This window comes from Mixophyes fleayi, chromosome 11 (assembly GCF_038048845.1).
Source record: "Mixophyes fleayi isolate aMixFle1 chromosome 11, aMixFle1.hap1, whole genome shotgun sequence".
Lineage (NCBI taxonomy): Eukaryota > Metazoa > Chordata > Amphibia > Anura > Limnodynastidae > Mixophyes > Mixophyes fleayi.
Genome location: NC_134412.1, coordinates 64,238,088 through 64,303,624, shown reverse-complemented (window position 1 = coordinate 64,303,624; position 65,537 = coordinate 64,238,088). Strand labels below are relative to the sequence as shown.

Genomic DNA, 65,537 nt, shown 5'->3' with positions numbered 1-65,537 from the left:
GACCAATATACAATACCGCGCTCATCTTAGTAGCTGCAATACTGTCACAGTACGTAGGATATTAGGATCCTGATCTGCCAAGTTAGATGCTACTCCTTACAGAGGCATGGAATCTAACTTTGTAGATGGTCTTCATCAGGGACCCTTGTGAGAAGGTTTGGATTCGGCTACCTCCACTACACAGGTCGTGGCCCTCTTTGAGAGTACTTGGCAAGACTTGCAGGGGAAGAAACAGCAGAAGAAGATCACAGGAGATACTATAGCCTGTGGACCGCCAGATTAATACCACAGGATTAGTGGAAGGTGTGATGGCCTGTGGATGGCAGGGAAGATAGCACTGGAATGGTGGAATTTGAGATGGCCAGCAATGCTGATACCACTGGAATGGCGGAAGGAGTAATAGCCTGCGGACTGTAATGCTGATACAACTGGAATGGTGGAATTTGAGATGGCCAGCAATGCTGATACCACTGGAATGGCAGAAGGAGTAATAGTCCACGGACTCATGTGACTATCAGTGTGCTGAACCCCGATTAGAGCAGTGTGTGCTGAGCCGTGATTGGAGCAGATCAGCAAACGTAGCCAGAGGAGCTGCGCAGGTGGAATAGATTTGTCATCTCATCCCTGGGTAGCATTTGTATGAACAGATTCACTGACTTCCATTATTTTTTGACTATCAGAGTTAAAGTGAGTTTACCAATACCTGATATTAATGCACATCACTTTAAAACAAATACAGGTTATTATTATTATTATTATTATTATTATTATTATTCATTTTTATTTATAGGGCGTCACTAGGTGTCCGTAGCGCTGTACAGGGACAAACAAAATTACAATACGAGCTGAGAAATCACAGTACAGTAAACAATAAGCATAGTAACTCAGTGAGCTCAAAGCACAGCTGGAGGGGCGGTGGAGGGGACAGGGGAAGGTCTGCATGCGACGAAGCCCAAGAGGGAGGGCACGGATGACAGCGAGACCCCCAGAGGGGAGAGGAGGGAGCGAGAGGGGATGGGGGGAAGAGTGTCCTCAAGGAGGAGGGCTAGGTAGCTGGTGAGCAGAGTTAAAAGTGGTGAAGACAGGAGGAGATATGACCCTGCTCAAAGGAGTGTACAATCTAAGGGGTGGGGTAGACAGACAGAGAGACACGGGGGAGAGAGGAAGAGAAGGAGGAATGGAAGATAAGGGAAGGGGAATGAGGGGAAGAGGCAGAAGAAAAGGTAGGAAGTTAAGTTATGGGCAGTGTCTTGGAATGAGTTCAACCCTCAAAATTGATTAAAATGTTTTTTTTTTTGCCTAACTACAATCCTTGTACTTGGTACTGCAAGTTACTTTAATAACTCCTGATACTTCAAATAAGACATCTGCTCTGAATAGGTACCAGTGATATCACCAAGACATAGGCACCCACTTTAAAGAGGCTGTTCACTCTTGGACAAGTCCTGTTCAATAAAGCTTCCACACCCCTCAAATGCAGTTTTGGTGCTGGATCGTAATACAGCCTGCTCAATTTTTCGGTGTGTTAACAAAGGTGCCAAAAACTATCCATCATTCATCAGTGTGGTTCTACTGAATAACTATGGAGTGAATTCTCAAGATCCATGAGCCACACCACAGAATATCCTTGCAAAGTGTTATGCCTGACTAGCAATATTACACAATTTTGTAGTTAGCGCTAAAATCTGAAAAAAAAAATCTTCAGCTTGGAGTTTGCTTTTGTTTTCTAAGCTCATAAAATCAATTTCTCTTAATATTGTTTTTTTGAAATGTTCCCTCTATGTTAGAGATGGGCAGGCTTGGTTTCCTTGAAACCGAACCCACCTGAACTGCGGGGATCCAAGTACCGAGCCGAGTCGGCTCGGTACTCTCGCGCCTATTCGGATTCCAAAACGAGGCAAAACGTCATTGTGACGTCGTCGGATCTCGCGAGTTTTAGAATGAATAAATAGCCGCGATCTAGAGCCATTTGAGAGAGGGACAGAGAAGAGTTAGGTCCCAGGAATAGAGCAGTGTAGAGGAGGCATTTTCACGAATTTACACTAGTGTTTGGGGTGTCATATCCCCCATTCTAAAAAAGCTGTATTTGCTGACTGCTGAAATTGTAATATAGCAGCACAGTATATTTCTGAATTTGCACTACAAAGTGTTTGGGGTTTCATATTCCCCCCTTCTAAAAAAACAGTATTTGCTGACTGCTGAAATTGTAATATAGCAGCACAGTATATTTCTGAATATGCACTACAAAGTAATACAAACAACAAAAATTAAGAGGAGTTGGCGCTATAGGATATCACACCAGGATAAATAGTCCAAAATTCAAAGTCACTAGTTCTTCAAACAAGTTCCTGATTAAATGTGAGGATTCTTCTTCTTTAACGATCCCCGTCATTCATACTTCTCAGATGAATATACATAAGATAAAAAATAAAAAGCAGACATAGTACAGCCCGTATATATGCGTCACATATACACCCATAAAAACCTTAAAATACTCTGTGATTTGTATAATACTTCACAAAACCACCACGTGATGAAGAGGGATTTTTTATAACCCCTTATGGACTTGTAGTTACTAAAAGCCAGTGAAAGTAGGGCATATCATCATATGTAACATCTGCGATTGTTCTCCATCCTCATAAATATTCTTTGCTCCTTAGAACGAACTTCCACTCCACCATAATTATAGGAGGAAAAAAGGAATTCGATATTGTAAAATCTTTACAACTTTTATTTAAAAAATCTTCTACAATGGACTCATAAACATTAAAAAGTCAGGCATCGCTGCATAGGGAAATAGGTGGACTCTTACCCTCCAGATCTAACAAACAAGGGTAATAGATGTAATCACAACACCAGCCGTGAATGTCTCGGGTAACACTTCCGTGTTGTACGCTGTCCGAGAGGAGAGCTGAAGTTTCCACATGCAAGTTTCCATACTGGGTGTCTGACGTCACTCACTCAACGTCTGCCGACGCGTTTCGATTCAATAATCTTTATCCAGGCATAGTGAGTAAACAAATGGACAATTCCTTATACATGACTTTAACCAATCAAAAACGTTCTATCCAACTCCTTTCATATTAAGTACGCATAAAATCACATGACATTGTGGTTTAAATCTGATCTACTCAGATGTCACAAGTAACAAAATTTTCCTGACATTTTTTGATATTTCTAACGTGTTCTGCCCATCTTTACTTCAGTTTTCTCCCCGTTCGTCCTACATACTGTAAACCGCACATACATTCAACCAAGTATATGCCGTTTTTTGTGTCACAAGTGATAAAATCTTCTATTTTATGGATGTGGCCATTGGAATTAGATTTTACTTTCATTATATTTTTGGACAAGGGTTTCGTGTGTCTGCATGCTATACATAGCCCACACCTATAGAATCCCTTGTTTCTCAAAAATCGTTTAGATGGTTGAGTAATAGCACTTCTCACAAGTAAATTTCTTAAAGTAGGGGCCTTTCTATAAATAAAACGAGGTCGATCATGAATAAAATCTTTAAGGTCTTCATCATTTTTCAAAATTGACCAATGACACCTAATAATATTTTCAACTTCTTTATATTGGGTATTATATCCTGTTATGAAAGGTATATTTCTTTCCCCCATTTGTAATTGAGTTTTCTGCTTTATTCTATTTGGAGTCATCAATTCTCCCCTGTCTATTTCAGCAACTTTTTTAGAGCATCATCTAGACCCTTTTCTTGATATCCTTTTTCTAAAAATTGATCCTTTAATGCTTTTGCTTGTAACCGGAAAGTTCCATCATCTGTGCAATTTCGCCTAATTCTCTGAAACTGGCCCAATGGAATGTTATCTAACCACTGGGCATAGTGGTTACTATTAATTGGTATAAAAGAATTGGCATCAGTTGGTTTATAGTAATTTCTTGTTGTTTATATTACTATCTAAGTACTCATTGGGGATTGTGTACCATAAGTGGAGAGGCAGCTTTGTGGATAGACTGCGCAGATAGACATCTTTGTTTTATTTTTATGCACTACAAAGTGTTTGGGGTCTTATTAAAATGGATTCACAGCAGTACACATATGAGCAGGAGCAGCAAGCAGCTGCTGCCACCAGTCTTGATGGTAGTCTTCCCTGTATGTCATCTGGTAAAGTATAAGTAAAAGTACATAGTCTTTTGAAGTCAGGGAAAAAAATCCAACAAAAAAACACCTTCTACCTTGTTGAAGAGAAAAAGATCTGTAATACAGGAAAAGTTAACTGCTGATTAAAAAAAAAAAATGCCAACATGCCATTCTACACACACAGTGGCAAAGAAAGAATGAGGCCTTCGCCTTTCTCTATTAGTGCGAGATCAAAAAATGTTACTGAGGCTTCTTCTTGTAATGTCACATGTGACCAAGCAAGACCAAGTAATTCGAAAATCCAGAAGTGGTGCACAACTACTGTTACGTGTGAAGGCATTAGAGGAAAATGTATGCTCAGAATCAGAAATGACACCAATCCCTGAGGAGAGTCCATCCATGAGTAGTATGTGTAATCGTGACCATTCTGATAGTGTACCCATAAAGAAGGGCCCTTTCAGCATTTCTGCTGATGTGTGCCTGAACAGCCCGAGTGTAGCCGGTGATACACCAAGTGAGGATGCCACTTTGAAATTGGAAGAGGATGAGGGGGATATTTGTGTAGCCGGCGAGGGTGCTAATGAGGATGAGGCTGTTTGTGTAAGTCCTGCACCAGTGGAAGCAGTTCTGGCATGTGAAAAGAAGAAGGCCATTGTCATGCCTGGGCATAAGACCAAAAAATCCACTTCTTATGTGTGGAATTATATCTACCCAAATCCTGACAACAGTTGTATAGCCATTTGTAGGGTATGTAAAGCCACGGTCAGTCGAGGGAGGGACCTTAACCATCTTGGAACCTCATCCATGTTACGCCATTTGACGAGAGTTCATGGCAAGGTGTTGGGAAAAGTTGAAAGTTATGGCAAAAAAATAACAAGCAATCCATCATCAGCTAGAACCCTTCTCTCACCTACATCCCGACGCCTGCAATCTACACCCACCACACCATCCTCATCAATATCCTCAGTAGCGATCGGAGTTAGCCCTGCATCCAACTTGGCAAGGCTCGATGACTCCTGCACTATAATTGATTCCTCTGAAGAATGTTTGAGCGTTAGTCCCACTGCTGCTGCTGTTGCTGGGGGTGAATATTTCTCCCTAAGAAGCACAAGAAGAAGAGCACTAGTACTTTACAACAATTAACTGTGAAACAATCTTTTGCTAGAGGAAGCAAATATGACAGCAGTCATCCAGTCGCAAAGCGGATTACAGACGCCATGGTGACTATGCTAGTGTTATATCCGCGTCCAATATCCCCTATAAACGCAGCTGGTTTTTCACAGTTAATTGATATTTTATGTCCCCTTTACAAAATTCCATCGCAACACCATTTTTCACGAAAAGCTATTCCGCAACTGTACCAAAACGTTCGTAAAAATGTACTAATTTGGCTCAAAAATGCCATTCTACCCACTGTACACTTAACCATAGATATGTGGAAAAGTGGAAGTGGCCAAACCAAAGACTATATGACTGTGACAGCCCACTGGGTTGGTTATTCACCTTCACAAGCAGTAACAGGAGCAGCATGTACACCACTACCTAATATTTCTCACAGGCAGGCTACTCTATGTATCACCGGCTTCACTAACAGGCATACAGCTGATAATTTGCTACAAAAACTAAGGGATGTCATTGATACATGGCTTATACTACTTGGACTCTCCCCAGGATATGTTATTTCTGATAACGCCAACAATACTGTGCGAGCATTACAGCTGGGTGAATTATCACATTCCCTGTTTTTCTCACACAATAAACTTCGTGGTGCAGAGCTTCTTGAAAAATAACCGTGAGGTGCAGGAAATGCTTTCGGTGGCCTGTAAAATTTCGGGACATTTCCGGCATTCTGCCACAGCATGTAGGAGATTGCAGCAGCTCCAAGAACAATTTAATTTTGCTTGCCACCAACTCAAGCAAGAGGTGTTAACAAGGTGGAATTCTACCCTGTACATGCTTCAGAGGATGGAGGAACAGCGCAAAGCCATACAAGCGTATTGCACAAGCTATGACATTGGGAAAGGAGGGGGAATGTATTTCAGTCGTGCACAGTGGAGAATCCTTTCCGTGCTGTGCAAGGTGCTGAAACCATTTGAAGTTGTGAGTTCAGACTCTGCTAGCTTGAGCCAAGTCATTCCCTTAATTCGACTTTTGGAAACGCAGCTTGACAAACTGAAGGAGGAGATGAAAGAAAGCTATTCCGCAAAGTATGTTGGCCTTGTAGATCAAGTACTTAATTTGCTTCGCAATGATCCAAGAGTTATTAAAATCTTGAAGTTGGATCACTACATTTTGGCGACTGTGCTTGATCCTAGGTTTAAGACCTACATTGATTCTTTGCTTCAAAATGACCAAGATCTGAACATTTGCAAGGAGCAATTGGTCAGCAAGTTGTCCGCTGAACTGGGCCTTGGCTTGACGAGGTCTCCTCCTTCAGTTTCTCAGGCAGCTGCTGCTCAGAAAAAATTGCACTTTCCAAAGATAATCAGGGATGACACAGGTGGCAGACCACAGCAGTTTGACATCTGGGCTGGTTTGAAAGATTTTATAAAAAAAAAGTGTGACCTCGGCCATAACTCCATCCAATCCTACTATTAACATGCAAAGGATGGTGGAGGATTATTTTCAAGAGTTAATTGATATGGAAATGTCAGACAGTCCCTTTCCATACTGGGAGGAAAAACAAGCCATTTGGAAACCCATGTACAAACTTGCTTTGCAATACCTAAGCTGCCCACCATCCAGTATGTACTCTGAAAGAGTATTCAGCACAGCCAGGAACCTTGTCAGTGATCGACGTAGGAGGTTACTTCCTAAAAATGTGGAAAAGATGATGTTCATCAAAATGAACTACATCTTCCAAGAGGAAGGCCATTACCGGAAAATATATCCAAGTACTGACACTTCTCTAATGGCGGATTCCAGCGGAGATGAATTAATTGTCTATGATGATGATGTACACACTGATGAGGGTGAGGATGATGCTGAAGATGATGACGACACCATCTTGACAGTGTAGAATTCACTTCACATCAATGTTGGTCTAAGATGCCTTTAGGCCATTGATGGCTTTTTTAAGGAGGGCCTAGCAGGGATTAAACTGTATTTCTCAGATTTTGCACTAATAAGTGTAGGGTGTAATATACACCCAAAGAGAAAAGGTGCTTTGGTCATTTTGATTTATCATACAGTCTTTGCAGGCTGCTTTTTTATAACTTTCACTATAAGTGTAGGGTGTAATATACACCCAAAGAGAAAAGGTGCTTTGGTCATTTTGATTTATCATACAGTCTTTGCAGGCTGATTTTTTGTATCTTTTACTATAAGTGTAGGGTGGTCATTTTTATTAATTGCGTCCTTAAAGCATTTCATTGGGGCTGATTCTAAGCTTATTGATGAACTGGCATTTTACTTTGGATTTCAATAGCTCTTTCTAGTGCATTGTCTGGCATCCTAGATTGGTGTGTGTCTGATAAAAGCACACATCCCGGGGGGATCAGTGCTTGTTGACATTTATTAGCTGTAAAATTACCTCACTTATCCAAGAAACACGTGAAGTGCTCGTTGCAATATTTCCTAGATGTGGTAGGAACTGCCGTGTGTTTGAGTCATTGCTCTGTCGCTTACCATCCAGCCAGATCGCTGCAGTATTTGGCTGAAAGTGTATGAAAAGCATATTGTGACCTGTGATATGGTCAAAATTGAATGGAAATGACTGGAAATTAGTGCTAGTGAGGTTAATAATAATGTAGGTGCAAAATAATACCTAAATTATGTTATTTTAGCCCAAAAAAATATTTTTTTTAAAAAATAGCAAAACACGCAACGGCGGTTTTGCAAAACCAAAACACAAAGGTAATCCAGAACCAAAACCAAAACCAAAACACGGGGGTCAGTGAGCATCTCTAATTTACACTGTAACTATAGGTATCTTTCAAAGATTGGCCGGCTCATGTTAGGATTGCTAATCAATAACTGAGGACTATATTGTGAATGTGAATGTGTAGTCAGTTAGATAGCAATCTGTGCCAGGAGTGAATGAAGAGAGAAACATGGTACAGACACTGCATAGTTAATCATACAGAACTGAAGCAGGAATAACAAAAGTATGAGTAAGAAAAAAGTCCCGCCACACCAAAACCACTAGTGGAGAGCTGATTTCAGTTTCAGCCTGTGCTTAGACATACTGCAGCTGAGTTTTTCCTCAAGACCATCCTCAGTTATATAGATACCCTCAGGACTTTGATAGTACAAGTAACTTTACAACTACAGCAGTGGAAGCTGGGGTGACGTGTCCAGGACAGAGAAACAAGGAAAGTAAGGTAACAACAATAAGATAACGAGCCATAGGCTAAACAATGTTACAATTAAAGCAGGATACACAAGTTACAGACTATAAACACTGAGACAGATTTGTTACAACACATGTGCAAACACCCTAGAAGCTAAGGAACAGGCACTAAAGTCCTAATTACAATCCCAAGCAGAACCATAAGGTGAATATTTGTAAAAATATTTTTGATATGTGTATTTCTTAAACAAAAACATTATCTGCCTGTAAAATGATCTGTTCTTTCTGAATCTTATTATTTTTGAAGAACTGAATAAATTTCTGGGGGGAAATAATATACCAGTTGCAGGAGGGGCTTCCATATTATTGATAACATGGGAGAGAGCAGCTAATGCAACCAGTCAGATGAGTTCATATGTAAGAATAATACTATTTAATGTTTCTTTCCTTGCCTGCAAAGTCATTTACCTTTTCTTGCCTATGTGTCTAGAATGTCTGCCAAAAAGTGTAACCAAACTGTATTGACTGCCTTGAGAATTTCTATTTGTGAAACTGGGAAGAACAATTGAACATATTAATTATAGCCCAATTTACATGTAATCACGTGTAATTTTATTTTACTTAACAGAAAATCAATTTAATAGCAATCCATCAGTGCCTAATCAGATGTATCTTGTCTTACACAGAGAAGAGAATATGGAGACCACTTTCTCCACACCACAATCTTACATTGATGAATTTAACCCCTTAGATTATTTCCAGACATACTATGCTCTGGGGCAAGGAGCTCTTTTTGGAGAATGGACAAACTTTGCATTACGGAACCTTCATGAAACATTTGCTCCAGGTAGAGTATTAAAGAATGAATAACTAGATCAAGTGTCGCATTTATAACATAATCATTATTAAATGAGTGTGATCTTGCTTATGTGTATTTAAAGAAGAAAACTAAATATATTGCTTACCGTTTATATATATATATATATATATATATATGACACCCACAAAAATCTTTAAGCTATACAAGCGCTTAATAAAGTGTAAGAACACAAGTGACATACAGAAATATATAAAAATACTGAATTTGCAATAGGCAGCTCCCCAGTCGTTCAACATCTGTCTGCAAGTGTCACACCTTGTAAATAAAATATAAAAGACAGGGGGCGCCCCCTGTCTTTTGTATTTTATATATATATATATATATATATATATATATATATCTAATATATAAATGCTTAGTGGCGTCTGTGTGTGTGTGGAAAAAATAAAACCGAGCTGCAGCGCCACCTGCTGGGCAGAGTTATACACTGACCTACTAAATTCTTAGTGTGTGTGGGAAAAAAAATTCAAAAAGGGCTGAAATTTGGTAGGGCTCAAACTCATTTTCGTGAGGTAATTTTACCTCATGAACACACATTAAAAAGGCCACTTGCGTCGGGAAGTAACGCTCTTCCCCTGAGGAGGCCTGGGCTAGGCCCAAATGCATGACAAGAACCTTTTTAAGACCTTAAGTAGCTTGATTTGACTAGAATGCATGAGTATCATGCACGGGTTAACTTGTGTGTATATGTATGTATATATATATATATATATATATATATATATATATATATATATATATATTTGTATTTTAAAGATTCATTGAATGTATAAAATAGGTTTCATCTGCAAGACCAAAAAGATACATTTTATTAGGCTGTTTGGGTTCATTATTAACATTTTAAAAGAATTTGTATTGTCGCACTAGTGTTATTATTTGAAGGATAATAACCTGAAACCATGTATATTAAATATTATGCTATCATATTGATGTGAAATGTATTCAGCATTAATTAACATGGTAGTAAGGTGGCACCCTCCAGTTGGAAATAACATAAGAGCAAAAAAAGAGTTGTAAAAGAACTAGTATAGCCGAGTGCACTAATTAACATCTCATTATTCTTAAATATATATTTTATGAGTTTTTACTTTATTTAAGGTTTTAAACTGACCCTACAACGAACATGCAATAATCTACATTATAAAACAGATATTAAAAAATGTTATGCAAGTAGCTGTACCCTTTGCAAATTAGTTACTCCATGTAACATATTTTCCTTAAACATTAAATAACACTTAAGCATTAGTTAAGCTGTTTATGAACAGCACTATTGTTGCTGAACAAGCCAGGGCAAGGAGCTCTTGTTGGAGAATGGACAAACTTTGCATTACAGAATCTTCATGAAACATTTGCTCCAGGTAGCGTATTAAACGATAAATAACTAGATCGAGTGTTGCATTTATAATGTAATCATTATTAAAAGTGTGTGAACTTGGTTATGTGTATTTAATAAAGAAAACAAAATATATTGCTTACTGTTTCAATACATATAAAATTGCATTTATAAAGATTCATTAAATATATAAAATAGGTTTCATTTGCAAGTGCAAAAAGCTGATGATTTTATTAGCCTGTTCAGGTTCATTAACATCTCAGGAATAAATTATTCTTAAATGAATATCTTATGATTTGTTATTTTATTTAAGGTTTTGAACTGACCTTACAATTAACATGCAACAGTCTGCATTATAAACCACAGATATAAAAAAAAGTTAGCTATACCCTATGCAAATTAGCTGCTCCATGTAACGTATTTTAGTTATATCATAAATAATACTTAAGCGTTAGTTTAGCTGTCATGAACAGCACTGTCATTGATTAACAAGCCTTACACATACATGGAGCTGATCATTTAAATCGTGCTCTGACATGTCATAATTTACATTCTGTCCCAAATATTTTGAACTACTAGAACATGATTTATTTTAGTTATATATGAAGTTATTGTCTTGCTATCAGTTTACTCAACACATTTAAGCAATGCATTGTTCAAAGGTTATTGCTTGGAAAATCTGATAATTTGTCCCTTGGTAATTTGGTTATTAGGGGTAGTAATTTATTAGTGCTTGTATGTGCAAATACTGGAAAGGGAATGCATATGAAATACTTTATTTCCCCACCTTGTACTTGGCAGTAACAAGAGTAATTTTACAATGCAAGGATAAGAGTCTGACGAAGACCCTGATTGGGTGGGGGGGAATCTTTGGCTTCAGTAGTGCCCAAATAGTTTCCATACACACTATACACCACCATTGACACGTAACATGATTATACCAGCAATGCCCCCACAACACTATAAAAGCACTATCTCTGTCTACATAATTATATAATCAATGATTTCTCTCACATGATTACACATATAATGCCCCCACACATTTATATATGAGCAGTGAACACACATTATTTTGTAATGTCATATGTATATACTACACAAACTCCCTGCTTTGCCAAGCAGCTTACCAATGTATAGTAGGACATGGGTACTTCTAATGCCAAATGAATCCACTGCTGATTGCCCATAGTATTTATGTCCAGGAATTGGTTTTCATATCTCGAAATTTTATGCCTCATAGCTGCAAACTTCTCGACCCACACATCACATCTCTGAAAATCTATTAATTCCAAATCCAGAGATTCTATTTGAAGAATCTTTAAATAAATAAGTTCCAGGGTATTTTCTGCTGCGTTCTTAGGGTTCAATATGTATTAAAACATTGGGCCACGAATTTTGAGATCTTGAAATCTTTGCGAAAAATCCTCTTGCAAATTACAAATGTATGCCATTAACTGTTGAATGTTTATTTCTGGGTGCTTATCCATAAATATTTTAACTGTTGAAAAGTAACTCAGAGTATTTTTCTGAATATCATCTTAGACAATCTGAAGTTTCTTTGTAAATGAAGTCCAATTTTTAAACAAATTTGCCTTTTACCTTGAAGTTGTACAGTGTATTTAAATGTGTGGTATTTAATGCTGTCAGAAACATATGGTTCAGATGGCTCTTTGCTTTCCATTTCTGGATAAAATTTGCAGATTGCTCGAAGAAACATTTTAATTTTATCCAAACAATTGATAAATCACACTGGCACTTTTCCTCTACTTAACCAAACAGGGCAATACAAGATTGCCATATTAATTTGAACAAATTTTAGAGCACACATTTTCCTGATGGATGAAACGTTAAAATGCCTGTATTGGTCAAATCCAATATTTTTTCCCATCATTGCTATTGCCCCATTAGTACACATAGAAAATAATACATTTTTTTAAATTTTACTTTTCAATGACAATCTTGATAATATCTACCAAATTTGTAGGTCCATTCATTGAAACAACTGTACATACTTCATCTGATGCGGATCCATTTCTTTTCCTGTATTCATACTTCTTTTACAACAGATTTGTATTTCTGTGTATCAAATTGTACAACTACTGTTAAACAGGCTGCAGTATTTATATTTGTGCTCTCCTCCAAAGTGAGACTAAAGACTTCTCAATTTTATAGATTGATTGGCAAGTGTTCACTAATCTATTCAGTTATGTCGCTTATACATACATCATTAAACAGTTCCAGCCAAAAGCAGTATATCTCGAAGTTGAGAAATGTTATCTTTTTTGTTTGTAAAACTTACAAAAAGATCTTCAGAACATTGTAAGAACCTGACTTTCAGAAAATCACAATCGGCAAAATCTTTTCCTTTTCGTACAATAGACATAGCTGCTGTATAGCTTACTTTTGTAGAAATTTCAAGATGTTTTATAAATTTATGTACATTGCTGGTTTGTTTTTCATAAGACGGAACATAGTTTTTTTAAAATTTTTGCCTGTTTAACACCCATATGTGATAAAGAACTTTAATGTTTGCTTTGTTATGTTTTTGAACATTGGGCAACAGTAGATTCACAACACAAAGAGCAAAATATAGTTTCAAAATATTGCCTTATTATCATAGCACCTGTCCAGCAACCCTATTTAAGGCACATTTGCATGTTGCTCACAAGCCAGCCCTTGCTAGATGTAAACCCCTATATCTGGGAGGTAAGTGCATCTGATTCTAACTTTTCCAAAAATTATTTTGGAATTTCAGAGATTGCAGCAAGCTATACTTAAGACTCAGGCCAACCGTTTCGGGGTCAGAAGAGCAGAAAGTTGGAATCGTGATATCTTTGTTACAAAAAGACCCCCAAACCTTGGGTTTTGGACTTGATGTTGACAATCCTTCATTTTTATCTGTTTACGCTTTCTTCAGTGCCCTGGGACTCCTAAATGATGACCTTGATGGGGTTGATACTGCAGAATCTCATCTTTGTGCCGTTAGATGAGGGTATAAATCACCAGAGGAATTCTGCACTGAATTTTGCAGGAGGTGGGTGGACTCTGGATGAAAAGTCCCAGCTCACCATAGCCAATTCAGAGTAAGACTTACAGACACCATTAAAGATTCCCTAGTTCAATGTCTTGTTCCAGATACTCTGAAATCTCTTATGTACCTGTATTTCTCCTTAATAAGCGGCAGTGTATTGTACTAAGTCTTGTGTATGAGCAAGATATCCACCGTTGCACTCTGGACTAGTTGCCTAATAACAAGAATTGTGTCCTCTCCTCCCACACAGCTGGCACCTCATTGAGTTAGCTGGTTGATATGTAAATAGCAACCATCGCCTCTTCAGCTCTCATTCTGGAAGCCTCAGTTGTGCAATTACTTGCTGCACTCATGCAGCTAATCATCCTGCAATATCCCATTGGTTCTGCTAGCTTTTTAAGCCCCTTCCTTATACCATACCAATTGATGGTGATAGTCCCTGCCTGACCTTGTGTGCCTTGTATCCTGATCTGTTCTGTTCTCAGTGTTTGAAATGGACTGTTTAAATGGGAATATGTAAAGGAGATGGTTCCCTTGGTGCAATGGTAATCAGTATTGATGCAGTACAGATAACATATATCCAAAAATTTTCATTTTTTTTTGCTGGTATAAAAATATGTGATATTGTATAAAGAAGGTTGCAACCTGTAGTGCAAATTATTATACCTTTTTACCAGTGGCAAAACATATCACATGTCATACATATAGCACAGTAATTAATAAACACAAGTGACCACAATAAGTACAAAATCACAGTCTTTGGGTCAGTACCAAGATCAGTGTGTGATGAGGTATAAATCCTCTAATTAAATATTGTAAAGATAGAAATGTCAGTCTGATTTCGGTGATGCAGTGAACATCAGAAGGTCACTTAAAATATTGGCAGGTGGTAGGTAGCCTGGTCTTCAAAATGCCAGTCTCTGGACAGACCAATCAGTAGATGTATATTCCGCAGTAACAAAAGGTGATAATGTCCAGAATGCAGGATAGATTTCAGTAAAAGTAGGAGATGGGTAACAAGGACGCTTTCCTCCGCCCATATGTTGGAGTCAAAGGCAGATATAATCAATCTGGGTGGAGCGGTATCAGGATGTTACATGAAGCAGAAACCTACCCTGTATAGGGCTATAGCGCTGTTCCTCTTTCAAATTCCCTTCTGTCTGTGCCGCTGCAGATGAACGCTGAAATGGTAGTCAAGATGATGGACTAGATCTGGCCGCAACTTCGTCTGATCTGCGCATGCAGTTGTAGGTAGATGCTTCGTAAACTCCGATTTAGAGCAGGTATGGAGATCAGATGAAAACAAGTATATAGCGTATATTTCAACGCATTTCGCATTAGGTTTCCTAAGGGATATAGATGGTCTGTGAGGGTAATGAAGAGTCGCCTTATTTGGCAATACCCCTCCATGATTGGTTGGTCAAATAGAAGATTCCTGTAGGTCTACAAATCGACTTTAATCTGGGCCACTTCCTATAACCTCCTTACAAATTGTAGCATCTACCTACAACGCATGCGCAGATCAGACGAAGTTGGTAGTATTGTGATTAAATCAGGACAGTTGAGAAAAATAAGGCCATGTTATCTCACTGACCATGAATGATAATAAAACAGAAACTGCATATAAATGGAATCCAACAAATTAGTGAGTAGTAAAGTATGTCAATATAGATATTAGGCTTCACATTCCATCATCTAGGAAAAATAATATGAGTGTATTGCAAGAAAGACAAAGCAGGTATTATCCATTTATGCATATTAATATACTCAGTACTAGTGATAGATATACAATGCAGAGAGCACCTTGGTGACATACAAATGAGAGAATCCTATTGACTAACATACAACACAGAGAGCATTCTAATAAATAGTATACAATAGATATAGCATCCTAGTAACTAATATAAAATACTAAGTGCATCATAGAGATCTATATACAAAACAGAGAGCATCCTAGTGACCAATAAACAATGCACAAAGCATCTTAGTTACCTCCATACAATACAGAGAGCAACCTAATTACTGTCATACAATGCAAAGAGCATCCAAGTAATGACCATATAATGCAGAGACCAGGGTAATATACGCAGGCTCTGCTCTGCAGTCTACATTAAGGCTGCACTTTACACAGATTTCTTCCACACAGTCTACCATGGGACGGACCCACGTAATACACACCTGGGAGTGTTTTTCATATCCACACAGCTACTCGCCTACCTAAGAAACCTGAACCCAACTGCCCTTTCTCTGCTTCAACCACATGTGGTCATCTGCCTTTTTTCTTCACTAGAATGGATCAGTCTGTATGCCCCACCATGGAAGGTGCTCATTGAGGTCCTCATCCTGTTTCTCCTTTTTCCTGCTTCCTTCCACCTCCTCTGCATTCATCCTCCTCCTCATTCCTCCTCTTTCTTCATCCTCATCCTTTTATCTTCTTCCTCCTTCTTTAAAGTTCTTATCCATCATCATTCTCCTACTTCTTCCATCTGCCTTCCTCCTCCATCATCCCCCTTACAAATACAGAATAACTCGCATGAGGCTGAGCATCAGTGTGCTGAACCCTGATTAGAGGAGTGTGTGCTTAGCCCTGATTGGATGAACTCCACAAACATAGCCAGCGGAGCTGCGCAGGTGGAACAGATCAGTCATTTTGTCATCTGGTCCCTGGGTAGCATTTGTTTGAACAGATTCATTCACTTCCATTATTTTTTGACTGTCAGTGTTAAAGTGAATTTACCAATACCTTATATTAATGCACATCACTTAAAAGCAAATGCAGGGTCTAGACTATTCTATTATCCCGCTCGTTGTTTTTTTTGTCTGTGTGTATGAGCTTTTCCAGTGGATGGAGATTTATTTCCTATGCATAGAAGATATCTGGGCTAGATTTACTAAGCTGCGGGTTTGAAAAAGTGGGGATGTTGCCTATAGCAACCAATCAGATTCTAGCTATCATTTTGTAGAAGGTAGTAAATAAATGAAAGCTAGAATCTGATTGGTTGCTATAGGCAACATCCCCACTTTTTCAAACCCGCAGCTTACTAAATCTAGCCCATCTGTCTTTAAATGTATTGAAGGATGCAGATAGTGGGTTTCTCTCTGGCTGAAATATTTGGCAACTAGAACAATAGTTTTTACTTGGTTACATAAAAACTGTAAATATAATGTCAAATACCTGAAAATATAAAATCATGACAAACCACACACAGAGTAAAAATCACAATGTACAGCGGCCCTTATACTGCATGCAGAAACAGAATTGATTTTCTAGAAATTGTAAAGGTAATCATGAATTCCGTTTGCCGGCAGATGTGGCTTATAAATGCAGGTGGGCAATTATTTAAAAATATGTACTCTAATTGAATACAAATGGGGAAAATATATGGTTTACTTCATTTCATTGCCACAACTGTATATGAAAAATATATTATAGATTTATATGATGTCCTAATTTGTTTTGCCAGGAAAAAATATGTTGGTCCATGTTTCAGCATTATGCTTAAAATATTTGACAGAGGGTTGTGGGAGTGGGAAATAAAAGTGGTCAAAAATGCCATGTACCTTAAACCAGTCCTGCCTGGAATTACTCTAAATGAGATAGTAGAAAAGTAATATGATTCTAATGAAGTTATAATTTCTATATTTTTTATCTTGTAAGGTTGTGTTGAAGGAGACACATTGATTGATTTTGGTACGGGACCCAGCATCTATCAGCTTCTTTCTGCTTGTGAAGTATTTAACAACATAATCACCTCAGATTTTCTTGAACAAAACCATATTGAACTGCAGAAATGGCTGAGGAAGGATCCCAATGCTTTAGACTGGACACCCTTTATCAAATTTGTGTGGTGTGACCTCGAAGGTAACAGGTATGGACATTGTCTTGTAATAAGTTCATTGCTCAAATTTGATTAAAATGTTGTCGTTTACTACAATCCCTATAATTGGTATTGCAAGTTACTTGAATAACTCCTGATATTTCAAATAGGACATTTGCCCTAAATTGGTACCAGTGACATAACCAAGACATAGGGAGCCAGTTTAAAGGGGTTGTTAAATACAAATACACATGTACACAATGAAACCTAAGTACTCTTAACCCAATCCACTCATTTTCACTGAACAACTATTTTCTCCAATGACTGCATTGTCCTGTACTAATCAGGCTGCCTCTTTCTATAGCAAAACACTCACTTCAGTCCTAGACAATGCAGCTCCAGCTTCTACATATAGTCTCCGATCCAAACCCCAGCCATGGCACAACAAACAGACCCACTACCTGCAAAAGTGCTCACGAGCTGCAGAGCACCACTGGAGGAAATCTTGTTCCTATCCCAATTTCCTCTCTCCCAGTCCTGTCTACTCCACCTTAAAAACATTGCCAGAATGTGCCCTTTTCTTACTCCACATGCTAACAAAACTATTATCCATCTTCTCATCATCTCTCGTCTTGACTATTGCTATCTCCTGCTATCTGACATTCCTGACACCCATATATCCACTCTTCAATCCATCATCTTCTCTCACCACTCCACATCTGCTGCACCACTTTGCAAATCCTTATACTGGCTCCCTGTGTCCTCCAGAATCAAACTCAAATTGCCCACCCTTACCTACAAAGCCCTCAGCAACACTACCACTGCATACATCTCAAATCTTATATCAGAATACTCTCCCTTCTGCCCACTTAGATCTACCTCTGACCTTCATCTTGTCTCATCTCTGGTAACCACCTCTCACTTCCGCCTACCAGACTTCTCCTGTGCTGCTCCTCACTTATGGAATTCTCTAATGGAAACAACGCAAATTGGCAGGAGCTGTCACAGCCAAAATGGCATAATTAATGTTCCATAGGCTCCCAAAAATGTCCAGCAATTGATAGTGGCTAATAGCCTGAAATAAGTCTAACAGATGATGTAGATCTGTGAGTTCTCCACTTCTGACATAAGATTTTTGCGCACGGCAGTGGGCAGTTAGTGAAGCTCCTGCCCAATTTGCGTTGTTTCTATTATGGACTATACCTGTATATTATTGGGAACCTCTCCGGTTGCTGCAGACTTTGAGATTTGTATTTTATGATACACCAATATGTTTTGCCTGATTGGTCTCTGTATTTATGTTCTGGCCAGAACTATTTATGTTTATTGTACATAATAAAACATTATTTCCATAAAACATCATACTACCATAGCGTCGAGGAATCCTTCATCTATATATTTGTTTCTAGGCATAGGGGTCTCCCTACCTTCCTCTGGCAGCTCTAACCACATTAGGAGCACTCTATTCCATATTTCTATGGAATTCCCTAACATGCTCAATCAGACTTTCCCAGAGCCTTCAAATCTTTTGATGCTCTTTGAAAACCCATCTCTTTGTTTTCAAGTCTGTATTTATTTTGTCTACCTTGTATGTCCCTGTTTTATGTATGTACTGTTTTCCCTACTGTACTGTACTGCTGCGGAGTACAGTGGTGCCTTACAAATCTGCGATAATAATAATAATAGTAATAATAATAATAATAGTTGTTCACTCTTGGACAAGTCCTGCTCAATAGAGCTTCCGCACCCCGCACCTGAAGCTGTGGTGCTAGATAGTAATGTATTCTGCTCATTTTTTCTGCATGTGAACAAAGGTACCAAAAACTATCCATCGAACATCAGTACGGTTCTACTGAAGAACTATGGATTGAATTTTCAAGATCCATGAGCCACACCACAGAATTTTCTTTTAAAGTGTCCTGTCTCACTAACAATATTAGACAATTTTTTACTGTTGGCGCTAAAATCTCAAAACGGGACTTTTCCCTTTAGCGATTGCTCTTGTTTTCTAAGCTCATAAATCAATTTCCCTTTGTATTACTTTTTATAAATGTTCCCTCTTTGTATTTTTTTAGAATTAATGTAATCTGTCACCAATCATTCAATTTGATTAATATTGCACAAAAACATATAAAAGAGCATTAAAAAGCATATATCTCTGAAAACACATACAACCTATTCATTGTACATATGCTCCAACGTGATTGCATGTAGGAAACAAATGGCTGCAATTCATAATAATGGAAATCCTGACTGCTTAAAAGGAATAAGTCTGTATCATATCAAGAAAAGGAGGTAGTGACAGATTGAAGAAATTATGTAGACAAGAAGTTTTCTGAATACATCATATTCATTATATCAATTATGTCTTTATAAAGACTTAGAGCTTAATAACCTCATATACGAACAGCACAGTGGTGCAGTGGTTAGCAGTTCTGCCTCACAGCACTAGGGACGTGAGTTTGATTCCTGACCATGGCCTTATCTATATGTTCTCTCCATGTTTGCGTGGGTTTCCTCTCACACTCCAAAGACATATTAGTAGGTTAATTGGCCGTTATTAAATTGATCTTTGCCTCTCTTGGTCTGTGTGTGTATGTTGGGAAATTTAGACTGTAAGCTCCAATGGGGCAGGGACTGATGTGAATGAGCTCTTTGTACAGCACTGCAGAAAAAGTAGTGCTATATAAATAGCTGATGATGGTATACATTAATTGAGTACATCCTTTTTTATTATATTTTTTTTAAAAGATCAATGCCGACTATTCCCTGGACCCGATGGCATTGGTCTTTTAATGTCGGCATTCTTATTAGTGACATGCACAATGTCGTCAATCACAATGTACCCATTGTCAACCTATCAGAATAATGTAAGTGTTGACAATTAGCCTGCCAACATTTTCATGTCAGCAAGTGCTGACATTTACCGTGTTGCAAATATGTACCCTACCAATCTGGTGCCGTTTTTAAAATATCGAATGGTTTTGATAGGGATCCGTTAATCTTTATATAGGCCAGAGAAGATTTATAGAGTGCTAAAATTCTATGGAATCCCAGGGGACCCAAACCCATGTGTCTCAGAAGACCAGATATGTATATATTCCCAATCCACCCTATCAAATGCTTATTCTGCATCTGTAGATAGTAGAATGGTAGGGATATCTCGCTGCAGGGCAGGACTGGCCATCTGGCACTTCTGGCAAATGCCAGAAGGGCCGATGGTTACATGGGCCAGCCGACACTTCTTGGATTCCTGCACCTCTGCTGTGCGATGGACGAGGGCTCCTCTGCTCCCTCCCCCTTATCTTGTGCACTGCAATGTGGACACAGCTTTTACAGTTTTTATTTTTTTTTCTGACTAGGGAGGGGATCGCGGGGAGGGGGGGGTGCCGCGATTTTCGCGGGAGGGGGGTGCGCGAATTTTCGCACGGAAGTCGTGGGGGTGCCATGACTTTCGCAGGGGGCAGTGGCGGATCCAGGGGGGGGCGATCGGGGCGATCGCCCCCCCTAGCAGGTGCTTGCTGCCGGTGGCTGCACAATATGTGCAGGTCCGCTCGGCAGTGACAGTGTGCTGCCCGGCTGCTCTGATTGTGTTTAAAACACAATCAGAGCAGCCGGACAGCACATTGTCACTGCCGAGCGGACCTGCACATATTGTGCAGCCGCCGGCAGCCTTGAAGTCAAAAAGGGGACGGGGCCTAAATCGCCCCCCCCCCCCCCCTAAATCGCCCCGGGTAAGATACTTTTCTAGATCCGCCCCTGGCAGGGGGTATGCAGATTTTGGCACGGGGAGGGTGCCGTGATTCTCGAGGGGTTTGGGCAGGGTTTTCACCAGTGTGGGAGAGCCAGGGGGGGAGCTGGTGCTGGAAGAGGGTGAGAACCATGAAGGAAGGGGGTACTGGAAGAGGGTGGGAGCCAGGGGGGAAGGTAGAGGTTGAGAACCATGGAGGAAGGGGTGCTGGAAGAGGGTGAGAGCAAGGGAGGAAGGAAGAGGGTGAGAACCATGGAGGAAGGGGGTGTTGGAAGAGGGTGAGAGCTAGGGGTGGAGCGGGTGCTGGAAGAGGGTGAGAACCATGGAGGATGGGGATGCTGGAAGAGGGTGAGAGCCAGGGGGGAAGGAAGAGGGTGAGAACCATGGAGGAAGGGGGTGCTGTAAGAGGGTGAGGGCAAGGGGGAAAGGAAGAGGGTGAGAACCATGGAGGAAGTGGGTGCTGGAAGAGGGTGAGAGCCAGGGGAGAAGGAAGAGGGTGAGAACCATGGAGGAAGGGGGTGCTGGAAGAGGGTGAGAGCCAAGCGGAAAGGAAGAGGGTGAGAACCATGGAGGAAGGGTGTGCTGGAAGAAGGTGAGAACCATGGAGGAAGGGGGTGCTGGAAGAGGATGAGAGCCAGGGGAGAAGGAAGAGGGTGAGAACCATGGAGGAAGGGGGTGCTGGAAGAGGGTGAGAGCCAGGGGGGAAGGGAGTGTTGGAAGAGGGATGAGAGCCAGGGGGAAGAGGTTGCTGGAAGAGGGGTGAGAGAGCCAGGGGGAAGGGGGTGCTGGAAGAGGGGTGAGAGCCAGAGGTAAAGGGGGTGCTGGAAGAGGGGTGAGAGAGCCAGGGGGGAAGGGGGGTGCAGGAAGAGGGGTGATAGCCAGGGGGGAAGGGGGTGCAGGGAGTAATGTGAGAGGGACAAAGGAGAAGATGGTGCAGGGGCATATGTAAAAGAAAGTGTAAAGGGAGAGAATGGGAATGTCAGGCAAGCAGCCATCATAAAACACAAGTAGTAATGAAGAATGGGAATGCACAGAGGGGACAAGTGTTAAAATAAAATAAAAAAATCAAGCCTTCATACTCCATTCACTTATATTTTCCATACCCCCACTTCTAAATTTCTACTTTGACCACTGCCCTCGGTCCCTGCTCCCGACTAGCTGTGTGAGCTGACAGCTGCAGATCCCTCATTGCCCAGCGTGCCCAGTAGGAATACAGAACACAGGATGCCATAATCAGGTAAGTTCATATATTTTCTCATGTGCAATGTGTTTTTAACCATCCTTTGTTGAACTGGGGGCACTACTGTGTATCCAATGATGTTTAAAATACAATGCATTGCTCATAATTGCGCTGTAATTTTCTTGCATATTTATCTGTACAGAGACTTTTAATTAAGAGGAAAAAACACTGCTTGTCATAAATTTTATCTGTGGTTGTGTCAATATATCTATTTTTGTTTGCATTGTAAATTATTATTATTATTATTATTATTATTATTATTATTATTATTATTATCATTTATTTGTTAGGCGCCACAAGGTTTCCGCAGCGCCGCACATAGTACAAACAGTAGACTATACATGGTATAACAGTACAGAACAATAAACAAAAGTACCAATACTTCAGAAACTCCAGGCAGGCAGATGCAATAGGCACGGAGCAGAAGAACGGGTAAGGAGACAGGAGGGAAGAGGGCCCTGCTCAAGCGAGCTTACATCCTAAGGGAGGGTTAAACAGACCAGGCACAAGAGGAGCCAGTTGAGGGAATGGGAGAGAGGGGAGAATGAGTGGAGGAGATGGAGGTTAAGTGGATGGTTGGTAGGCTTTGAGAAAGAGATGAGTTTTGATGCACGTTTGAAGGAGCACAGAGTAGGAGAGAGGCGGATGGAGCGAGGGAGGTCATTCCAGTGAAGGGGGGCTGCACGGGAAAAGTCCTGGATTCTGGAATGGGAAGAGTGATCAGAGTGGAGGAGAGGCGGCGGTCATTGGCCGAGCGCAGGGAGTGGGTGGGAGTGTGAATGGAGAGGAGGTTAGATATATAGGGGGCAGTAGAGTGGGAGAGAGCCTTGTAAGTGGTGGTGAGGAGTTTGAAAAGAATTCTGTAGGGGAAGGGGAGCCAGTGTAGGGCAAGGCAGAGAGGGGAGTTAGAGGAGGAGCGACGTGAGAGGTAGATGATGTAAATGGTGTATTAAGCTGCTCATGCGACTCACACTCTAGTATCTGATATGCTGTACCAATTCTTATCTGTGAATTAATTTTTTGTCTGGGCAATACTGTATGGCATAATGTTATTTGGGGGCACTATTGTGGCATAATACTGTATGGTATATGATTTGTGGGCACTACTGCATGGCTAAATATGAAATGAGGGTAATATTATGTGGCATAATATGACCTGGGGGCACTACGGTTTGGCTTAATATGAACTTCTGCCAAAGGCAAGTCTCTCATTGTTGAATATGACGGGGGCCCAAAGAAATTTCTGTACTGGGTCTAGAAAATTCCTCTTTTTAGCCCTGCCTATGAGTCAAAGGGGTAGATGTCTCCAGGTAAATAATCTAAATGTTTCCTATCTAATCAAACTGATGGATCACATCCAATTATTTCTCACCCACCTCCTCTATCCCCCTTAATTAATATACTGTGTTATTTAAAATGAATAGAAAGGACGCATAACCAGTTACAGTAGTATAAAAAAATATTTTTCTCTGACATTTTTCTGTAGTTGGAAATACTTTTAATGCGGCCGCGTGGGTTCAAATGATCATTCAATAGTTATGTTTTTTCTGATATATTTGTTAGAGCTTTATTTCATGTGGAATGATTCATGAAAATTCTGCCATTACTATTTAATTGATGGAAAAGGATACCTGTTACCTATATGTGTGTAAGTATTCTGTTGTTGCTATTTTGTGGGAGATTTGAAAAAAAGCAAAACATTGGTTTCTTACAGTGGCGCCTGTATAATTGGTGGTATTGCTGTATTATGGGGTGGCGTGGTGGTGGCAATGTTGTAGTGTGTTTGGGGCTTAGTATTGCTAATAAGTATGATAGGGTATTGCTGTAATGTGAGGATGATGTCAGTTGCTGTAATGTGGGGGGTGATGATGGTTGCTGGAATGTGGGGGTGATGCTGGTTGCTGTAATGTGTGTGTGTGTGTGGGGGGGGGGTGATGCCGGTTTCTGTAATGTGGGGGATGATGCTGATTGCTGTAATGTGGGGGTGATGCATGCTGGTTGCTGTAATGTGGGGAAAGGGGGTAATGCTGGCTGCTGTGATGTGGGTGGGTATCGATGTAGTAGGAGTGTGTGTGGGGGGTTATTTATTACTGTAATTTGGGTACTAATAATGCAATGTCATGGTATTTATTGATGTAATATGGGTGCTAACAATGTAATGTTGAGGGTCATTAGGAGAAATAAATACCCCACACACACACACACACACACACATATTACATCATGTTGTACTGCGTCAGCATCAGTGTGCAACAATATAGTGCATGGAGCCCACAAGAGGTGGGCCTGTGTGCTTTAAATGCCAGGGCTGATTTTTAGTCCCAGTCCGGCCCTGTCTGGCTGTAAAGAAAAATGTATTGAAATGTTTTGGTGGTGTTGTCGCGGGCTTCTTGGCCAGCCACAAAATCTACTTGATCATTATGTATAATCTCAGGGTTTGATATCTATATTTAGGAGTGAAATAGGTTATAAGCTGGGACACAGGGGTGGATCTCTCCCTTCCTTCTGTATAATTGTAATGTGGGCTTCTAGTGGTTGTTTAGATGAATAAGATTTGGCACAAATAGTATTAAATGATTGGAGGATTAAAAGGATAGGTTGGGTTTTGAAGGTCTTAAAATAAGTTATAGTAAAACCATCTGTTTTAAGGAACTCTAATGAAGAAGTTTCTTATTTAAGAAACTTCTTAATTTAAGTTCCTTAATGAATCAGGCCCCTAAATAAATTAGTTTTCTGTTTTGCACATAAGTTAAATACTGACTGTTATTTCATGTAGCACACAAATACTTGATAGCTTATTTGTACACTGAAATTTAAAGTTGATATTTGTGTGCTACATGAAAAACCAGTCAGTATTTAACTTATGTGCAAAACAAAAAACTAGATTTCACTCCTTGCATTGTAACATGGTTTTGTCCAGGAGACTTAAATAAGAAACTTCTTAATTTAAATTCCTTAATGAATCAGGCCCCAGATCTTGCATAAGAGAGGATGTATTTGTATTTATTTTTCTATTTCATTAAAAGTTCCTAACTGAATGCATTCACCTTGCATGACACATATATGGGCTCCCAGATAGACATGCACTGTCTTGCCCAAGACACTAAAATGTTTACTTACAACTCTGAATGTATGTGGAAAGAACAGAAAAATAGTGTACATAGTGTTCGTTCACACTACAGATAAATTCTTTTAATTCACACAGTTCAAATCAGTGACACTAATGAAATCTGAAAATTCAATGAAGAAGAACTGGCTCTAATTATGGTGCGCTATGTAGTTCCCAACATCATATGCACCAAAAAAAAAATGAACAACATAAAACTTAACTTTTAAGTTAATGCAAATGCCAGAAGGGCCAATGGCTACTTGTGCCGATCCAGCCAGCAGCATGCTCGCCCGAGCAGCAGCAGCCCACTGGGCGCTGCTCAGCAGACGTAATTTCAGGGATGTGCGGCCATGTGAGTGACGCACATCACTGCGCACAGTATTTTAATATAGTGTGCATATGTGTGTGTGCGCACAATATTTTAATATAGTGTGCGCGTGTGTGCACGCAGTATTTTAATATAGGGTGTGTGTGTGAGTGCAGTATTTTAATATAATATGTAAGGGAAGGGAGGATCTTAATATAGTGTGGGAGGTAGGCTATTTAATGGTGGAGTGTAGGTGGGGGATAATTATTTAAGGTGAGGGGAAGGAACCTTTAATTTAATGCTGGGGTGGTTTAGGGCTATCAATTGAATATGGGGCTGATTTTGGGGAGGAGGGCTATTTATTAAATGTGAATTTGAATTATTTATTGCCGGGGATGGTTGTGGAAAATGGCTATATTTATTAAACTTTAATGCTATTTAATTTATTGCTGGGACTGTTTGGAGGGACTGAAATATGTTTTGAGTAAATGGGTATACTGTTAATTTAATGTTGGGGCTGCTGGAGGGAAATAGGTCTACTTATTAAATGTGAATATTATTATTGTGTGGACTGGAGGGAGGCTTAATTATAAAACTATATTCCAGAATCAAGACAAGAAGGAACTGAGCTAAAGAAACCAGCTGCTACAAGTGGTGCAAGTGACCAAGACAGGTAGGAGAGAGCAGGACAGTCTGCCAACTATCCTGAATCTGGTGGGGCAGTCTTGAATTTGGGTGACTGTCTCACTTAGTCAGGATTTGTTCCAACTGTAATGTCAGTAGAGAGATATGTCCCGCTTCACAACGTACTGCTTGTGAAGGCAGAGCTGTGTGCTTCTAATAGTAGTGCACACAATATTGCCTGTGTATTTGTCTAAAATGATAACCATGTTACATAATAGGGGCCCTGCTGTCTTAAATACCCTTGGCCCCCTGAGCCTTAATCCACCTCTGGTTAGGGGAAGGGAACTGATAGCTGCTCCCAGTTCCTGGACAGGACACAGAATGCAGAGCAAGCCGAGGAGCACTAAGTATCGCAAGATTTGGTAATCTCATGAAACAAAGAGCTTCCCTGCTCACTCTACAGGAAGTTCCCACCCTGATGGTTTTCAGCAGCACCAGAAGCATAGATAAGTATAGTGGGCTGGGGGTGTCATAATGTGCCTGGGGGGGATGGCATGATGTGGCTTAGAGGGCATGATAAATGTAATGTTTTATTATAATGTATGATTCAATGCCTCATGTTGGCCACACCCACAACACAATGTGGTCATGCACTAATCGGCGCGTCACTGTGTTATTTCCTGCTGGAACTGAGGTGGGCCTGTGTACTTTAAATGCCAGGGCTGATTTTTAGTCCCAGTCCGGCCCTGGTTAGGACATATTATCCAGTGATGAGTGATTATTCAGGAGAGACATTAGCTGTATGATTATTAACTTGGGACATTTTACCTTTCCATTGTTTAATATTATATGGGAAAACCTGGCAAATATGAGAGCGCTGAACTTTTAGAATAATTAGCAACTCGTATTTTAGCTCGTCTGCTAATTAATCTCACATACTTGGATTACTCAGTGAGCCTTGGTCCAGTCAAAGATCAGTGGACTTATGTGCCAAAGGAACTCAACAGGGAACCCAACAAACATTTATACATTTACAGTGTTTATAAAAAATGTAATGCATTTTTATGTACTGCGTTTTAGTTGTATGTCCTATGTACCACATTGTTAGAAGTTTTATACGAGAGTTAGCAAGTCTACTTAGCAAACAGCGATAGCCCCAAAATCTGGGGAAAACAGTTGTCTTCTCTGGAGAATGGCTATTGCAGATCTTCACTTAACTTTTGAAGGGTTAACATAGGAGAAAGCGGATTTTTCTCCTGCATCAACCTTCTTTTAGTTTGTTACTACAGTCCTCATAGAACTATATGGGGACTGTGTTATTAGGGATTTATCAGGCACAGCTTTTCACTGCAAACTAATGCCATCTTAGGATAGTTTTAGCCTATCCTTTACTATGAAGTTCAGTGAAGCTGGAAAGGTTTTGATTGATCCCTTGCTGGGCCAAATACTATGTGCACAAACAAATTTTAGCTGAGCTTTCACTGTCTGCATTTGTCAGCAGCGCTAGACTGTTGAAGAACCTTAAAAACAGTATGCATAGGTGGGAGGGCTTCACTGGTGCTCCTTGAGAAGCCCCGACATAGTAAATTGCAGTGGTACTTTATTATGTATAGCTGCAACAGCGATGCTTAATGTGCATTAAAGCTGCATAATAATAAATACACCTATATATTTGCTTTATTGGTACATCGATAGCGAGTTAGCGCAAACATTTAAAATGTGGATTGTCATCACTTTAATGTGACTATGGTTGGATCACTGGTCTATCAAGGAGGTCGTCCATTCTTACGAATAGCAGCCATTTTGTTCCTATATGCAATTATGTTTGAGCATATGGACAGCAAATTGGTTTTGTGTGTTAGAAATAAAAGCTATTTTAAAGATATATGTACATTTTTATGAATAGATTTGCAAACAAAGTCCCATTCATTACACAGTATAATTCAGACTTCAGAAGTGTAGAGAAAATTATTATAAAGTACTGGTCTGTTTGCGCAGAGATCCCGATTTAAAAAAAATAATATCAGGTACCTCTCAGTTTATTTACAAAGCAAATTTAAAGAATCACCTTGTTAAAGGTTAAGAATGGAATCGACTCCAAAGGATGCAGTAGATGTGGGTATTACATGATGTGCAGGAATATCAAAAGTAATGTTTCAAAAATACAGGAAATCAGCTTTTACTCTACAAATTATGTATACAAAATGAATGATTTTATTGCGTGTAATTCTGAAAATTGTATCTATGTGATTGAGTGTATTTGCCGAAAGCAATACATTGGAAGACGTGTAGAAAGTTTACATTCATTGTCAGCTCTTTGCAAACAAGAACACAATTGCAATATTAATTAAATTAAGGCCTTCTGTGGGTTTAAGAAAGGAGTAGGACATTGGAGAAAAGAGATTTTAGTACCATATTTGCACAAACAGAAAAGCGGCTAATCTACTCTTCGGGTACATTGTCTCCTAGGGGACTTAATAATGAACTTACATGGTTTATTTTTGACTAAAGATATAAACTGTCCTTGTAAAAAGTTTTGATGATATGTGTTGTAAGTATTAATGTGTCCACAGACTAGCAAAATCAAGAGATAAAAGCTATAGTCTAAATGGTAGAGGCGCCGTTTGTGAGACTATAGGTCACAATTTCGAATCTGGTGTGTAGTATAGCAGAAATCTAAAAGAAATTTTTAAAAGGAAAAAAATTTTGTTCATATAACAAATGGTTATTTAGTTATTTATTTGAAAAGGTCCTTTGGACATATTGAAACATTTTATAATTGCTTAATGAACATGTTATTGGCTTGTTGAATTCTTCTGTCATTAGTCTTCTGTTTCAAGGACAGATTAGGATGTGTGTTATTGTCCATTTAAAAATAAATGTATCACGCTGTGCATCACTATGTTTATCACTACGATGTTTAATTGATATGGTATGGAGAAATAATAATAAGTCATCAGTTAAAGTAACTATTTCTGTTTATTTGAAGATGTCCGTGTAATAACGGCTAGACACGATGTTAATGATGCAATGTAATACACCTGTGATATTTTTAATGTGATTGGTTGTTTTAAAAAACTGTAATTGCTGCTTCTTCCCCCCCACACATTGAGAAAGATTTATATAGTCGAAACGCGTTAGTGGTGAGAGTGGGGTATCCGATACCCAGTGAAGATTACTCTGAAAGACTCACAGGACTGTGAGGTTAGACTGCCGGCACTCGGCTGTTTCCATTCTGCAGTGATTGCGCTCCTTTTATGCCTGTGTTCTGTCAATCGGGGTAAGAGCACACCTACACAGGGATCGGAGACACTACACTACATTGGATGTTGGAGTTATTTTATGCTTTTATTAATTTTTTGAGGGCAGTAAAGAATGTTTGTTCAATTTTAAGAAAATTTCAAGTGACTCTTTCCTTTGAAGAAATAAACTTCTTTCAATATTTGATTGATAATTTATAGGAACTATAATAGTGGTCTTATATTTTTGCAAGTGCGTGATTCCCATCATAATTTACCTTTTTAATAGGAGGGAGAAGGGAATTGTGCTTTTGAAATTATGCTTAATGAATATAAAATAGAGGAATTTTTATCTACACATATTTGAATTGCTTCACAGTTGTGAAAGGTTTAATATCAGAGATTCATGAAATAGCAGATTTGAAAGATTATCCTCACAGTCTTGCACTATGAATTTTTTCTGTTTCTTTTTCACCTGTAACACTGGAAAAATAGGAATTATTACATCTATCACAAGAAGAAAAAATAGAGAACATTAAAAGAAAATGTGTAACACATTTTAATCTATATGTGTGTAATGAACGTGTTTATTCACTAAGTAATAGTACTGTTTATTATTTCACAAGCGCAAATTACACTTTTGTTTGTTGACATGCTCGTTTATATGTTTTGGTGCATTATTAAATCAAACTGATAGAATGATTGGCGAGAGATTTTATTCATATTGTAAAAATGTTAAGCGCAGACTATCTCCATTAGGGCTGATTATTTTTTTATTATTTTATTTCTTTAGTTTGTAATTAATGTGTAGGGTTTGCAGTCTCCTGTCATACAACTACTTGATATTTGTGCTGTTTCCATTGTGCGCAAACAGATTTTTTAAAATGTTTGTGTGTTAGTGCACAAAAACTACACCTAAGAATACCTGACAAGTAACAACAGTGTGTTATGTGTTTTTTTGTATAGGAATAATTATGAGGAAAAAGCTGAGAAACTCCGCAGTAAGGTGAAACAGGTCCTGAAATGTGATGCATTGAAAAGTAACCCTTTTGAGCCTCTTGTTCTACCACCCGCTGATTGTCTACTCACTTGTCTCTGTCTTGAAGCCGCTTGTAAAGACAAAGAATCATATTGTAATGTCCTGAAAAATTTCAAAAACTTGATTAAACCTGGAGGACACTTACTGGCTTTAAGTATGCTAAATGGTACCTATTACAATGTTGGTAATAAGCGTTTTTTTGCCCTCACCTTAACAAAAAAGGACCTGGAGATGGCTTTTAAAGAGGCTGGTTATGAAATTAAAAAAATTACATTTACTCCTCGTAATGATACATCGAGGATGGATCTCTCAAACTATGACTGTCAGTATTATGTCCATGCTCGCAAACCAAAGTAATTATAAAATGGTCACCCATCAGATCTCAAAAACATTATCAATGGTATCCGTGCCTCAAAATGCAAATAGTTTGCTTTCATTCATCATCACCATTTATTTGTATAGCGCCACTAATTCCGCAGCGCTGTACAAAGAACTCACTCACATCAGTCCCTGCCCCATTGGGGCTTACAGTATAAATTCCCTAACACACACACACACACACACACAGACAGACTAGGGTCAATTTTTTAGTAGCCAATTAACCTACCAGTATGTTTTTGGAGTGTGGGAGGAAACCGGAGCACCCGGAGGAAACCCACGCAAATACGGGGAGAGCATACAAATTCCACACAGATAAGCCCATGGTCAGGAATTTAACTCATGACCCCAGTGCTGTAAGGCAGAAGTGCTAACCACTGAGCCACCATGCTGCCCATTGTTCATTGCCTTTGTTATTCAACTCTTCTAGGCAAAGCTATTATCAGAAATGCTGAGATTCACTGTCATAAAGACAAGCAGGAACCCCCTCTATTTTTTCCAACAATTTAGTGAACAAAAACAGTATTAGGTGATTTCCTTAAAATTAATGAAATATATATGTGAATCAAATTCATTTGAGAAAGTGCTGCAAGGACAATTAAGACCACTGTGTATGTGAAAAAAAGACATAGTCCAGTGCTCTGAAAGAAACAGTATATAAATCACTGTGTCAGAATATACATAAATATTCAGCAATAACCAGCATGGAAACTTTTCATTGTTAGGCCTTATACTGATCCAGTTTTATTTTGATTTGCAAACTTTGCTTTGGCTTTATCTTAGTAACAGTGATGTTTCTTTAAATCTGCATGCCCATTGTAACCTAAGGGATTTTATGCTAATAACTGTAACAATATAGTCTATCTCTATAAAAAATAATAATAAATAAGAAGTAAATTTATGCATATCACACCAAAATACTTTAATTGTGGATATTTAAATAGATGTAGACTTTTGTAATATAGCATTATAGTTTCCAGAGAAAGATCTGCAATTGGTATTACAAGAAAATGAATATAATGCTTTTTATCTGCCACAATTCTGCACGTAGAGTAAAGACAATCCAAAACAGGAAACAACATTTTATAAAACAATGTCCACACAGTGTTTTGCTGATGTGATAGTAGTGATTAAGTGTGAAGGAACATGACAAATTGTGCACAGATAATTTTTCACACTCCTGTATGTACCCATTCACTTTTTATACATCTGGAAAAAAACATCAGGGTGGACCAAGCCTAAGTAATTTGGAGAATATTAACATTATTATTGGAGAAAGTAGGACTGCAGTGATTTTCATGGGAAATGAATTTGTAAACGTATTAATACCTTTTTCATCTCTCCTATTGTAAATCTATTTCTTTAAAGCAATTATAGTTGCATCTAATATTTAAGGTGAATGATTTCCATATCCTGGAATACCTCCCTCTATTGTTTCAGATTATAATAAAACAAATTAAAGAAGCTACTGAAGTAGAATTTATGGATTAATTAACTTGGTACTTAATCATGAAGCACCAAGCAGCACTAGCGAAGGGAAGAGCTTTTTTTTAAATTTTTTTAAAGTTTTGTTTTCCCTGAAGAACTACATTATACCAAGATAAAGGAATACAGTTTTATTTTGCTTGCTGTACATTTAACTTTACAATACAATTATTGAATTACTTTAAATGGCATCTGGTAAGTTTTTTTGGATTGCCACAAAGCCCTGAAAAGAATATAACAAAACTTGCTTAATCCCATATCCAAAAAATACAAATGTGTATGTGTCTAAGTAGACGCAGTGTTCCATTAATTGGGCTTTTTAAGCTGTAACTATAGGTGACTTTCAAAGATTTTGCTGCCAGGGGATCACTGATCAGTAACTCAATTAGAAGGATATGATGAAAACACAAAACATGTAGTCAAATAGGCAAGGGACTGTGCAAGGAGTGAATGAAAACATAAACAGGACACAGACACTGCATATATTATCAGACAGGACTTTAGGCAGGAATAACACAAGAATGTGGATGCAAGAGACATCCAAACCACTACTGGAGAGCCGATTTCCAAGTCTCAGCCTATTCCTAGGAGATTACTCTCAGATAGATAATTTTATATATATAATATATATATATATATATATATATATATATATATATATATATATATATATATATATATATATATATCTATCATGTTAGCACTGACCAGAATGGGAAGAATTTGGCGTGAGTTGGTCAGCTTAACATATATTGCAATATGTGGAACTGACATTCCCTGTTTTTAATATAGAACAGTACTTGGTACAGCATTATGTGTTTAGAGAGTGCAGAGTATCCCTGTTTTCATATATATATATATATATATAGAATTAGTAATCTCCTGCACTGACCCTCATGTTTCAAAACCAGTGCCAGTACTGACCCAACTTTATGTTTCGGCTTTGCTGCCAGTGTTCCCTTCATAACAGTCTCAATTTTCACCAATGTTGGCCAAAGTCTGCAGCGAGCAGTCTCCATAAAGGATTTTGTTTGTAACTTTGTCATCAGTGCATTTGCTTTCTCTGACTCAATAAAAAAAAAAATAAACTGAATAGTGTTGCTATCTAGCATTCATTGCACCTACACCTCCTTCACATGTTCAGACTTACTATTACTGTAATTGAATGAATAAATAAATAACCACAGGGACACCAATTTAAATTTGGCAAAGTATCATTGTTTTTATTTAAACAAAAATGGTGGTGAAGAGAGCAATGCGAGTCAGCTATCTAATAGCAAAACCAAACAAGGTCAGATTGTTATTACACGTCTCGTCCCATGATATAATTGTTTACAATGTTATGACTTCCTACTAACTGTCATAAGCTTTTAGAACCGGTGGTAGTCATTTCTGCGGCACTGACATTGGTGAAAAGAGTATCAGCGACAAAACAATAACGATTATTAGAAAAACGACAATATAAAAAAGTGACTTATCATTTAAAAGTCATGCAGGATATCTGGCTAGTTTCATTAACTATAAATTGAAAGTGCGACTTGTGTACACTCAGAAATGACATCACTGCTCATGGACCCAATAAAAACTGTGCTTTTAAAGCAGCAATGTTGGGACCCATTGCCTGAAATACATTATACAGGCACTGGGTCCCAACATTGCCCCTTTAAAAGCAGTTAATTAGTTAGTTAATGAAACCAGCAGGAAATCCTGCATGCCTGTTAAATGATAAGTCGCTTTTTGTTGTTTTTCCAATAATCGTTATTGTTATGTCACTGTCATTTCTGTCAGCATTGTCAGTGCCGAACTGTAATACCACACCCTTTAGAACTAGCAGGAGTGGTTTTCACTTGTAGCAGCTGCCTTTCCCGTAGAGTTGGACGCACTCACAGGTACTCAGATACCCCCAGAACTCAATGTAGTAACTGCTTATGAGCAGTAATCGGTAGCACGGAGATAGGAGAAATGGGGCCAAGAGCATGACCCACATGCCCACTCGAGCCAGCAATAATTTAATTATAGATGTGCACCTTAGCTGACTCTCATTAGCCAGAACGCAGCGGCAGTGTGAGGCATCCCAGTTGCCCTGGCATCAGAGTGATTACACCCCTTCTTTGGGACTGCCTCTGATGCAAGTCTCGGGCAGTCCCTGTTACCCCCTGGGTTGGACGAAGCTTACCCCAGGGCAATGATTGTTCTGCCCTCCCTCCAACATAAATGCTTGAGTCTATTTAATTCAGAAGGGCAGCATTATAGCACAAATGTACCTCACTCCAAGGACAATGCTATTTTACTTGCACCATTTAACATTGTACCATCTCATCTCTTTAATGTCTACTAATATCGCTGTCTGTGGTTGTCCACTGTTGTCTTAATGAAGGATTTTGTAAATCTGCCGGTGCATTTGCTTTCTCCAATTCAAATCTAAAACTAATTAACCATACTTTACGGTTCTCTAACTCTAACACATATCACGGAAATTAAGTTTCGCCTCGTTTTGACATCCGAGCTTGGCGGTTACACTCGGATGTCCAATGTCTGATTTCATTAGATTTCACATAATCCAAACCACTCATCTCTAATATATGTAGTGTGTGTGTGTGTGTGTAGTGTGTGTGTGTGTGTGTGTGTGTGTGTGTGCATCTTTACTGATCAGCCACAAGAATGAAAACCACTGACAAGTGGAGTGAATAATATTGATTTACTCATTACAATGGCACCTGTCAAAGGTGGGACATATTAGGCAGCAACTGAAGTTAGTTCTTGACGTTGATGTGCTGGAAGCAGGGAAAATGGGCCAGTATATCTTTGACAAGGGCCAAATTTTGATGGGGTGCTCCAGGTATGCAGTAGTTAGTACCTACCAAAAGTGGTCCAAAGAAGGACAATCGCAACAGGGTCATGGACGCTCAAGGCTCATTGATGCGTGTGGGATGCGAAGGCGAGCCTGCCTGGTCCAATCCCACCGAAGAGTTACTGTAGCAGATATTGCTAAAAAAAGTTAATTCAGTTTTTTGTAAAAAGGTGTCACACAGACACACAGTGCATCACAGCTTACTGCCTATGGGGTTCCATGATCGCAGACCGGTCAGAGTGCATATACTGACCCCTGTCCACAGCCGAAAGCTCCTACAATGGGCATGTGAGCACCAGAACTGGATCATGAAGCAGTGGAAGAAGGTGGCCAGATCTGATGAATCACATTTTCTTTTTAATCCTGTGGAAGGCTGGGTGCGAGTGCATCATTTATTTGGAGAAGAGGCAAATTAACAGACACACTGCATCCTGAAGGACCTTATCTCACCCCTTAAAAGTATGCATGAGCGTTCTTTTCTTAATTTGGTCCTTCAGGAGCCCATTTATTCGTTTAATTAAGCCTGCTGCTTGAGGATAATAGAGATAATAGGAATTACGTCTCACTCCTGTTTCCTGATTCTCACCTTGTTTTTGCTCATTGCCCTCTGTGAGAACCGCAACCACAGTTAGAGAGCCGCGATGTCCAAACTCCCTTATGGGGGTTTCAGCAAATACCTGCCTCTCCGTTAGATTCCCCACCTCTTGGAGGTTAGTGCCAATTCAAGCAAACCGAATGGGAGTTCCCCTGACTTCCTGAGCGTCATAGTAAGATCTGGCCATAACGAATGAATCCCGACTAGGAACCATCTGCAAAGGATTTATTGCAACATCTCATGGGAAGAGTAGAGCAGCAAGAGGCTACCCAGATCCAACTTCTTCAGTGTCTGCAAGCCCTGGCCACCTGCTTAGAAGCCCTTCAAGCAGCCCTTCAGCTCTGGCAGTGCCCAAACCTCCCGCTGCAGTGGCATCAACTTCAACCCTGAGGATACCTCCTCCTCAAACGTTTGATGGAGACCCCAAGACTTGTTGAGGGTTTCTCAATCAATGATCACTTCAGTTTGAACTTCTTCCTCGACATTTTCCTACAGACCGCTCCAATGTCGCTTATATCATGTCTCTACTTTCCGGACAGTTACTAGCTTGGGCATCCCCACTCTGGGAATAGGATGACCACATCCTCCATGACAGTACCGCCTTTATTGTAGCTTTCCGAAAAATCTACGATGGCCAGTGTCTCTTCAGCGACTTCTAGTATACTTGGGCTTTGCCCGTGCTCTCATTCTGTCTTCCAGTATGTAATAAAGTTCCGTACTCTCTTATCTGAGCTTCAATGGTACAACGAGTCCCAGAACCGCTGCCCACAGACCGAATAAAAGATGTTCTTGCCTCTCGAGTTACCAACCACTCTGGACACCTTGATCTCTCTCTGCCATCGAGTAGACACTCGCTTTCGGGAAAGATCGTCTGAGAAAAACACTTCTCGACACCCTGCGTTCAAGCTGGCACCTGGACTCCAACCTCCGGGATCTTCCGAAGAGTCTATACAACTCAGCCGATCCAGACTTTCACCGGAGGAAAGGCAGAGAAGAATCTCCAATGATCTCTGCATTTACTGTGCTGAGCCAGGACACCTCTTAGCCTCCTGTCCCAAACGCCAGGGAAAAGCCAGGCCAAGACGCCTCCCAGAGGTCGTGTCAATCCTTTATCCATCCCAGAGACTGAAGTCATGGCGGAGTATGTCTAAGGAAACTTTCATGCCGGATTCATCTGACCTTCCACATCTCCAGCAGGCACCATAATTTTTTTTGTGAAGAAAAAGGACAGGTTCTTACTCCCATGTATAGATTACAGGGGTCTTAACGCCATTACTGTTAAAAATCAGTATCCAATACTTGTAATGAAACTTTTTGCCCGTATTAAAGGTGCTCAAGTATTCACCAAACCAAATCTTCCATGGGCCTAAAACCTGATTCGCATCTGTAAGGGTGACGAATGGAATACCGCATTCAACACCAGATACGGTCACTATGAATACTTGGTGATGCCCATCAGGCTTTGTTCCAGCAGTATTTCAAAGTTACGTTAGTGAGATCTGCTTTACTCCTGTGTTGTTGTATAAGACGACAAGGAGCTTCTCTCACATCATTGTCAGGTGTCTGAAGTATTGTCTAGACTTCGCAGGAATAAGTTATTTTGCAAGCTTGAGAAATGTTCCTTTTGAGACCCAACAGAGTTTTTTGGGGTACATTGTCTCTGGTTCCGGCTTACAGATGGACCCAGACTGTCACATTTTAATGCAGAAAATCACAGCTAAGGAGCCCGGAATATGATGAAATACACGATAGCAGACGGAGTGAGATTGTGACACAAGGACTGTGCTATTCTGGATTGGCCCCTTCTGTCTGGTCTCAAAGCATTTCAACAGTTTCTTGGCTTCGCCAATTACTACAGACAATTTATTTGAGGCTATTCAACGCTAGTGGCTCCCATTATGGCACTCAAGCGGAAAGGAGTAGATACCAGAACCTGGCCTCCTGAAGCTCTTGAAGCATTTAATATTCTCAAGAAAGCCTTTTCCTCTGCTCCTATTGTTAAACAATCTGACTCGTCACTAACTTTTTTTGTTGAGGTTGATGCATCGGACATCGGTGTAGGAGCGGTGCTTTCCCAGTTTTCTTCTCCGGGAGAAAAATCTCACCACTGCGCCTTTTTTTCTTGGAAATTCCAGCCGGCTGTAAAAAATTGTGCAATTGGAGATAAGGAGCTCCTAACTATGAAACTAGCACGATCGGAATGGAGATCTTCTGGTGTAATCACCTTTTCCCATTTCTATCATTATCTACCAATAAAATTTGCTCTACCTACAGCTCAATATTTTAACCCTCGACAAGCATGTTGGGCCCTCTTTTCTCCCGCTTGCACCTACACATCACTTTTAGACCACGCTCTAGAAACAAGAAGGCTGATGCACTTTCTCGAGCAATTCTCCATGAACCAGAATCTACCGAACACTCCTGTCCTCCTTGTCATGGCAATAGGGTTTCTGGGAATCGTCCCGGGACCCTTGGCACTAGCTGTGGCTGAAGTGTAGAGGAAACTGAGAGGCCGGATGAATGTCTTGCTCATAGAGCTTGATCTAATCCTGTATACTGAATGTTAAGAGGAGGAATGCTGGACTGGACTCCGTACTGGAATAAATGACTGGAATCTGGACCTGATGGACTGGAAACTCGACGTGGGAACAGGGAGGACCTTAACCCATGACCAGAGACTCAGTACCTCCTAGAACTCAAACTCAGACAAATATAGTACCACAACTGGTACTGGGAAGACTCAGAACTCGGCAGATGATATACAGGGGTGGCACACTCCTGAACAGAATAAGCCTGGAACTAGTCCCGGACAACTCAGAACTCAGAACCTGGGGTAGGCCTGGAACTGGAAATCGTTACCCTGAGGCACAGAGATTGTTCCAGAATGTGGATGACTCAGATCAACAACCTACTACCTCAGATAGCCAGTAGGAGAGACAGGAATAGATTGGTGAAAGGAGGATCCACACAGCTGGAATCTGTACATGAGCAGAGAGAATGATGGTGATTCCACACAAAAAATAAATAAGTCTTTATTTCAGCAGGCAGAATGAAGCTGAATTTACACAAGGGGTTAATGGTAGCAGTCCATTAGAACAGCAGCAGGGTGAAGCTGATGGTTGAAATCTGTATACAGCAGGCAGTTTGAAGCAGCAAACCAACAGCAACTGTGGTAGTATGTAGTATGGAGCTAGGAAAGTGTTGCACTGGCAATTAGCTGAGTGTAGGAGGAGACTCTTATAGCCTGCAAATGAAGCTAATTGATGGATGAGATCAGGTGTTCAAACTTAGCAGGATGTTTAGCAAATGTCTCACCCAAGATGGCAGCCTTTGGTACTGCAGACAGAAGTCACACTTGTCCCAGGATAGAATGCTGCGTACGACCAAAAGGGAGATGTACAGTGAAATGGTACCGCCAAGTGGTGTAAACAGGACTAAGACCCCGATTCGTGACACTTCTCTTCTGTACCCTAAATCTTTACTGGATACGTCCGTATCAACCTCTCCTACGCCTCCCCTGGCAAGACTTTTTTCCCTTCTACCCTCCGAAGAAAGCTACTTCACTGGTGTCATGCCTCACACTTTGCTGGTCACACTGGTATACGGAAGACTATAGAACTTGTTTCCAGGACCTGTTGGTGGCTTACCCTTCAAACTGATATCAAACAGTTAGTCGCTGTTTGCAATATATGTGCACAGCATAAGACTCCTCGTCTAAGCCCTGCAGTTCCACTTGTTCCACAACCTCTTCCGAACAAGTGGTGGTTATACACATCCATGGAATTTGTTACTGACCTTCCTCCCAGTAAAAGGTTTGACATCGTAGACCGATTCTCAAAAATGGCCCAGTTTGTACCTCTCATAGTGTTGCCTTCCGCTGCCCGTCTTGCCCAGTTATTTGTTAAAGGAATTTTCCGGCTTCATGGTTACCCAGTAGAGATTGTCTCGGACCGTGGGGTTCAATTTACTTCCAGATTTTGGAGATCTCTTTGTAAGCTTCTCAACATCCAACTCAACTTTTCCTCCCCTTATCACCCACAATCTAATGGGCAGACAGATAGACTTTTATCCGCATGTATTCATTGGCCTCTCAAGACAACTGGTCCGACCTCCTGCTTTGGGCGGAATTCGCCCCAAACAACCTTTATCACGAGTCCACCTCCTCTACTCCATTCTCCATTGTCTATGGCCATGATCCAAACATAACGAACATACAATGGTTTGTACAATGGCGCTCAGTAATTTGTCATACAAGGTGCAAACTAAATGTCAGAAAAACATATACCGAAATTCCCCATAGACACATATAACATATATAATGTGAATTAAACTATAAAAATATAAACATAAATTGAATCAAAATAGTTCCATAAAGATCTTTAAAGAACTCTTGTGTCATATATCCTGAAAGGATAGGTGTCTTATGATCCCCCCTAGGTGTTATACTTACATCAACAGGCAGATGACAATCAACTAAAATTGTCAGGAGCCGCAGCAGCCACGGGCACCGCCGCGACTCTTTGCCCCTGGTCACTTCCGGCCTCTTCATCCCGATTGCCTAGGCAAGAACTGAGATGCTTGTTACTCCCTGCCTCCGCATCCAACCAGCTGTCAAACAGCCAGGTGCGTGCGCGCAAGGCTGTTTAGTATCAACCATCTAGGGCTGATTAGTTCCCCATGTATTGCAGCCTCCTTGCTGATTATTATGAGCTGGGCACCTTGTGTCCTCATTGGCCAACAGCACTCCTATTCAATTAGGCTACTCCTGGGGATACTTGCAGGGCTTTGCCCTGATTGGCTCTTAGTACTATTTAAGGCAGTGAGGACTGAGCCTCAATGCCGGTTATAGCATTCTGTTCCAGTTAGCTACCTGCTTCTATGCTGTGTTGGTTTTTCACCTTGGATTGCTTTCCCGTGTATGTCCTCTGCCTGTTCCCGGACTCTGAACCTTTGTCTGTGACCCTGACCTGCATGTACCCAGACTCTGAACCTTTGCCTGTGACCCTGACCCAGCTTGTACCAGACGTCTCCACCCACGCTCTGTCAGGCCAGTTAGACACTATTATCTCTGTCCAGTCTGCAGACCTCTGGCATATCCCTACTCCGTGTATTACGTCCTGTACCTGAGTGCTGCCGTGTGACCATAAACTTGTACTAGACTGAGTGTAAGACCTGGTTGCATCCGAGTACCTGTGATCATAACCAGTCTCTAAGGGGAAAGGTGGCTGCTATAGGTGAGGAACTCTTCTAATAAGTTCTGCAAGTTTCTGCCACATTGGCTGCCATAACATTATAACCAGCCCGTGAAAATTAGAGGTAATTCTGTCATGGACGACAGCGAGCCAAACCTTTTTTCAGCTCAGGTCCTGGCGAATCAGATCCAGACCTTGTCAGAAGTTGTACAGAGTTTATCTCATCGCTTGTCAGCAGAAGAAGAGTCCTCCAAAAACCTGCAGGTTCAACAAGCCTTTCGATTTTCTGGAAATAGATCCTCCTTCCACAACTTCAAGGAGAGTTGCCAGTTATATTTTCATCTGAGACCACACTCCTCTGGCTCTGAACAGCAGAGAGTCGGTTTTACCTTTCTTCAGGGCGATCCCCAGCCCTGGGCCTTCACCCTTCCACCAGCGAGTCCCTCCTTACAATCCGTGGATGCTTTCTTCCAGGCCCTAGGCCTGCTATAAGACGACCCAGACAGAGTCGACTCAGCTGAGATTCATCTTCGGGCATTGAGGCAAGGATGTCGCTCTGCTGAAGAATATTGCGCTGAATTCAGACGGTAGTCAACTGATAGTGAGTGGAACAATTCAGCGCTCGATAGTCAGTTCTGCTTAGGCCTTACAGAACAAATCAAGGACTTCTTAGTACAGTATCCTACGCCAACCTCACTTTAAAGTTTGATGCAACTTGTTATCATAATTGATCACAGAGTCAAGGAGAGGAAAACTAAGAGAGTCATCTATACCTCCTTTCTCACCACCAAAGTCTTGTTCTGCCTTTCCGGACACCCCTGAGCCCATGCAGTTGGACACTTACCGTCTGCTTCCTGAAGAAAGTTCCAGACGGGGCTCCCTGGGCCTCTGCATGTATTGTGGTCAATCAGGAAACATAATCCGTTCCTGTCCTATCAAGTCGGGAAACGCATAAACCTAAGCGCTGGTGAAGAGGTGCGCTTAGGATTGCAAGTAATCTCTTCAGAAAACTCCTTGTTTGTCCCTGCACGCCTAATCTTCAGAGATCACTCTACAGTTATGTCAGCTTTCCTCGATAATGGTGCAGCAGGTAACTTTCTGGATATCCACTTGGCTTGGACTCTTGGTATTTCTGATGTCAAATTGGGTTTGAGCATTGCCGCCTGCAGCTTGGATGGTAACCCCTTGGTTCAGGGTAGAATACTCGCTAAGACTCCATTGGTTCGTTTATCTGTTGGAGCCCTCCATACGGAGGAACTCTCATTCTTCCTGATCACCTGTCCCTCTGCTCCATTGATCCTTGGCTTCAGTCATAATCCCCTTATTGATTGGAAGAAGAGGAGATCATCTGTTGAAGTCCAGAGTGCTCTTCCACATGCTTGACCCTACCTCTTAGAGTTATACAGCCTAATCCAGAATTGTTACCTGCACCCTACCAGGACTTTGGTGATGTGTTCTGTAAAAAGAAAGCTTACTCTCTCCCGCCTCATCAGGACTACGACTGTGCTATTGATCTTGTACCTAGTTCTAATTTGCCCAAAGGGCGTCTGTACAGTACATAGAGGAGAACCTAAAAAAAGGATTCATCCACCCCTCCAAATCTCCACTTGGGGATAAATGTATCAAGGTCCAATTTTTTCATTGTGTTAAAATCACGACAAATTGCGGGTGATAACCCACAATTTTAGTCCAAAATTTCTCAAATTTATCAAGCTGCAATTTTTACCCTGATCTTTAAAATCGCTGGTCATCTCTGGCGCTTTGCTGTGATGTAAAACGCTCCCATGTTAGCTAACTCTCCTGTGTTGTAGCAGTGTTTTGTATAAACACATCACTGTTACATACAGCCGGAGTTCCGGCAGCTGTCAAAACTGTTAAAAATAGATCAAAGTAAAAAAAAAGAAAAAGTGTGGGGTTGTCCCCCCTTTATTCACTATTAACCCTAGTACTGCAAGACTACAGCTGGTTCCGTGAAAATTTAGAAAAAAAATTTGTGTGGGATCCCCCCGATTTTCATGGAACCTGCACTAGGCAAACCAGTGGGGGTTCGTGGCATTAGGCAAACCAGCGGGGGTTGGTGGCACTATAGCGCGAGGGACACGCAGCATGGGTCCCCTTGCCATAATGACAACCAACCTGTTCAGCGCTGGGCTGGATTCCCTAGGGAGTGGGGTCCGTCAAAAAAAATTAAAAGCAGGCCCCCCCTCTAGAGACACCCAGCCCAGTGCTGAAAGCACTTCAATCAAGTGTCTTTACATTCTTTTTTTACTCTTTTATTCTCTTTCTTCAGAATCTCTCCTTTCAGCCGAATAAAACAAAATAATCCAATATTTTCTACATTCAATCTTGCTTGTACAGTGACTCAAGGGTATTGGTGATCAGAAGGCAGTTCAATATGTACCAAACAATACCCAACGCGTTTCGATCAAGGCATACATCTTTCTCAAGGTTTGGGCATCATCCAAACCTGCCCAGGTTTTCGGCCCTCCTGCAGTTGACAGTCTGTGTCAGAACTTCGTCTCCATTTGGACTCAAACCCTCAAATGTCTTAAGAAGTCTTTTTTCCATTACACACACTTCGCCAACAGAAAACGCGGTGCTATTTCTCCTCTGAAGGTTGGCGAAAAAGTGTGGCTCTTCACTAGGAACGTCTGAGTGTACTATGCATGATGGTTGCACTTCAGTTAATTGGCCCGTTTAAGATTCTTCAGGTCATTAATCCTGTCTCTGTTAAACTGAAATATCTTACCTCTCCCTGCATCTCCAACACTTTTCATGATTCATTACTCAAACCTCTCGTCAACCGTTTTTCATCCAAAAAGGCATCTCCATCTCCTATCCTCGCTGCACATGATGAAAAATTCGAGACCACTCAAATTCTGGACTCTAAGTTTTCTCGGGGGAGACTCAAATATGTTATGGATTGGACCCGAAGAACGTCCCGAAGAATGTGCCTTTGGTCCCGAAGAACGTGCCTGGATTGATTATTCTGATGTCCATGCTCCTCTCTTGGTAAAAAGATTTAATCCCAAATATCCCAAGAAACCTGGTCTTAGGTGTCCAGCACCCACCTTTAAAAGGGGGGGTACTGTCACTACTCAGAACCGTTCATCACCGACGGGCGCCCGCTCTGTCACTTACCTCTATCAAGGCAGTGCTCTCCTCCTTGGATGTCACAGCTTTCCTTAGCGGGCGCTATCTTGCCGGGTCTTTTGTGCATGTGCAATCCCGGCGTTTTCCCCATTCAGTTTGGCCAATCAGCGGTGCAGTTCTCCTATATAAGGCACATCCTGCATATCCAGATCTTCAAGTCTTTTCTCCTCAGACCTGATTATAGGGGCTTCCCAACTCCCCAGGATCTCCGCATCCTCCTTTCTCCTGTTTTCTGTTTCTTGCCTTGGTTTCGCTCGTTTACCTCAGTGAGAACCAAGACATGCGATCAGGTAGCCGCGAAGTGCAAACTCCCTTGCGGGGGTCTCTGGCGAATACCTCCCTCTCTGTTAGATTTCGCACCTCTTGGAGGCTAGTGCCAATTTGAGCAAACCAAACTGGTGTCCCCCTGACTTCCTGACCATGATATTCTGAAAGTGATCAATCCCGTCATCTTGGGACTTCCCTGGCTGCATCTTCTCTCACTCACTCTCGCTTGGCAGACTGTTCATATTCTGTCTTGGGGGCCACACTGTCACTAGAATTGCTTAAGATAGTTCCTATGGCTTCCTTAGCTTGCTCTAAATTGAGTGCTAACCACTTGCTTCCTTCTCTGTACCAAGGTTTTGCGGCCGTCTTCTGCGAACAAAAGGCCAGCAAACTGCCACCTCATAGAATTTGGAACTACGCTATTGATCTCCAGCCTGGTAAACCCATTCCTAGAGGGAATGTATTTCCCATATAGGAAATACAACAAAATAGTCCCCTGCGCTTATATATAAGTTTTACTATTATGGTACATGGTTATATCCACTTATATCTTATGTTTTTATATGTATTTTTCATTTTTTATTTTTTAAATTTTATATATTTTTTATTTATATTTTTATATTTTTTTTTTTTTATTTTTTTTTTGTATTTATATTTATTTTTATTGCTCCCATTTCTACTCCTTCTCATAAGAACTATTTAAAATCATATTAATAATATATACCTAGGGTGTATATATACTATGTAGATATATGCCATTGTTTTCCATGCTCCATTTAATCATTTTATTTGTTTTGATGTTCTGTCTGGTCCTTATGTTTTATTTATGTACATTTGATTTTAAATGCAACATATGAATTGAGGGATTAGGTGGATGCTCAATGGAATTAAGTAATTAGTGATAGAGTTTGTTAATGTTTTCTCTTTTTTAATATATAATCAGATATCTGGCCTGCAGTAAATTGAGGGTTAATGCCCTCAGGTGTAAGGTATACTAATCATCTGTTGAGTATATAGGGAAGCAGTTGTATGAACTCAGTATGCCTCTGATGAAATCGCCCTACAGGCAATTAAACGCATCAGCCTCTACATGGATGCCATGTGGATGCTTTTGTCATTAGGAGCGTGTAGCACTTAAGACTTTATCATCATTGTTACCTATTCACTATATCTTCCTTTCATCGGGACCTACGCCTGCTGCAGTTGAACTATATTTTCTTGCTGTTTAGATAAGCCTTGGGATCATCGATGGGGCACGCCCCGTTCTCGGGGAAAGAGGAGTTTGTTCACTGCCGATTCTCACCTCAGTAAGAGTTCTACAGAGGTGCCAGCGGTGGATTCTCTCTTTCACAGGTTTTCGACCATCTGGGATCAAGTCAAGACCAGCCAGAGGAGGTTCGCTAACTGCCCCAAGAAGGTATATGACAAGAAGCGAAAGGCAGTTCTTCATCTAACTCTCGGGGATAAGGTGTAGTTATCCACTCAAAACATTTGTCTGAAGGTTCCCAGTAAAAACTTGGCTCAAATATTCATCAGTCCTTTTGAGATTTCTGAAATCATCAATCCTGTGTCCATTAGATTGAAACTTCCTTCTTGCTTATGCATATCCAATGTTTCCCAAATTTCTCTCCTGAGACCTGTGGTTATCACCACAAAGAAATCTCTACCACCTGTAGTTCAGGACCAGCCAGAGTACAAGGTCAAGCAAATTTTGAATTCTCGTCGTTCCAGAAAGGTCTTGCAATTCTTGGTGGATTGGGAAGAATATGTCCCAGAGGAGCGCTCTTCGGTGGGTGCCGCTGATATCCATGCCTCCTGTCTCTTCAAATCACTTCATTAAAAAATTCCTAACACGCCTTTTAAGGATGGTTTGATTCCACCTTTAGGGTAGGGGGTACTGTTACACACTGATTGCATTTCCTGCATCTGATTGCGCTTATGGGTATTGGGGGTCACATGAGCGCATGCCGGGGCGGGGAATTTGAATCACTGTGTATATAAACTTTGCTCTGACTCGTTCAGTGTCAGAGCAAATTGTGTGTTTCCTGATTCTGTTCCTGTGTTCCTTGATTGTATCTTGCTTCATTCCTGTGTTCCAGTGCCTGCCTGTCTGACCACCTCTACTCTCCTGTTTTTGTGTACCGATCCTAGCTTGCTGAATACCTGTTGTCTCATTGCTATCCACATTTAGTGTTACAGATCTTGGCTTGCCTTGACCTTGCTCCTGCCTGCTGATTCGGTACTCTGCTGCAAAATTGTGTTACCAGAACCCGGCTTGTCTGACTCCGATTTGCCTGCTGCCTCACTCTACTTTGCTGCCATCTTGTGTACAGGATGCAGCCGTCTGACCAAACTCTTCGATGCCATATTCTGGCCACGTGTTACCTCTTCTTCTGCAGTGCTACATCTACAGGCAGACCTGTGGACCGCGACTTTTGAGCTCTTAGCAGCAAAGCCCACCCCATGCCCCTTTGTAGCGGTTCTTGGTGAACACTGTGGAACTCGTTAGACTCCGCACTAGTGGACTGCTGGCGCTAATCTAGATTGGCACGGGTATCCCATTCCATCTGTTACACATCGTAAATGTCCCTTAACTAAAACGAGGCTTGAAATTACTTCATTCATAAGTGGATTTTACAAAGAGGCTTCAATGAGGATACTATATGGAAACAAAGCTTTCATCCGTTATACTGAAAATTCATATGTCTCTTTATATCTCTTATTTATAGGAATAAAAGAGTTTTATAAACCATCTCATGAACTGCATTATCAGACTCTTAACTCGTCTCATAAATAGCATTATAAGTAAAATAAATGTTTATAAGTTTATGATATCACCTCAGAATAAAAGCAAGTGAGTGTATAATTCATATATTGTCACTTAAAGCTAATAACTACACTAAGGGGCGTATTCAATTGTTCCTCCGGCCACCGGAAAAACGAGCGCTCTAAAACTATTACCGTTTATACGGTAATATTGTGCGCAAAAACCGTTAATACGGTAGTTTACTCGCTGAATTTCATCTCGCAGCTCAGGGAGCTGAGCTGCGAGATGAAATTCAGCGAGTAATTACCGTATAAATGGTAATAGTTTTAGAGCGCATGTTTTTCCGGCGGCCGGAGGAACAATTGAATACGCCCCTAATAGCTAATCTAATATCATATAAAAACCATCATCAAAAACTTCATTAGATTTAAAAACATGAACATGTACTAAATAAACAATAAACATATACTAAATAAACAACTATGAACATAAACTAAATAAACATAATAATGAAAATGCAAAATAACACCCACTATAAAAAACATTTTAATTTGAAATCTGTGTTAAGACCATCTGGAATCAAAGTATTAAGAAGAAAAATCCACTTCATTTCTGCCTTGGCTAGTCTGTGCAATGTATTCTTATTTCTCCAATATTCTTCTACTTTTCGAATACCACAGAACCATTTGATATGCCAGGGATAACAGGCATGTGTTTCTTAAAAATGTTGAGAGAACATATGTGTCTCTAAACCTTTACATAATATATATATATATATATATATATATATATATATATATATATAAAAATATAATTTTTAATGGGAGAGTGGTACATCCCCCATATAATTTATTACAACTGCATTCTAGTAAATAAATAAATTATGTTACTTGTGTGGCAAGTTATAAAATAATAGATACAATATGTCTGTCCATTCACAAAAAAATATACGTCCAAGCCTCATTTCCATATAGTATTATCCTTATTCAAGTCCCTTTGTGAAAATCCACCTATTAATAGAGTAAATTCAAGACTCGTTTTATTTAAGAGATTATTTACTATGCCCAATATACGTCTGAGCTTCATTTTGAAAGCAGAAGAGTGTTAGGGAAGTACTATAAATACCGGAAACTATGGGTCATCTATTCAGCCTTGATAAAGACTCCACTTCAGGGAGCTGAAACACATTGGCTGACTCACCTACTCCACCCATCTCCTGGAGACATCGCTGGTGGAACTCTAGAGGGAGGACCAATCCCATTTGTACCATCTACCCTTCCTTTATATACGCAATCACCAATGAGCTCTTTAGTATGTGTATTTTATCCATAGTTATTTAAGGATTTCTTTATCTGTTTTTTATGTGAGTGCAATGTTATTTTTTATCTGTGTTACTCAATAAAAAGTTAATGCACTAGAGGCATATTCCTTTTTATTATTTTGCATTTGATGGGAGTCCTGGGGGTAAATGTATCATTCTCCGGTTTCTTCCACTCGCGGGAGTTCGGCGAGATGACAGCTAAAATTTAAAGCGGTGCTGCCTTGTAAAGGCAAGTTTCCCTTTACAAGGCAGCGCCGCTTTAAATTTTAGCTGTAATCTCGCCGAACTCTCGCGAGTTGAAGAAACCGGAGAATGATACATTAACCCCCTGAAGTGGATTTAAGTCTATTCCCACTACATTATGATTGATATGAATACAACACGATATCCTTCTGTGTAATTCTTATGGGGGACTGAGCCTCTGTGTGTTCACATAAAGGCTATTCTGCATGGGTGAAGGATACACACCATTTGGACAAGATTTCATTTCTCCACATTGAAGAACTACTTTCTGACTCATTTCTACATACTTTTTGGTGGAGTGTCTGTTCAACTTTGCAATACAGACTACACTATGTATTTCCATTCTGAGTTTGTTTTATTTATCTTTGAATAAAAGAGTTTGTGGGAGCTGATTTGACCAAACTTCATTGTGAAACAAGATCTTGTATTCTATGGATTCTTGTGAGTGCTTGATTTATTTATAAATTGTGCTGTAAATGTAAAAGTACTGAGAGGGAAACACTATTGGATGTATATTATATACAGCAGATTTCCCCAAGGATCTAATGAACATATTTTATTTAAATGTGGCTGGCTTTGGGTGTTACCCTTAATGAACTGTATGAGCTCTTGGACACTGTCCTATTGGGACCACACAATGGACCTGGTTTAGAGTGAGATATACACCGATTTGTGTAGCAGATTTGTTTTAAATTTTTTTACACAGCGCATGCTCAGAAAGTGAACATAATTAACTGTGGCTATTTAGACCTACAACGTCTTGGCTCCTTGAGAGGTGAGGGAAGGGGTGGGGAATTTGAACGTAGACAATGTACATCAAGGGCATGTTGGATACGGCCAAAAAAAGCCGGAGGTCAGAGGCAGGTTTAAGTAGCTGATAATGATGATGATGACAAAATCCTGAACTAGTGAACCACTTGTAATTAGAGGTTTGCAAATAATTTACAATCTCTTAATGAGACATTGATAGTGTCACATACCGTGCACGCCGATCGTTAAGTCAGGTCCTGGCTTAATCACCTGCGGCTCCCCCTGCCACTCACTTCCAGCGTGGGAGTGCCTCAGCTGTCCCTGGCCCGGCTCTATCTTTGATTGGGTCTGCACATACGCAGACCCGCCCTTTAAGATTACCATTTGCTGTCTCTTGGCTGGTGTCCTATATTGGCCAGACTGCTTAAGAACACCTGTTTCATTCATTTATGGACAGTTCTTTGAGTCTCTCTTCTTGTGTGGATGTGTCTAATTATGGCTCCCTTAATACTTTAGCTGATACAGTCTCCATACCTAGCCAGCATACCTGAACCTCCATATATCTTTGCCGCAGACCATTGCACCTTACTGCTCTAGTTACAGTGCTCCAAAGCATTACCTGTACACCCATGTACCACTGCTGCAGACCTTTACACCCAAGCTGATCCAGTCTCCTTGCTGCCCAGCATACATGGCCCTCCGTATATCTTAGCTGTAGACCATTACAACTTGCTACTTTAGTTACAGTGCTTTCAAGCATCACCTGCACTTCTTTCTATCCCTGCTGCAGATCATTGCTTCTCTCCTGGAACTGTCATCCTGCAATCCAGTATATCTTGTCTCCTGTATACTCTTACCTGCTGTTCACTACTCTACCCATTACAGTCCCTTCTACTCTACACTCTCCACTTAGCCTCACTTAGTGTCTTCTTGGAGAACCGTGACCTGTGGATCAGAATCCGCTAAGACTATACTTTCTTATGGGAGTCACTGATGAAAACCTTGTGTTGTGTTAGAGCTTTATGTGCTCACAGGTACTCGGATGCCCCCAGGAATTAACTCCTAGCATAGTGCAAGTTTGTTAACAACACCGCAGCGGCAGGCCAGAGGAGGCTGAGTGGTGGCGGAAGGTCAGATGTAAGCCGAGGTCAGGGGTCACAAGCAAGTAGAATGGTAAAATAACACCCCAAAAGATCAGGGTCACAGGCAAAGAGCAGAGTCCAGGATACAGGCCAAAAGGTCAGGGTTTCAGGCAAACAGGCAAGGTCCAAGGTACAGGCAGCGGGTCACAACAGTGCAGGACTGGAACACTATAACCGGCAGGGAGGCTAAGCCCTCCCTGCCTTAAATACTGAAAGTAGCCAATCAGGGCCTAGCCCTGAAACTATCCTCAGTCCCTGCCTAACTAATTAATAAAGAACTTAATTAGCCCGCAAGCCTGTTCATTTAGTCAGCGCGTGCCTGACTGTCAGCGTTGCCGGGAAGCGGCGCTGTATAGAAAGAGCCCCTAATGTTGCCATGGAGACGGTAGGGATGAGGGGGAAGCGAAAATGACATCCCAGCTGTTGTCATGACAGCCGGGATGCTGGAGGAGGATGCAAGCCGCAGCTTCTGACAGTGTTAGACTCCGTGCCTCCCTGCAGGTGGTACCAAACTAAGCACTAGGGTCCTACCTTGCCTTACAGTTTGTGACAAGTAGCCACTTGGCCATGGATTAGGATTTACCAGATAAAAACATTTTTACTTTTTTTTTACATATGTCAGAATGTTGTTCCTGTTTTATTAGCTAGGTTATTCAAGTTTAAATGTTTCATAGTGTGAGGACCGTGCATCCGGATGGATTCATTCAAAAATAACTAGGGATGTGCACCGGCGACTTTTGAGGTCTCGTGTTTTGTGTTTTGGATCCGGATTTTCGTTATTTTTGGGGTTCGGATTTGTCTCGCAAAACACTTGACGAAAGGTCTCGGTTCGGATTTAAGGTTTTGGATTCGGATTTTTTTTGAAAAAAACATAAAAAGTTTAAAAATCAAGTTTTTGGGCTTATTTTCACTCCTAGGCTATTATTAACCTCAATAACATTCAATAACAAGCATTTCCACTAATTTACAGTGTATTCTGAACACCTCACAATATAGTTATTAGTCCAAAACTTTGCAACAAGGTATCTTTCTGGACTGCGTAGAGGAGTGGGTCACCACAATATATATTAAAAACCCTGAACTTTTATGATTCGCACCAATAAATGTACCTGGACTGCGTAGAGGAGTGGGTCACCACAATATATATTAAAAACCATGAACTTTTATGAATCGCACCAATAAATGTACCTGGACTGCGTAGAGGAGTGGGTCACCACAATATCTTAAAAACCCTGAACTTTTATGAATCGCACCAATAAATGTACCTGGACTGGTAGAGGAGTGGGTCACCACAATATCTTAAAAACCCTGAACTTTTATGAATCGCACCAATAAATGTACCTGGACTGCGTAGAGGAGTGGGTCACCACAATATATATTAAAAACCCTGAACTTTTATGATTCGCACCAATAAATGTACCTGGACTGCGTAGAGGAGTGGGTCACCACAATATATATTAAAAACCCTGAACTTTTATGAATCGCACCAATAAATGTACCTGGACTGCGTAGAGGAGTGGGTCACCACAATATCTTAAAAACCCTGAACTTTTATGAATCGCACCAATAAATGTACCTGGACTGCGTAGAGGAGTGGGTCACCACAATATCTTAAAAACCCTGAACTTTTATGAATCGCACCAATAAATGTACCTGGACTGCGTAGAGGAGTGGGTCACCACAATATATATTAAAAACCCTGAACTTTTATGAATCGCACCAATAAATGTACCTGGACTGCGTAGAGGAGTGGGTCACCACAATATATATTAAAAACCCTGAACTTTTATGAATCGCACCAATAAATGTACCTGGACTGCGTAGAGGAGTGGGTCACCACAATATATATTAAAAACCCTAAACTTTTATGAATCGCACCAATAAATGTACCTGGACTGCGTAGAGGAGTGGGTCACCACAATATCTTAAAAACCCTGAACTTTTATGAATCGCACCAATAAATGTACCTGGACTGCGTAGAGGAGTGGGTCACCACAATATATATTAAAAACCCTGAACTTTTATGAATCGCACCAATAAATGTACCTGGACTGCGTAGAGGAGTGGGTCACCACAATATCTTAAAAACCCTGAACTTTTATGATTCGCACCAATAAATGTACCTGGACTGCCTAGAGGAGTGGGCACTGGGCACCACAATAAAATATATAAAAAACCTTCAACAGGTCTGCATTACATTACACATACGGCTGCTCCTCCATCCTCTCCATCATATACATGTTGGAGTTTTAGCGTGTGACAACCTCTTGTTTTTGATAATGTCAGTGCATTTTGAATATTTTTCAATTTGCCCCACACCACTGAATGTACTTTATCTATGATACGCATCTATCTATCTTGACTGCGTAGTGTGGTGGCCCCGGTACACAATTTGGTACCGAGGCCACAATATAATTAAAAAACCCTCCACGTGTCAGAATTCCACCAAAAAAGGGTATGGACTGCGTAGTGTGGTGGCCCCAGTACACAATTTGGTACCGAGGCCACAATATAATTAAAAAATTGGGCATCAACTGTCACCGTTGTTTAATATATGATACACCTAAATATGGACTGCACAGTGGAGTGGCCCCGGTAGTAAATTTGGTGCCGGGGCCACAATAAAATAAATACACCCTCAACTGGTCTGAATTCCACCAAACAAGTATCTGGACTGCGTAGTGGGGTGGCCCCGGTACCCAATTTGATACCGGGGCCACAATACCTCCTCCAAACATGGTACAGACAATTCGTCATTGAGATCCCATCAAGTATGTTAAAGACAGACAGGGTCGAAGTGTTATTGGTTGACTTTGTAAACCCAAAAACTGTCCATGTTGCACATAGTCGTGCAATGAAGACTGACTTTTTCATTTAAAGGCACCATCTTTCAAGTGTAGTGTTTGTAAGTCTAAGTCATATTATACTTTTGGTAAAATTGGTTTATTTTGTTCCTCTTTATGGTAACTACTAATAGAATTAAAGTATTAAATAGAAGCGGCAGTTCCTCTTTATGGTAATTAGTAATAGAATTAAAGTATTAAATAGAATTAAAGTATTAAATAGAATTAAAGTATTAAATAGAGTGGTATAGAGTTGTAGTGTGGTATAGATAGAGTGGTCCCCACAATATAATAATAAAACCCTCAACTGGTCTGAATTCCACCAAACAAGTATCTGGACTGCGTAGTGTGGTGGCCCCGGTACACAATTTGGTACCGAGGCCACAATATAATTAAAAAACCCTCCACGTGTCAGAATTCCACCAAAAAAGGGTATGGACTGCGTAGTGTGGTGGCCCCTGTACACAATTTGGTACCGAGGCCACAATATAATTAAAAAATTGGGCATCAACTGTCACCGTTGTTTAATATCTGATACACCTAAATATGGACTGCACAGTGAAGTGGCCCCGGTAGTAAATTTGGTGCCGGGGCCACAATACCTCCTCCAACTTCCAAGTGTAGTTGTCACGGGCACTAGGAGTCTTTACCCAGGGATCACCAGGTGGTAGGCTTACCAGAGCAATGTAGGTGGTAATAGGGTACTCTGGTAGCAGGGTGATCACGGAACAAGAAATAGCAGATGATGAGATGCTCAGGAAAGTCTATGACTAGCAGCACTGGTAATATGGAGGTAATAATACACGAGGAACTGTATGGACAAGGACACGTGAAGGTAGTCAGTGGTCTGCGATAGCAAGTTGTACCACTGCTATAGTGAGGAGGAATGTCCAACAGAAACGAGGAGGTGATGAGAGTCAGCGGTCTGCGGATAGCAAGTTGTACCGCTGTCTATGTGAAGGAATGGAATCCAAGTGGAGGTATCCGGGGAGTCAGTGGTCTGCGATAGCAAGTTGTACCACTGCTATGTGAGAGGATACAGGAACAGGTGATACAGGAAACAGGGATCAGTGGTCTGCCACCAGCAAGTTGTACCACTGAATATATATGTGAGGAGGTGCACGGGGAGGCTGCAACACAGGGTATACACGGCACCTTAAACACGATCCACAGTAATATGCACAATATAGATATATATATGAATGACTGAACAGCACTGCAAATATAGAAAGTCTCTTGAAGTAATCCGGCACAAGATAATACAGTCAATGATGGCAATAGACTCAGCGGATAGTAGACTCCAGAGGAGAACCAACACAGTCCAGCAAGATATGCAATACACCAGCACAGTCAATGAGAAGTATGCATACCGTGGTTCAGAAGCAGGCAGTCAGACAGGAGTGCAGCGATACCTGAGCGGCAGGAGGCCGGCAGGATGAGAAGTCCCTGGATGGATGAAGCAGAGGTCTAGTAGGTGCAGCGCACAGGTAAGTAGACCAACAGGGACACGAATCCACAGGAATCAATAGAACGTGGAACTGGACTCATGGAGGACCCAGGAGAATGGTGATGGTCTAGCAGAGGGATAAATGGTGAGACACGAATCCAATGCTGACAGGCGGGTAGAGACCAGCGGGACACAGGAAGGCGTGGAGAGCGGATCAGCAGTAGATGGACGATAGTGCTGACAGCAGTAGCAGGACTCTGCGGACACACGGAGGTAACCAGTAGCAACCAGCAGGTGCAAATAGCGATGGAACACGGGAGAGATGTGATGAGATGAAGACTGCAGTGCACAGAGGCAGCGGATAGGAATCAGCTAACAGTCACGATGATGAAACACAGACGAGTTGCAAGCTGGAGACTGTAGTGCACGGAGGCAGCGGATAGGAATCAGCTAACAGTCACGATGATGAAACACAGACGAGTTGCAAGCTGGAGACTGTAGTGCACGGAGGCAGCGGATAGGAATCAGCTAACAGTCATGATGATGAAACACAGACGAGTTGCAAGTTGAAGACTGTAGTGCACGGAGGCAGCGGATAGGAATCAGCTCACAGTCTTGATGATGAACAGGTGAGTGGATGTGGAGAGAAGGCTGTAGTGCACGGAGGCAGCGGATAGGAATCAGCAAACAGTCACAATGATATATGATAGAGTTGAAGTGGTATAGAAGACTGTAGTGCACGGAGGCAGCGGATAGGAATCAGCTAACAGTCACGATGATACACTTGATGTTAGAAGTGGTATGGGAACCACAGTAGTAGAAGTGGTTTAGAAACCACAGAGGTAGAAGTGGTTTGGAAACCACAGGAATCAGCAGCGCTGAATAAACGAGGAAACACAGGAACACCTTCAGAGACTCATGGGGAAGGAGACTCCAAGATCAGGCAACGTGGTGTTGACCACAGGTGCTTAATATAGGGAGTGTTGCCTGATCTGCCAATTAAGTTAAAGGGACATACACTGAAGGATTGGAAAGGGCTGCGCATGCGCAGACCCTCAGGATGGAGGATGGCCACGGTTCCTAAATGTCCGGGAAGAAGCACTCACAGTCCGGTGAGTGACAGTAGTGTTTATAAAGACAGACAGCGTCGAAGTGTTATTAGTTGACTTTCTTAACCCTAAAATTGTCCCTGTTGCAAATATTCGTGCAATGGACAGTTACTTTTTTATTGAAAGACTCAAGCTTTCAAGTGTAGTGTTTATAAAATATAAACAACAATACAGTAGTTTTAGAGCACGTCAATACCTCTTGTTTTAAATTATGACACGGCATTTTACTTTTGGTTTAATTTCTTGAATTTTTTTAAATTTGGTTTTACTTTTTGAACATGGCAAACGACTGTTGATTGGTCATATAATGCAAAAAAAAAAGGTCCAAGATGGAATTGTCCTTGGGCCCTCACACCCACCCTTATGTTGTTGAAATAGGACATGCACACTTTAACAAACCAATCATTTCAGCGACAGGGCCTACCAAACAACTTTGGCTGAAATGATTGGTTTGTTTGGGCCCCCACACCAAAAAAGCTATTCATCTCTCCCTGTACAGACTAAACAGGCTCTACTGAGGCAAGATGTCGTCCTCATCCTCAACCTCTGATTCCTCTCCCCCTACAGTGTGTACTTCCTCCTCATCACACATTATCAATTCGTCCCCGCTGGACTCCACAACCACAGGTCCCTCTGTAGTATCTGGAGGGCAGTGCTGTACTTCATTGAGGAATTGATTATTCATTTTTATAAACATCATTTTTTCAACGTTCTGAGGAAGCAACCTCCTTCGCCGCTCACTGACCAGGTTCCCCGCTGCACTAAAAAACTCTTTCCGAGTACACACTGGAGGGGGGACAACTCAGTTAAAAAATAGAGCCAGTTTGTACAGGGGCTTCCAAACTGCCTTTTGGAGTTCTACTACGTCACTACCTCTAGTTAATTTAGATTGCAAGGCTTGTAAATATAAATACTTTGAAGATAAAAAAAAGCAGGCTGCACAGACTGAGGAGCAAGAAAGTGAAATTAAATGGACCACGTTACTTTGGTGGCTATCTATGCCCCCCCCCCCCCCCCCGCCCTACACTTGTAGTTGAATATAAATAAAGCAGCCTGCATAGACTGTAGAACTAGAAATTCAAATATACAAAGAAATGGACAAAGGCAGTTTGTTATCTGTCTGCATCAGATCCCCTCTCCACTAGGAGTAAAACAGAAAACTTTTCAGCCGTTATATAATCTAGAATATAAATATAAATTGAGAAAGGCAATTTGGTATCTGTCTGCATCATAATCATCAACATCCTCCTCAGCGCCAGCTACATCAATATCCTCCTCCCAGTGTACAACATTCACACCTTCATTAGCCAAATCTGTAACTGGACTGTGGGTGATCCTTCCAGCATATGCAGAGGGCGTGCTGCAAATGCTGGATGGAGTCACCTCTTCCCGTACAGTGATGGGAAGGTCAGGGTTCACAACCAACAACACCCTTGGACTCGCCTTGGGGATTTGTGATGTCATCTGTTTAGAAGGCAGAGTTCTTTGCTGTTTTGTTGTTGTTGCTGACAGCATAACTCTCTTAAATTTTTTGTAGGGGGGGAAGGAGGGCTTAGATCCTTGGGTGAAGCTGGACCACTAGTCATGAACACGGGCCAGGGCCTAAGCCGCTCCTTGCCACTACGTGTCGTAATTGGCATATTGCCAACTTTACGTTTCTCCTCAGATGATTTTAAGTTTCTCTTTTTGCTGTTTTTTGAGAACTTGGGCTTTTTGGATTTTACATGCCCTGTACTAGGAGATTGGGCATCGTGCTTGCCAGACGACGTTGATGGCATTTCATCGTCTATGTCATGACTAGTGGCAGCAGCTTCAGCATTAGGAGGAAGTGGGTCTTGATCTTTCCCTACTTTATCCTCCAAATTTTTGGTCTCCATTATATGTAGCACAAGATACTGCAGAATGTGTGAACTTGGTAATATTGCAGTACCAATGGACTTATACTGCTGGATTGGTTTTGCAAATTTGGTTATAATTATTATATATTTTTTTTTTTTTTAAATTTTTTATTTTTTTTTACTTTTTTTTTATTTTTTAAAAACTTGGGAATAATGGGGAAATAACTATGCCCTTAGAAGCACAGAGCACAGGACACAGCACCACTGGACTGAACAGGACACGGCACAGGACCCAGCAGCACTACGGAACTCAGCAGGACAGAGCACAGGACACAGCACCACTGGACTGATACTGCAGAATGTGTGAACTTTGTAATATTGCAGTACCAATAGACTTATACTGCTGGATTGGTTTTGCAAATTTGGTTATAATTATATATATTTTTTTTTACATTTTTAATTGTAATTTTTTTTTTACTTTTTTTTTATTTTTTAAAAACTTGGGAATAATGGGGAAATAACTATGCCCTTAGAAGCACAGAGCACAGGACACAGCACCACTGGACTGAACAGGACACGGCACAGGACCCAGCAGCACTACGGAACTCAGCAGGACAGAGCACAGGACACAGCACCACTGGACTGATACTGCAGAATGTGTGAACTTTGTAATATTGCAGTACCACTGGACTTTTACTGCTGAATGTGTGAACTTGGTAATATTGCAGTACCAATGGGCTTATACTGCAGGATTGGTTGTGCAAATTTTGTGGTAATTAAAAAAAATTAAATTAGTTTTTGGTATTTTTTTAAATAACTTTTTTTATTTTTTTAAACACAGGGGAATATTGGGGAAATAACTATGCCCTTAGAAGCACAGAGCACAGGACACAGCACCACTGGACTGAACAGGACACAGCACTGGACCCAGCAGCACCACTGACCTCAGAAGGACAGAGCACAGCACACAGTACCACTGGACTGATACTGCAGAACACAGCACAGCACAGCACAGCACAGCACAGCACAGAACTAAACAGCACAGCACAGAACTAAACAGCACAGCACGAGATCTACCAGGACAGAGGACCACCTAACACACCCTCCCTCTTCCCTGATCAATGCCCGAGTGAAGATGGCGGCGACTAGCGGGTAATTTATAGGATCCGAGTATCGCGAGATCCGACAACGGGATTATGAGTCAGAGCCTCAGTTTCAGATTTGAATTTGGCGCCAATACCCGGATCTGTCTCGGATCCGACTCGGATCGGCAACGTTCGGGTGGGCTCGGATTTCATAAATCCGAGTGCGCTCATCCCTAAAAATAACCTAGGCAAACCATGGTTTATTCAACAGATGGCAAAACAGGCAGAGTTACTTCCTAGAATCACAGCATAGGCACGTGATGGAAGTGCTGTTCCTATCCACCACACAAGATCGAGTCACAGATCTCAAAAACACTTATATAACACTGATTATTCCCATGGTCCAGAAGCTAATGTGGGAGTGTATTAGGGTGGTAACTAACTGGTGATTAGTGATAATTTGACCAGCTAACCGCAGAGTGCCCTCCTCCCTGCTGACTGGTGACCGTTGGTTCCCTGGGGAGAGAGTTCCCTGTGAGTCTAAGCCAAAGTACATGCCATGTCCTTGTTGACTAGAGAACAAAACTGGATGATGTGGAGTTTATTTACTTTCCTTATTTAGCCCAGACTGATTTTCTTGTCTTATCTTTCACTAACTCTTCCACCTGGCGACATTTAAGAAGAAACCCTTCTAAGGCTAGGTACACACTACAGAATTTTCCGACCAATGTGTTATCTACAACGATTTTGCCTATGACTGAATTTCCAATAAGTCTGCCAATTCATGTGAACACACTATACACGATTTACCTTCTGATCTGTGCTGTTCATCATGTCCAAGAACAGTCTGTCATTCATGTCATACTGATGATAACACTCAAAATAAACTTTTTACTTTTCCACAATGTCATTATAAATTTCGTTAGCTTCTGTGACTCTGAAACAAAATATTCAGTCTTAGAACGAGCAAATTAATTAATTCACCTACAGCACTCTGTACATTTAACAACACAGACGTGGTGACAGGTTCCTACTCTCTCTCTCAGCAGACAGTTGTGTAAGTGCACACACTGCAGGATTGTAAGGTGGTTGGAACAAGATTTTTAAATAGGACAAGCAATGAAATGAAACGACAATTGGTACTTTGGAACGACTTTGTGCATTGTGCAAGTATACACACTAATGCATTATCAAGCCAAACCATCAGTTATCGAGAGTTTTGCCCAATAATTGGCTGAAAAACCTGTAGTGTGTACCTAGCCTAACACACAATCAATAACCTTAAATACGCAGGAAATATAATTGCATATTTTAGCACACGCTTGTGTACAAAAGTACAATAAACAAACACAGGCAATGGAACGCAAATTTTTTTTATATCTTATTTGCTTGAGTCCAAGTTCACACCGTGGGTTTTCACACATAGCAAATGTGTTAATAACATATAAAATAAAAGGTTTTTGCACATGTTCGTAAGTTGGACGTAATGTCTGAGGGGTGTCTGCACTAAAGCGGACACATGTGCTACTCATTCAGACCTGAACGCATCTTCAACTCTAAATATGGCGTACATACACATACCATGGTGTGCAACGTTTTTGATCGTAAGTTACACTTGCACTTGCGTACCACTTCGAATAAGGCCCAATGTGTTCTCTGCTTTGAACTTATGAAGCTTGGTGACGATATATCACTCTTGGGGCTAAAGAATTCTCTCTGTGACATCTTTCTGCTGGATCCAATTAACTAGCTCTGATAATCCTCCTGAAGAAGCACAATTTGTTGCAAATGAAATTGAGATTGTAGTTCCCATACTCATAGGCCGTCTAGCATACAATGCACCTAAGCTGTTCGTTGAGTTCCAGTAAATTTGATTTGCAGATGATTGAGCAGTGGAATGTCTATCGATCTGTCTTCCTATATATTGTGTTTTGATTGAGGACACATTGCTCTCTACCTGTTTTTTTAAACTCATTGAATAAATGCAGCCAAAATCAACAGCAAGGGTTAATGTAAGAGATTATTTTTTTACTGCCACAGAAATCTAAATCCGCTTTGGGATTGACTAATATTGCACAACACAGTTTGTTGAAGCAAAGTACAGTAATTGTCTCCAAATTAAATAATACTTGTGTCCTTAAATGAACTCATTTCATCAGCTTAGTCAAAAACTATTTTGTTGCTGAAAGGTTATGCTGAATTTGCATGTAAAAGCAAATACAACTTCTCTCCCTTGCTAAATATTGCTTTGAGGCCTGGCAATAGCCTGTTATGCCACTGCCTCCTCCATTATAGAGTTCAAGCTTTCCCATTAACATTTTTTATTCCGTTTTACAGAATAGCCTAAATGTTTAAAATGTACTTTACCAAAGTATTAACATATGCATGTATTATTTTATTATCTATAAAGTGCTAAAATTTTATATACACAGTGCCGTACATTAGGGGATCATTTTACAAACAAGTTACATACAATAACATATACATAAATGTATGTAAACTGCCCAAGCTTATAGTTTAAGAAAAAAAATAAATCACACTGTTCACTGCACTCATGTTTTATCTTTCAGCTCCTTTTACAGCTTTCAAAGCCTCAATTTCATTCTTTTAACATGCAGTTTTCTACTACCAGATGTCATATTGCTGGATTTCCCATTGATATGCTATGAAATTTTGCAACATAGATAAATTAAAGACACAACATATACCCAGAATGTTTAACCAGTGTTAATGTTATACCCAGAGTAGTTTACTGCTAATGCAGGGTTTTAAAGAGCATGGAGGCCACTTGCAAAATTGACAACCTGCACCAGGCAATTGTTACATAGGTTATCCTTATATCTGGCCCCACCCTTGGGTGCAAAGTTATTGGATAATATCATACTTGCCCACTTTCTTCAGCTCCCTTCCGGGAGCCAGCCAGTGGAGGGGGGCGGGACGGCCAAAACGCTGCGATTCACCGGGAATCGCGGCGTTTGGGATCTAATTCTGCCCACTTCACTAGGAAGTGGGGCACTTCCTTGTGAAGTGGGCAGAATTCGGGAGATTGCCACACTCGCCCGGGAGTCCGGGAGACTCTCGCAAAATGCGGGAGTCTCCCGGACATTCCGGGAGAGTTGGCAAGTATGGATAATATTGCCAGCCTATCGCTTTGACCTGGATGTGTGTCACAAACCCCACTCTGCGCTCTCGTAACATACTTAGTGTAAAGGGAACAAAGAGGATTCCAGCCTAAATCTCACACTCACCTCTCCATTAGACTACAGAGTTACTGGTCCTATTCCCAACACAGACACACACTTCCAGACCTCTCCCCAAACTGTGAACGGCTCCCTAAGTCTCTCTTGGTGCCAGAAACCACTCCTTATACCAGGATATAGTTCACCCCATGAGGTTTTTGAAGCTGTTCACTCCCTAAAGGTTATCTAGTAACACAGGGGTGGTAGAGTCATAGAATAGACACAGGCCATTTGAGAGCAGTGCTCTGCTTTGAAGTCATTTGCTTTTAACTTACAGAGAAAAACACATTATAAATGGCTTCATTTGATACACAATATTTACATTGTATTTATGATTAGGCCTTATTCCCCACAATTATGTTATTTTTTAATCCTTATAACTGTAATTTCCCTATATTCACTATATAGCCCACAACTGATGCTGCTTGCTGCAAACTTAATGAGCAGGATTTCTGGTAAGCCTTGTGGGAGGTCTGTGTGATTGAAAGTAAAAGCATCTTCCCATTGAGTTTAAAGCTATTTTGAAGAGAGAATTAGAGGACATTATTATGGAAACTGCTAACAGTATTCCTCCCCTCTTGAGGGGATGCAGATGAGTGGCAATTTCAGTAGCAAATGGAAAAACTTCATAGCTAAATTTGAAAATTTTGCTTTAACCACAGGCCTTAATGAAAAGCCAGGAGGGGTGCAGACAGCCACACTGAGGAGAGTGATGGTCAGTGAATGTCATCAAATTTATAAGCACAATCTGGGCCTTACAGAGGTACAGCAAAAACATGTTAAATCAATATTAGATGCATTTGAGAAATTCTTTAACCCATACTTGCCAACTGTGAAGATCACTCCTTCCAATAGATCTCCAAAGTTGGCCGTGTTGTGGTTTGAAGTCCACGCTAACTGCATCATTAGGTCCCTGCTATATATTACCAATTTTGGTCTATTATAGTAGGGGGAGGAGCTAAAATTATGCAATTAGCCCCGCTCCCCACCCACTTCACCAACGAAGTAGACAGGATTTGGGAGGCTGCAAGGCTCTCCCAGGAGTCCGAAAGGCCTCCCAAAAATTCAGTAGTCTCCTGGATATTCTGGGACAGTAGGAAACTATGCTTAAACTGCAAAAAATGTGATCTATGAAAGATACATGTTTGGCTGTTACAAACAAGATGAAGGTGAACCAATTGACAGCTTTGTTACCTGGCTAAGATAGAGAGTAGCAACATGTGAGTATGGCAACTTAAAAGTTGAACTTATACGAGACAAATTAGTAACAGGCATAAGTAGTGAGACGACACGCCGCTGCCTCTTAAGAGAATGAGAATTAGACTTGCCTGCAGCTATTGAGATGTGTCGCACAGCAGAGCACACCGACCAGAGAATTAGAGCAGTGTTCAGTCAGCAGATCGACGATTCCAATTCAGCAAATAATAAACAGCACAGCAAAGGTGATATTATTAACAGACAACCACCTATGTATCAGTAAGAAAGTGTACCAGAAGCCAAACATCTTCTAAATCTGCAGTCACATTGTACTGTGCTATATAGGTAACTCACAAAGAGAAGAGCTCCATTGTTCCATTGCTAATTGTCATTGCTGAAATACAAAAAATAGGGCTGGCAGGTTTGGTCTTCTAAATCTGCAGTCACATTGTACGGGTTGAAGAACCCGGAGCTTCATACATTTACCCCTTGGTCTTCTAAATCTGCAGTCACATTGTACTGTGTTATATAAGTAAGACGCAAAGAGGTGAGCTCCATTGCTAATTGTCATGGCTGAAATAGAAATAATAGGGCTGGTAGGCTTGGTCTTCTAAATCTGCAGTCACATTGTACTGTGTTATCAAAATAGATTCACAGCAGTACACAGAAGACCAAGCAGCTGCTGGCACCAGTCATGATGATAGTAATCCCTCTACATCATTTGCTAAAGCCTATATTAAAGTGCGTAGTGTTTTTAAGTGACGGAAACAAAAATGTAAAAAAAACACCTTTTACTTTGGTCAAGAAATAAAGACCTGTAATCCAGCAAAGTTATCTGCATAAATAAATAAAATTGCCAACATGCCATTCTACACACGCAGTGGCAAAGACTGAATGAGGCCTTCGCTTTTCTCTATGAGTGTTAGTTCTGCAACTGTCACTGAGGCATCTTCTTGTAAGGTCAGTCATGACCAAGCAATACCTTATGTCCAAATACTTTTACGTGTAAAAGCCAAGCTGGAAGAAAACAGTTAGTCCTTAGAGGAAATTGTATGCTCAGATTCAGAAATGACACAAATCCCTGAGGAGTCTATCCACGAGTGCTATGTGTAATCCTGACCTATCTGATAGTGTACCCATGAAGAAGGCCCCTTTCAGCATTTCTGCAGATGTGTGCATGAACAGCCCAAGTGTAGCTGGTGATACACAAATTGAGGATGCCACTTTGGAATTGCAACAGGATGAGGGGGATATTTGTGTAGCTGACGAAGGTACTAATGAGAATGTTGATGAGGATGATGTTGTTTGTGTAAGTCCTGCACCAGTGGAAGCAGTTCTTGCACGTGATAAGCAGAAAGCCATTGTCATGCCTGGGCATAAGACCAAAAAATCCACCTCTTATGTGTGGAATTATTTTTACCCGAATCCTGACAGCAGTTGCCTAGCCATTCGTAGCATTTGTAAAGCCACAGTCAGTAGAGGTAGGGACCTTAACCATCTAGGAACCTCATCCATGTTACGTTATTTGAAGCGAGTTCATGGTAAGCTGTTGGGAAAATTGAAAACCTATGCTAAAAAAATACCAACAAGCAGTCCGTCATCAGCTAGGTCCTTTCTTTCAGCTAGATCCCGACACCTGCAATCTACACCCACAACACCGTCCTCATCAATATTCTCAGTAGCGATCAGAGTTAGTCCTGCATCTACGTTGCTAAGGCTAGATGACTCCTCTATCCTGGATTCCTAAGAAGAATTCTTGAGCGTTAGTCCCACTGCTGCTGCTGCTGGGGGTGAATCTTCATCCCAGAAGCAGACCAAGAAGAAGACTACTAGTAGTTTACAAGAATTGACTGTTAAACAATCCTTTG

At 40.8% G+C, this 65,537-nt stretch overlaps 1 protein-coding gene across 1 annotated transcript; it reads left to right on the top strand.

Annotated features, from left to right (window-relative positions):
* The first annotated feature begins 8,607 nt into the window (after positions 1 to 8,607).
* On the top strand, positions 8,608 to 33,726 carry LOC142107615 (indolethylamine N-methyltransferase-like). The gene is made up of 3 exons (XM_075191144.1): positions 8,608 to 9,243; positions 17,299 to 17,509; positions 30,695 to 33,726. The coding sequence occupies exons 1-3, from the start codon at positions 9,063 to 9,065 to the stop codon at positions 31,122 to 31,124; spliced, it is 822 nt and encodes a 273-aa protein (XP_075047245.1). The 5' UTR covers positions 8,608 to 9,062; the 3' UTR covers positions 31,125 to 33,726.
* Positions 33,727 to 65,537: the final 31,811 nt, after the last annotated feature.

Bases quoted from the DNA above. Each gene is read 5' to 3' on its own strand.
- LOC142107615 (XM_075191144.1), top strand. From the start codon at position 9,063: ATGTATCTTGTCTTACACAGAGAAGAGAATATGGAGACCACTTTCTCC. The intron at 9,244-17,298 runs GTAGAGTATTAA...TTATCTTGTAAG, and splicing joins TCATGAAACATTTGCTCCAG to GTTGTGTTGAAGGAGACACA. The intron at 17,510-30,694 runs GTATGGACATTG...TTTTTTGTATAG, and splicing joins TGTGACCTCGAAGGTAACAG to GAATAATTATGAGGAAAAAG.